We start from the raw sequence: 72089 nt of genomic DNA, 5'->3' as shown, positions 1-72089 counted from the left end.
GTGCGTGTGACCCTGGGGAAGCTTCTCGGCCTCTGTGCATCCTCGTTCATAAACTGAGGATAAGCACTGTATACCTCTCTATGGAACCACTGGGAAGATTAAGTGAGTTAATGTATGTAAAAGTGCTTAGACCAGCTTCTAGCACACAGTATGTGCTCACTACCTTTGACTATAATTATCGTTATATTTATCATATACTTTTTAAATAGACTTAGAGACATAATACTTAGTTTTTATGAAACAGGTTTCCCGCAGTGTGGAATAGCACGTTTGGGGATATAAAAATGAAGAATCAGGCTCTATGCATTTTTGATATAAGTTATTACAATTATAGTATTTATAATATATATGTGTGTATATACACACACACACACACACACACACACACACACACATATATATATAATACGAACCAGACACCGATAAGCACTTCACGTATGCCATTTTTTCTCACTTAATGCTTGTTACCACTTTAAAAGATGGGCATGGGTGTGTACATTTTAATTGAGATTCTAAAAAGTTAAGTACTCGCCCAAGGTCAGTCTCACAGTTAGTAAAGTGGTGCAGCTGATATTTGGATCATGCCGTCACCCCTAGACAAATTGGGAACCTCACGGCTGTATCACTGTCTTACACAAAGCAGTTGTGCTCTGCGTGCAGCCCCCATACAGCCATCACTTCTGAAATCCTCTGAAATATATTCAAAAACAAGAAAGAAATGAGCATGAAAGCAGGAGAGACAGAGCCTTCTGTTGAGACTGAAATCTAGGGTGAAGGCACTCCCACGCCTGAGAAGAGAATTTCCTCCCTGGTCACTTAGGCACACAAAGTAGGAGCCCTTTAAATTTGACCTGGGCTCCAAATGTGGTTTGGTCTGTCTCTTCCTGGTTGTCAGGACTGCACCTTGCAGGAAGAGGACAGTTGACTGGTGACATTTTTATTCTCTAGCCCATCAAGCGAGGAAGTATCTAGTAAGTCACTCCTCTGGAAAGCTCAATTGAATGAGCTTTTCCCCTTTGTAATGCTAACAGTGAAAAAAAAAAAAAAAGTTCTATCGTTCCAAATGAAGCAATGTACTAAAATGCATTTTCTCCCAGCAAGTTTTGCTGGAAACATTTCTTTTGTTGAAACCAGTGCTTCAATTGCTTGTCTCAGGAACTCTAGACATTAAAAATTAAGAGCTTTTTTGCATTTTTGCATTCTCGTACTCTAAATGTTTACCAATAGTGACCATATTAGGAATGAAATCAGAAATGTAAAAAATGTACGTGGCAATTCATCTTGTTTTATTTTATTTTTATATTTTATTTTTTTAATTCCAGTGTAATTATCATGCAGTAAAAAAAATGCACTCTTTTTTAATTTTGGGTGTACAATATAGTGATTCAACAGTTCTATACAGTACTCAGTGCTCATCATGATAAGAGTGCTGTTAATCCCCTTCACCTATTTCACCCATTCCCCCCCCACTCACCTTCCCTCTAGGAACCACCAGTTTGTTCTCTGTATTTAAGAGTCTGGTTTTTTTGTCTCCTTTTTTCTTTGTTCACTCGTTTTGCTTGCTTCTTAAATTCTACATACGAGTGAAATCATATGGTATTTGTCTTTCTCTGATTGACTTATTTTTTATCACGTATCACTTATCGTTATACCCTCTAGACCCATTCATGTTGCAAATAGCAAGATTACATTCTCTTTTATGACTAATATTCCATTGCATACACATATGCAACATTTCTTTATCCATTCATATATCGATAGGCACTTCAGCTGCTTCCATAATTTAGCTATTGTAAATAATGTTCCAATAAACAGAAAGGTGCATGTATCTTTTTGAATTAGCCTTTTTGTATGTTTTGAGTAAATACCCAGTAGTGGAATTATTGGATCATATGGCATTCTATTTTTAATTTTTTGAGGAACTTCCATGCCATTTTTTGCAATAGCTTGGCTAGTGTGTATAAGGGTCCTTACCTCTGTCTGCATCCTTGTCAGCATCAGTTTTTGGATTTTTGATTTTAGACATTCTGACAAGTGTGAGGTGACATCTCACTGTGGTTTTGATTTGCATTTCCCTGATGATGAGTGATGTTGAGCATCTTTTCATGCGTCTGTTGTTCATCTGTATGTATTCTTTGGAGAAATGTCTGTTCGTGTTTTCTGCCCACTTTAACTGGATTATTTGTTTTTGTTTTTGTTTTTTTGGTACTAAGTTATTTATGTTCTTTATATAAGTTATTTATGTTCTTTTTGTAAGAGGACACTAGCCTCTTATCAGATATGTCATTTACAAATATCTTCTTCCATTCAATAGGTTGTCTTTTTGTTTTGCTGATTGTCTTCTTTGCCGTGCAGCTTTTTATCTTGACATCGTCCCAATAGTTTATTTTTGCTTTTGTTTCCCTTGCCTGAGGAGACATGTCCAGCAAAAAGTTGTTATGTCCAATGTCAGAGAAATTACCGCCTGTGCTCTCTTCTAGGATTTTTATGGTTTCAGGTAGTACATTTAGGTCTTTAATCTATTTTGAGTTTATTTTTGTGTGTGGTATAAGAAAGTAGTCCAGTTCCATTCTTTTGCATGTAGCCATCCAGTTTGCCCAGCATCATTTGTTGAAGAGACTGTCTTTTCCCCATTGCATATTCTTGCCTCCTTGTTGTAGATGAGTTGACCATCAACTGTTTTTGATTGCTACAGCTTTGCTGTATATCTTGAACTTTTTCAAGTTTCATGCCCAGGAATTTTACCTCATTAATCCTACTTTTATGAATCTAACGAAAGGAAATGGTGAAAGATACAGATGTGTGTGCCATATATTACTATATTATTTACATTATAAAAAATTGAAGCAATTTGGCTTATTTTCCTAATTCTAAGAGCTGTACTTTAACGCATCTCACTTCTCTAATGCATGTTACAGACGATGTATATCTAAGGTAATTTTTCTTTCAGTCTATGAAATGTATTTTAAAACTATGTTTCATTTAAAAATCATTGACAACTTAAAGGGAAATATTAATGCTCCTGTGAAATTAGGGAGTACAGTCCACAAAGTCACCCAGATGCCAACTGCAGAGTTTGGGGATTCTTTCTTTTTTTAAGTTTATTTATTTATTTTGAGAGAGAGGAACAGAGCAGGCATGACGGTGCATGAGTAGGGAAGGCGCAGAGAGAGAGAAACAGGGAATCCTAGTCAGGCTCTGCACTGTCAGCACAGAGTCCGATGTGGGGGCTCAAACTCAAACTCATGAGTCATGAGATCATGACCTGAGCCTAAGTCAGACGCTTAACTGACTGAGCCACCCAGGTGCCCCGAGTTTGGGGATTCTTAAGGCCACCCTCAGGTTTGATAATTCCTTAGAAGGATTCACAGAATTCACCGAAAACTGTTATACTTACAGTAATGGTTTGTTATAGTGAAAGAATTTAAAATCAGTCAAGGGAAGATATGCATATGGCAGGGTTCCAGAAAATTCCAAATGTGTAGCTTCCATTTGTCACCTTCTAGGGCCACATGAAATCCCCTGGCAACAATGTGTGACAATATGACAAAGTGTTGCCAACCAAAGAAGGCCACCTGATTCTTGGATGTCCAGAGTTTTTATTGGGACTCAATCACATATACATGATTGACTGCCCTATGACAGTGCGACGTATCCTACCTAAGTCTCCAGCCCCTCTAGAGGTAGAGCAAAAGCCACATGGCCTAAAGCCTGTGTCATAAATCGCATTGTTAGACTGCAGTACGGCACAAGATCCTAAGGTAAACAAAGACACTCTTATCAGGCAGGACATTCCAAAGGCCCAGAGAATACCTTCCAGTAGCCAAAGCCAAATGCCAAACCTCTCTTTGGGTAAGAATAATTCTTCAGTACAGAGCCCTGCAAATGGGGAATTGGTTAAATTATTAAATATAATTCAACAACATAATGGAACAGTGTGCAGCTCATTAAAATTGTTTTGAAACTTACTTATGACATGGGGAAATTTGGAGAGCATAGTCTTGTGTATATCCTCTAAATTGTGCGTGTGCCTGTGAGTGTGTGAGGTCTTTGTGCTATAACCGCATTCTTCTGCATTAATGATTTTTTTCAGTGGCTCACATTTAGTTTTCATGAAATGTATTTTTTATTCTCCCATTCAGGTTCTGTGTTTCCTTACAGGATAACAGAGGCTTCTCCTTCCTTCCTATTGCCTTTGTCCCCAAACCAGGCCTTGTGTCAATGTTTAAAGTCAAAGAATGGAAATTTACCTTGGAAAGTCAGTCGTAGAGAGAAGAGTTTCTCAGCAAGAATTCTCTGTTTCTCTGTCTATTAAACACAATCTTTCATTTCTTCACTCAGTGAACAAACCTTACAGAATTAGTGTTAGGAACAGGGCCATCCAGATGAGTAGGCTATACAGTCTTCTGTCTGAAGGGCTGGGAACCTGGGGACACAAAGAAACATATAAAGGGTAAGCTACCACATATGACAAAGGTGTCTTCTTACCCCACAAAACCCCAAGTGTTCCAGCATGTTCCAATCTAGAAACTTAGAAAGTCAATGGGAGGTTATTCTACCTGAGCTATAGAGGTAGGGCATTTACAGTAGAACTGTCCTTCCTCCATGGAGTCTGTAGTTTCCAGGCCAGGACCAAATCCCAGGATGTACTATTAGGCTGGGGACAAAAGCATCTGTGACCTATGGATGCAGAATCGAAACTATTTGCTTTGGCATTTAGTCACTCGCTCCCCTTTCAATTCCCATGCCCAAAAGGCACATTACATTGCTATTCGAGACATTAGAATGACAGGACAGACATCTGAAGGAGACGCCGCAAGTGACACTGAGGTTTCCGCAAGTGACACTGAGGTTTCCACACTTTATCCTTAGTGATTTCACAGTAATTGAACTGACACCATTCCTGGCTTTGCCATTTGTTTTAGGGCAAGATAAGCAAAACAAAACAATGACAAAATAGAACAAAATAAAAACACACGTTTCTTTTCCATCAAAATAAATAATTAATTGAATGAAAGAATAAATTTTAAATATTCTTTAATAGATACAAGTACAAGCACATAGACACAAAGTGGAAAATACCATAACATCAGAAAAACAAACAAAAAGAATGCAGAAATACACAAACAAAATCAGCATATCTCACTTGGGGAAAAAAAAATATTCCTCTCTTACCCCTCATATGCAGAATCTGCCTCAACCCCCAGTATTATTTGGTTCTAAGAACCATAAAAATTGTCTTCGGCGCCATTTCTAATGACCGTCACAGCTGCTGTGTGTAACATCTACGTCAGCTCTTTTGATGCAGTGTTAGGTGTTTTCTTAAGCACTCAGCATTGTTATTACTAAGTTAAAAAACAAGCTCCACTTTTCTGCCCCATTCAAAGCCCAAGGGTGTGGGGGAAATCTCTACCTACAATCCAGGCAGGGCGCACAAAGCACACGCACGCACAGGTCCACAGGCCAAACAACCACCAAGAAGGGAAATACTTCTCATTTTGGCTTGTCCAGAAAGGCTTGGCAAACAATGGAGAAAATTGAGATGGGAAAATACCAAAAAGCTGCTCGAAGCATTCATTTGTGTGTTTCAAAGAAAACCAGGGAGGTGTGAGTGGCTCTGGATTATGGTGTGTTGAGGTGGGTATATAGTCATATTAAATGAAAGGGCCTCACTTTCCTGGTCTCCGTGACCATATTTTTTTCTGCCACACCCAGAACTACTACTTTTCTACAGCAGATTTACAACTAAATAATAAAGCAATATGATTTTGACCACAGTGGTGACCATTTTTCAGATTGCACAAAGAGGGAAATATCTTACCCATTTTATCCCCTTAGGCCATTTTATCCAATGGCCTAGTTTTCCTGCAGACAATTTTAGCGTAATATAAAATTTGTCCAAAATAAGGCAAAGCTGACCTTTCCCCTTATCAACTAAATGTAATACACACCACACACACGTATGAAGGCACACTCACACACATACATACACACACACACACACACACACACACACACTCAATTTCTTGTAACCAAAACCAAGAATTACAACAAGGGGTTATTTTTTATTTCAAAATTATTGAATCACTCCTTGGTCTTTCTTGGTTCATTTTGGAAAATGTGAACTCCTCAAGGACATATATTGTGTTTTCAACTTCCTTTCTATATCCCCCACAGCACCACACTGTTTTGAACTTAATAGGAACTCAGAATATGTTAAATGAATATATACATGGATGATTCAGAACATAACTCAGAATTTATACACGAATGATTTCAAGAGTAGAATTTAGTGACTCATTTATATTCATTACATATAACACCCAGTGCTCATCACAACAAGTGCCCTCCTTAATGCTTATCACCCATCTAGCCCATACCCCACCCAGCTCCCCTCTAACAACCCTCAGTTTGTTTCTATAGTCAAGAGTCTCTTACGGTTTGCTTCCTTCTCTTTTTTCCCCTTCCCTGTTCATCTGTTTTGCTTCTTAAATTCCACATATGAGTGAAATCATATGTTATTTGTCTTTCTCTGACTGACTTAGTCCACTTAGCATAATATGCTTTAGCTCCATCCATATCACTGCAAATGGCAAGATTTCATTCTTTTTGATGACTTAGCAATTTTCCATTATACTCTTTCCATAATTTGCCTATTGTTGATAATGCTGCTATAAACATTGGGGTCCATGTGCCCCTTTGAATCAGTATCTTTGGATCCTTTGGGTAAACACCTAGTAGTGCAATTGTTGGGTCATAGGGTAGTTCTATTTTTAACTTTTTGAAGAACCTCCATATGATTTTCCAGAGTGGCTGCACCAGTGGAAGAGGGTTGCCCTTTCTCCACATCCTTGCCAACATCTGTTGTTTCCTGTGTTATTAACTTTAGTCATTCTGACAGGTGTAAGGTGGTATCTCATCATGGTTTTGATTTGTATTCCCCTGATGATGAGTGATTTTGAACATCTTTTCATGTGTCTATTAGCCATCTGGATGTCTTCTTTGGAAAAATGTCTGTTCATGTCTTCTGCCCATTTCTTAACTGGATTATTTGTTTTTTGGGTGTTGAGTTTGATAAGTTCTTTCTAGATTTTGGATACTAACCTTTTATCAGATATGTCATTCACAAATATCTTTTCCCATTCCGTAGGTTGCCTTTTAGTTTTATTGATTGTTTTCCTTTGCTATGCAGAAGCTATTTATTTTGATGAAGTCCGAATAGTTCACTTTTGCTTTTGTTTTCCTTGTATCCAGAGATATGTCTAGTAAGAAGTTGCTACCGCTGAGGTCAAAGAGGTTGCTGTCTGTGTTCTCTAGGATTTCAATGGTTTCCATTCTCACATTTAGGTCTTTCATCCATTTTGAACTTATTTTGGTACATGATGTAACAGAGTGGTCCAGTTTCATTCTTCTGCATGTTGCTGTCCAGTTTTCCCAACACCATTTGTTGAAGAGATTATCTTTTATTAAAAGATTTTAATTAGCAAATGAAAAGGTGTATTTCAAGTGTATACAATTCATATTCAAATTTAATACAATGAGCTAGCTACCATCAAAGAATAAAGCACAGTCCTTGCTGCAGAGGAGGGTATAATCTAGCAGGTGATTTAAGATTAAAGGAGATGAAGAAAAAAAAAGAAAAAGAAAGAAAAGACAAAGAACAGCAAATAATAGGAAAAGTATTCAATAAATACCCTTCATAACATCTTGGTGGCTACTTGAGTACAAGGCTCAGAGGAGAGGGAAGTTGACAGAGGCAGGAGCAGGCAGGAATGTCCTCACACAGGACATGGGATGTCACCTGTACCATGAAGAGTCAAAGAGATTTGCCAAGGTGGAAGATAGAGTGGGTGGGTTTTTTAGGTGAGTGGTAGTGTTTTTCTTTTGCAACTATAGCATAAATGTAAATGAATACCAAGTTATTTATTGATGGGGCCTACATACTCCAAATCAATAAAAATAACACCTTGAAAGATGGAAGAGGTTAGGAGAGAGCAAGAAACTGACCCGGAAAGCTGAGAAGTTGTAGGCTTGTGCTAGGTTGGTAATCATGTGGAAATGCAGGATGGATGAGGAACACATAGGTTCCACATAGATAGGCACCTCACCTGCCTTGTTCATCGTGCTCAATACTCTATGCCTAATATCTACAACAGTGCCTGACCCGTAACAGGAGCCCCGTAGATTTTTGTTGAGTAGATGAATGAATCTTGGAAAGGCTCAAAGTAAGACTCAGGTTTGTATACTTCCAAGCAGAACCATTTTAGAGACGTGTAGAGTGAGTGCTATGTTTGATTTCCTGAATGGATTGGTCTCCAGTGGTGTTTGCTAAAAACATAGTCCAGTCCTCCATTAGAGTAAAGGTAAAAAAAAAAAAAAAAGCCCTCAGAGAATGTTCTTTCTCTTCCCTTCAGAAGTGCATGAAGGTAAATACTCTTTTCTAAGCCAACCTACTCCCTGCCCAGACCCTGTAGAATGAAGTTTGTTCATTCCAAAGTTTGCATGACTACCAATGTTAATAAAGGTCACAAAAGTGTTCAGCCCTTTACAAACAAGCCAGTTATTTATTTTGCCTGTGTCATCTGTGCAGTCTGAGAATTTAGTATGTGTGGTAGAGTTTATTGTGCATAATGGTTTCGAATCTAGTCGAATCCTCAGATTTAGCTTCAACTAAATACAAAGAAAGGATCTGTCCCAAGATTCATAGGATATATTTGGGAGGAAGAAGTGCCCCAACTAAGAAAACATGGAGTGAGTTGACATGTCAATTCATAAGATGAATATTAAAAAGAGACTGTGTTCTATTCCTAAAACTAGGGGCAACTGTGCTATTTCAGGGTTTTCTCATAATGACATTGTCCTCTTATGCTCTCCACCTGGACCTTTCACTTTTGACAAATAGAAGGAAGTAAAGAGATTCTCCCCAATACATATCTTTATCCTTGTGTGGTCTCACAAGCCCTTCAGGGAAAGAGAATGATCAATGTCCTCCCTACAGTAACCTTCAGTGTCTGCACTTTGTTTTCTTCTAGGAACATGAAACCCGTGTTTCTCCAAAACATACTCTCAGTAGCAGTAGAAATAGAAATAATTGTTTTCCCCCTTTTTACTTTTTTTGTCCCTCTCAAGTCTTCATGCTTTCCAACATCCAGTAAGGGATTTTTACTTATGTGTTTATTTTTCATTTGTTTGTTGGCAGGTGTCCTCCGTCCCCATATCCCACAGAGAAGGGCTGAGAAGGCACGTGCAGTATTTCCCATGGCTTCTCAATGACCTGCTTTTCAACACCTTCACTGGGGGAGAAAGAACAGCCGTTATCTTCCCATTCAAGAAATTCAGCCTGGAAGACTGGCTTCCTGTGAATGTGTCCTCACGCTCCTGGGAGGTCATTCAACCTTCTTGACATTCTTGTCTGTCCGTGGCTTATGGGGGGTATGTTTGGGGAAGCAAAGATTGGAGTCTGTGACCCAGCAGAAGACCACCAACTATGAACTCTATGGCCAATATTTTAGTGGCTAACTGATGACATTTCTTGCAAGGGCTAAATAGGTTGATAGGAAGACATTAACCAAAGTAGAAAAACATGATAGATACCAGCAGGCATCTTGGTAATTTCTCTTTTACCAGCCTTTCAGCAAATCTTGGATCTTGAAGAGTTTTCGAACAGAAAGAACAAGGGTTTTAGAGTTTCTGACTTAAACTCTCACTTTTGTTACTTTCTAGGTAAACTTGGTCTCTGTTTCCTCACCTATAGAACCTAGAGGATAATCATAGGGGGGATGAAGTGCCATTCTCTGCATAAAGAATCTGATGTTGAGACATGTAACTGGGACAGAGAAGATTTGTAATAGAAGGCTTGTCGAGTCTAAAAGTCTTTAATAAGTGGACTTGAGTGAACTCTTTCTGGACAAGGTGGAGATGATAACCATGAGCATTAAGTCAGTGGTGGCACAAGAAAAATGCACCTGTACCTAGGCAGATGTCCAACCAGGAGGCAGAGCTATGTCTTAAAGTGGTGTGTGTGTGTGTGTGTGTGTGTGTGTGTGTGTGTGCATATGTGTGCTTTATCCCGGACCCCCTACTCTCACTCCTCCTCCTGGGAATGTTGCAAGATAACTGAGCACACACACAATGTACTTTAGTTTATCCAGAAGAAGCGTTTGCAAAGGGAAAGCTAGAATTCAGTAATGAAGTCTCACTTCTTGGCAGTAGAAGTTGCTGGTCCCTGCCAAGGTGCAGATGACATCAGATCTTGAACAAAGTTGCCCAGTGCCTATATCTACGTCCGTTGTGTATTTTTACACATGAAACTGGTTTACCAGCTGCACGGGAGGGGGAATCCCAGAGTTAACACGTTTAATTGGGACTTTATAGCACTACCAGGCTGGCGTGGAGACGGGAGGAGGAAGGCCGTGTGTGCGGAGTTAACTCTTCTCTTGGAGTTACCTTCAGGGTCAGCCTCATAATCTCCTAAATATGATGACAGAACCAGCAGCTTTGAGATGGGTGTGAAGTTTTTGAGGAAATCAAATTTCTCCAGATCCATATTTGTGGATATAAGTAGCCATACAGAACAGAGCAGTTTTTGTTTTGAAAGTTAGGTATGACTCTAGAGCTCTATAGAGTTATAAGATCTATTCCCTCTGTATTTCATACTAGTTCAATCGCATGGAAATTTTCCAAATGTCCTTGATGTGAATGTTTGAAATAAACATCAAATATAAACTTACAAGGGAGAATGCATACAGTGGGTCCCCTTTGCGGGGCAGGATAGTCTTAAAAGATATATTCCAAATGTTTAATAATGATAATTTCTTGGGGGCCGGGGGGGGTGGGGGTTGGGGGAGGCAAAAGTATAATAAGGAAAGAGTTTTTTACCTTGTATCTTATATACTTTTTGTATTTATAATAAAATAAAAGCTAAAAGTGAGCTTTTAGATGTTCACTAAACATATACTGAACATCTACGATGTTCCAGGAATTTTGCTACACGTACAATTTGATCTCATTACCTTAACAACACTGTGGGCAAGGTATTATCACTGCCTCAATTTTACCGTTGAGGAAATTGAGGTCTTGGAGGAGATAAATCACTTGCCAGAGATACATGGCTGAGTATAAGAGCTATAATGTAAATGAGGAGCCCAGATTCTGTACTTCTGGTCACCACACTAAAACTTCCTCAGCTGAATAAATAAATAAAAGTTCAAATTCCTCTTGGGGGAACAAAGAGTCAGTCTCATTACCTTGTAGTCACACCTTCCATACATCTTAAGTTTATACTTGGAATGTAAACTTCCGTTCACTTAAACATTCAATCAAATGTGCATAACTGGGCGCCATCACCCCTCCCAGCACCTGCCACGCCGGGGTCGGGGAAATGGACACGTGTTGGTGGTCAGAGAGGGAGAACACAAGAGAGCCCAGAAAAAGATACCGGAGGCTGCTGGTTGGTCTTCCTTAAAGTACGAAACAAAAGGCAGAGAGAGAGAGAGACGAGCTAGAAAGGCCTTGTAATTGGGGAAACTGAGAGCATTGCATATTGGGAGATGTCCTGACTAGAAGTTACAGTAATGTTTTTTGATATACTTTAAAGTTGTTTTCTTTTTTTTACATTTATTTATGTTTTGAGAGACATAGAGAGACAGAGCACAAGTTGGGGAGGGGCAGAGAGAGAAGGAGACACAGAATCTGAACCAGGCTCCAAGCTCCAAGCTGTCAGCACAGAGCCCGAGGCGGGGCTCGAACTCACAAACCGTGAGATCTTGACCTGAGCCGAAGTCGGATGCTTAGCCGACTGAGCCACCCAGGCACCCCTTCTTTTGATATACTTTTAAAGTCCACTTTGTATTCACCAGATAAAAATAATTAGAAATTTCTTTTGGTTTGTAACTCTTCAGTATTCTTGTTTTTAAAAGCCTTCTTTTGCCTGGGCATTTTTTCTTATGACTTATCATGGGTCATTAAATAATGAACAAGAAAAAAAAATATGCATAAGGGGTCCTTCTCTCCTTCACAGCTCCCTATGTCTTTCCCTTCTCTTTTAATTTTTTTTTTAATGTTTATTTATTTTTGAGAGAGAGATAGACAGAGTGTGAGCAGGAGAGGAGCAGAGAGAGAAGGAGACACACAATCGGAAGCAGGCTCCAGGCTCTGAGCTGTCAGTACAGAGCCCAACACGGGGTTCAAACCCATGATCCGTGAGGTCATGACCTGAGCCGAAGTTGGATGCTCAACCGACTGAGCCGCCCAGACGCCCCTTCCCTCCCTTTTAAACAAGTATTTCCTAAGCCATCCGGATAGAATGTCCCATTATGGATATTTTCCTTGGTTAAATCTCTGGCCCACTGACTACTTAAAAACTTGTGTTTGTTTTCCCACTGAGAAAGAGGAAGAAAAATTAACACCTATAGTATCTAGACACTAAACAAGCTACTCTACCGACTTCATTTAAGCCTTCCAATGACCCTGCAAAGTAATTGTGATCTTTCCCATTTTACAAATGGAGATAAGATAGCCTGTCCAAGGTGGCCAGTGGCAGAACTGAGTTTGAAGCTTTGTATTTGGTTTCTGAAGAGTGTATCTCTCCTCCTAATACACTGCTTTGATGTGCTAACGATGTCGTATGGGATCCATGCTCCTTTATTAACATTAGCATTATTAATATCATTAATAGTCACCATTTGTTGGATGCTTACCAAATACCGGGCAGGGTGCTAAAAACTTTCAGCCTCTCTCATGTGCTCCCAGCATTAACTTTACACAGAGTTATGACCTTTGCTTACAGATGAAATAACTAAGGTTTGGGAATATAACAAGTTAATACCTCTAGCAAGCTTTGGAACCTGGCCTCAAACCCTGCTCAGTCGGGAACACGCCCTCTCTGAGTTTGCTAAGTCAATGCTTTCCAAATCTGAGCACGCATCAGCGTCCCCGGGTGGGGCTTGTTAGAACATAAGTCCCTGGGCTCCACTTCAGAGTTTCTGCTTTAGGAGGTCTGGGGTACATCCAAGAATTGGCATGTCTAACAAGTTCCAGGTCCGATGCTGCTGGTTGGAGATACACTTGGAGAATCGTTGCTCTGGCCTGAGAGAAAGCAGGGCATGGGCACTTCACATTGTGGCAGACTTTAATGTGTAAATAATTGTCGATATAAATTCTGGAACTATTCCGCGAGTGTGACTTCCTTCTATTCCTTTTTAAAATTGGTGAGGGTGCAGGCCGTATGACATTCCCCACAAGCGGGTGAAACAGGTGGGACTGGCTCGCCCAGCCAGCCAACGTCGGGAAAACAAACTCACATCATCACCAGCGCCAGGCGGGCCGTTTGTGCCTCGGAGAGTTGTCCTTGGCAATGTCCAGCAGCACATTGTCATGGAATTCACAGCTGCCTTGCCCACACCCTGTTGGGGGACATGGCTGACATCTAAGAACCAGGAAACCTTATCCACAAAAGCACTGTGTCTCTTGGTGCCACGCCACCCTGGGGCACTCCTCTGCTCCGGCTTCAAGCATCGGGTCAGAATTCCAAAGGGGCGTTGCCTCCCATCTGGTTGGCACAAATGTAGCTGTTGGCGGTGCTTTATCTAGGATTCCTACCCAGCAAGATAAGGTCCCGCCAAACCCACTTGGGCTGGTTCTCGTTGGTGATAAATTTCTCTTCTCTCAGCATGTTACCTATAAGGGGACACGGGATCAGAGAAAGTTGGGACTGGCAGGGTTCTCTAGGCTTATCTAATGAGGGCAGATCTGCGCATCTCACTGATGGGAAACCACAAGGCAGAGAAATGCTTGGCACTCCTGAAAGCCAGGCTTCACCGGGACTCCTTCCCAGAAAGAACCCTCCACGTCCACCCCAGGAGGCCATCAGGGAAATGTAACTAGGCATGTCTGGCTGGGATTAAGCCAGGTGAAATGTACACCCATTCTGGGAAGATCTGTTGTCATCTGCAAACAGGGGACTCTTCCCCCATCGCTTCTGGCTTCGGTTGTTTCTCAAGTCCCAGCCCTCCCCCCTAGCCTCCCTCAAGTTCTCAGGAGAATCCGGAGTAAAGTGTCTGGAAAAATTACATCATGGTATCTTAGGACCATGATATCATTTTAAAAGACAGCCTCGGGGATCCCCTATTTATCCCCCAAGGGCCAATCTCTGTTCAGAACATGCCAAGCGCTGCGGCTGCTCGTGTGAACTGAGGCCAGAGGCTTTCTGAACACGAGAAGTTGAGGCAGAGTGGGGCACCTTGGTGCCGGATCTCCTTGCTTCCGTGTTTGTTCTTGTCCGATCCCTGAGTCCGTCCCCACATCCTTTTACAGAGGGGAAAATGATATACAGCATACTGTGCTGTTTTGAGGACCAAAAGATGCAATCTATGCTGAGTCTGGCACAGAAACTGGGATATTGAAGGCTCCATGGTCTCTGTTCCCTCTCCCACCCTTTCTTCATACCACACTGTGTGCTAAGGCAAGCTCTGGCAGTAAGGGGAGGGCTGAGGAGTATGCTTCAAGCACCTTGATCCTTCTGGAGGAAGCTGTGAGGGCCTAAATACAGTTTTATGTTCACTTGTATTACTTTGTCCACCCCTAAGACCTTGGGTACAAAATGGAATCTATAAAGAGTTTGGATAGTTCAGTCATGGAGTATGTGGCTCCTGGCTGACAAAACTCTAAAATTTGCTAAACTCCTTCCTCCCAAAGGAAGAGATGAATCCAAAAAGCTCAGGATATCCCCAATCTATTTTGTACCACGTGCTTGAATTAACTCTGTATTAGTCCAAAGTACCCAAGGACATCCTGTTGATGCAGCCCAAATTTAAATAAAACACTGCCTTTCTAGCAGGTGGAAATCTCGAGTCGACCGTGCCTAATTCCTGCTTGGCTTAGAAGCAGGCAGCCTTCGCTATTCACCAGCACCCTTGGGCACAAACCCAGGAAACAGAGGTATTGTTTGCTGTCCCAGAACAGCAATTATGTTCTTAGCTTCCTAATCTCTTTTACTGTACAAAACACCACAGAAACACTGTAAATTGTTCCTAATTAGAGTAGCCGGATTAAAACGCCTTTTATTCCCCCAAATTCCAAAGTGTATTTCAGGTGTGTTTAAGCTTTGAGCAATTTGTTCAGATTTATTTCTTGGTCAGAGTCCGCCCCCTGAAGTTTGATAAAGGTAAGTGCAGCACAGCCCTGCTGCCTTCTTAACAAAAGGCAAATTGTCTTTCCATTTAAGAGTCCTCTGAAAGGACATAGCTTTGGGGCTCTTACCAAAATCTTTATCAGTCTGAGAAACATTCTAGGTGCTACAGAATGACTATTCCTCAGCCCCTTTATTTATTCTGAAAGCGTCAGAAAAACCTGGAGACAATTAATCTTTCTAAAATAGCTAGTTCCGGATCTGGAAGAGGTTATCCAATACAAGGCCAAGCAAAGTCTAAACATGATTCCATGCTATATATTCAGTATGAAACTTCCCAACAGTGGGATTTCTTATTCTGAGTGCCTATTATATTCTTATATCTTGATACAAGATGGGAATGAGCAAGTCAGTGTCTTGACTCTCAGCAGTATTTAACCCGGTTGCTATCCTTGAAATCTTTCTTGAAAGCTTTTCTTACCTTCTGGGATGCCACATTCTCTTGGTTTCCCTCCTGCTTCACAGGCTGCTCTTGCTCATTCCCCTTTCCAGGATCTTTTTCCTCTCCCTATTTCTAGATGCTGGGGTGCCCTGGCTCAGTGCTTGGACCTCTTCACTTTTGCCCTATACTCACTAGGTGATCTCGTCTGGCCCCATGGCTTTAAGCAACATCTCTAGCCCCGCTCTTCCTTTGACAATAGACTATTATACCCAGTGGCCTACTTGACATCTCAAATTGGAGCTCTCATAGGCATCTCAAAAACCTGAAGCAGCTGGCCAAAGCCACATAAGCTTGGAGAGCCCTGTGACTTCTGAGTTCAAGGAAATGAATCAAGGGGACTTACAACTTTAAGATAGCCCATGCCTTCTTCAATTCATACACACACATTCCACATTTATTTATGTTTAACCACAGTTACAGGGATATGGTTTCAAGACAAAAAAAAAAAAAAAACAAAAACAAAAACAAAAACCTTTAATTTCCTGCTTCCCGGAGAAAATCTCTGTTAACTGTTTTATTCCTTTGATAGTTATTTCCATATTTCCAAATATCTTGATTATAATGTTGCTTCTTGGTTTCTCAGTTTTATCGATTTCCAAACACAAAGAAAGATTTAGAGCTCTTCTGCCATCCCTCAAAATAGACTTCCTATTCTCTACTTTCCCAAACACTTATGGTGTTATTGTCTTGCTTATATCAAAATCACTTTTCATTATTGGTACTCTGTATACTCTATTCATAGCTGTGTTAGGTAGTATGTTTAAGTACTTTTTCTTTTCAGCACAGCATTTTGTTTCTGTTAGATGTAACGCTTTTTTTTTTTTTTTTTTTTTTTTTTTACTTGTTTGGATTTCTGTGTTCATATCAAAAATTTATCCAAACCCACCCCTGGGTATGTAAATCTCTTCTAGATAACACTCAGGGGTGCTTGGCCGGTTCAGTCGGTTGAGCGTCCAACTCTTGATTTCGGCTCAGGTCATGATCCCAGGGTTGTGGGATCGAGCCCTGCACTGGGTTCCACGCTGAGCATGGAGTGTGCTTGAGATTCTCTCTCTCCTTCTCTGCCCCTCCCCTGCTCACGTGCTCTGTGTCTCTCTAAAAAAAAATAATTAATAAAATAAAATAGATAACTTAAAAAAGTAGTAACACTCAGATCTGTTAGGTATCCTACTCTCGCTTTCATCTTCTTGAGCAATCTTTCTTGCAGCTCTAGCCTGGATCTGCCCCAGGTTGTTGTCTGGGTACAAACTCCTTTTAAGCCCACCCTAGATAGTCCCTCTGCTCTCTCTTTCATAGCATCTTTTGTTTTTGGGGTCCCAAGCCTTTTCCTTTCTAGGTCAATTGTCACGTTTGGTACTATTTCCCAACAGCTTTTGGCAAGGGAAGCCTTGCAGGAAAATTTATGGCGAATTTCTGTGGCTGAAGTTATCTTTATTCTTCCTCACACTTAACTGCTTCTGGGTTGCAATAATTCCTTCTCAACGTTTTGAAACCATTCTCCATCGTTATCTAGCTTACAACGTTACTGCGAGGAGTCTGATAATATTCTGATTTTGACCTTTTACGTAAAATCTTTTTTTCCCCTTCTGAAAACGTTTTGTTCTTCTTTTTTGTCTTCTGTCACAGAATATCATAGAAGAAATTTCACAATGCTGTCATCTCAGTTGGTTCAAGCTGCTATAACCTGATACCATAGACTGGGTGCCTTATAAACATTTATTTCCCATAGTTCTGGAGGCTGGAAGTTCAAGATCAGGATGCCAATACTGTCAGTTTCTGGCAAGACCCTCTTCTGAGATACAGACTGCCAACTTCCAACTTGGTAGAAAGGGCAAGAGAGCTCTATGGAGTCTTTTGTAAGAGCACCAATGCCATTTACAAAGATTCCACCTTCACGATCTAACTACTTCCCAAAGGCCCCACTTCCTACTACTATCACCTGGGGGGTTAGGTATTAACATATGCATTTGGAGGGGCACAAACCTAACTGTGGGTCTTTCACCTATCATCTCCTGCAGTGTGGCCAGGACCTGTGACCTACTTCCAGTAATTGAATATGGTAAAAGTTGTGAGATGTCACTCACCTGATTATGTTATACTTTGTCATAAAAGCCCACTGGAGTAACAGACTGTTCTGGCAGGCTTACAGGCATAAGTGGCCATGTTAGAGAATCTCTTGTGTCAGGGAAGTATAGGCAGCCTCTGGGGTGTCAGGGTAACCTCTAACCAATAAGTCAGCAAAAAGTCAAGGTTCTAATTCCCACAACTGCAGAGAAATGAATTCTGCCAATAACTTGAAGGAGTTGGAGTTCCCCAGTCAAGCCTCCAGCTGAAAATGCAGCCCTTGATTACAGTCTTGTGAAACTGAGCAGAGGACTCAGTTAGCTGTGTCTGGACTCCTGACTCAGAAGCTGTGAGATAATAAATGTGTGTTGCTTTAAGCCCTTGTTTGTGGCAATTTTTAAATTCAGCAATAGGAACTATTGCAATGTTTTACTCTTTTTCTGACTCTTTTATTGTTTTTAGTAGCATTTTGGGAAGTATCTGAGATGAACGTGTGTGTAATCAGTGGATTAGACAAACGTGGCTTATGACATGTGATCAAACACCCTTTTTTTTTGTCTCTCATTATCCTTATAAAATTTATTCAAGAGTAAAAGCTTTTCTTTCCCACCAGATATGTTCCAGAAATTACTCCAACATGCTCCAATAATAGCAGCTTTGTGGTCACTTTGGATAGTTCACACACTCTCAGTTTGGTTATTAAGATGCTGAGTCTCATGTAATAATAATAACTACAAATAATTTGGCTTGAATTTCTATTCTCCCCCAACTCCCTCTCCAACTGAGTCCTACTCTGGGTTGGCTCTTGGCACTGGCACATCTTTGCTGATGGACATTTTTGCTCAACTTTTCTTCCTCTCCTTCTACCCACCCCACCTTGGGCAATGAGGTTTCTGACCTCCTTTCCCTCAAGTCCAGGAAGAGAGATTTGAATTACAAGATGGGGTTGCCTTCATATGGTTCCAGGTCTCTCTGGATGGAAGGGAGGGAGTGTTCAGGAACTCTTCTGAAATTTCGTATCCCTGACCTCTCTCACATGCAATTCCTTTAGCTCATACAAATTCATCTATATTCCAGGTGCTCATCCCCTAATCTGGCTTCACCTCCAACTTCTTTCTGCTCGATCTCCACCACTTTGGGTGGCCCCCTCATACAGCACCCAAGACAACCCGGTATTGTCTCTCTCTTGCTTGCTTGTCTCACCATTCTCTGTAAGAAACACACACACATGCTTCACTCTGACATACTGTAGGCATGTAGGCTGGTCTCAACACAGAGTCCATTTAGGGCCCCAGACCAGGGGCCCAGTTCATGCCCTGCATCGGTCTCTGTGCTGGCAGCTCGGAGTTTGGAGCCTGCTTTAGATTCTGTGTCTCCCTCTCTCTCTGCCCTTCCCCACTCACACTCTGTCTCTCTCTCTCAAAAATAAATAGACATTAAAAAAATTAAATACAAAAAGTAATTTTAAAAAGACTCTGTAAATCTCAAAATAGCCCATTCAGAAATCTGTTCTGTGTCCTACTTGAACATGTCTAATGAATGTTCATTGTGTCCATGGGGCTGAATTCAGATGCACTGCCCTAAGTGGGACCTATTGCAGTAGAGAGCCTGGTCTAAGAACCAAATGGTTGGCACAAATTCACATGCTCTATTGCCTTCTTCCATCAATGACTCCAATGGGCATAATGAAAATGCATCCACATCTCCTCCCTTGTCAGTAGAAAGGTGGAAGACTGTGGGGCAGGGACTGTCCAACCTGGAGTTTGATCTTTATGGGCTCACTCTTCACTAAGTGCTGGCACTCACATCTGACCTCTCTAGCTTGCCAGACAGAACTGTTGACAGTGGGTATATCCAGGCAATATGAGGTGGAGACTGGGTGGAAGTTACCCCAACCCACTCTAATGCCATGAGCAACGGGAGCCTTAGAGACCTCTAGGATCAAACTCTTGGCATGAGCACTGACACATCCATGAGAGGTAGGGCGTGGTGGCGAGGCTTCATCAAAGAGATTTTGTAAGCAGCAACTGTGGATGAGTGAAAGGCAGAACAAGAAAGGGAGGCCAAGGCGGGTGGACCTAATTAGGGTTACCACGAGTGACTACGCAGATTATGGCCTAGACAACTTTAGTTGGCACCATTAATATCACAGGTGTGAGAATGGCACCCTCTTGAGTACACGGCCTGTAAAGCCATATGTGGTGACCTTGGAAAACTATGGTCATTGCACCTGAGGTTGTCCTTCATCATTCCCTTGGGGACTTCAAGAAATAACTGAGAGGATATGTTGAAAGACCCTAAGTTCAATTAAACAGATAAGAACCCCAGCTGCTTGTTAGGAATTGAACTGCGTGTCTGCAAAATTCATATTTTGAAGCCCTAACCTCCAATATGACTGTATGTGGAGACGAGGCCATTTAGGAGGTGATTAAGGTTCAGTGAGGTGATCAGAGTGGGATCCCCATCTGATAGGATGGGTGCTCTTAAAGAAGAAGAGACACCAGAGACCTCTATTAGCATACAATGAGAAGAGACCATGTGGGGACATAGCAAGAAGGTGGCTGTCTATGAGACGGGAAGAGTGGTCTCATCAGAAAATAACCCTAAAGACAGCTTGATCTTGGAAGTCCTAGCTTCCGGAACTGTGAAAAACATGAATTTCTGTTGTTTAAACTACCCAGTTTGTGATATGTTGTTATAGCAGTCTGAGTTAATATACTACTATAGATAGCCATTAAAAGTGGACATGACTTCATCTTGTAATCATGGTCTGCTGAGATTCGGGACATGAGGACTACATGTAAAATAGGGACTAGATGATGCTTGAGATCGCTCACAGACCAGAGTGTAAGATTCTAATTACAATTAAATAAGCAGTGCCCTTGCCTTCTAGTCTGACTTATATAACCCACTTCCTGTTAAAATTAACATCCACGACTATTATATGTATAACGGCTATTCATCATCCGTGTTGCCCTGCTCACATTATTTCCCCTTTGTGCCTTCGTTTCTGCTGCTGTAAACCGGGGACAGTAATGTTCCCCACTCCCAAGCTTCTTGTGAAGATTAAGAGTTAACATATGCAAGGCACTTAGTGCCTGGCAGGGAGTGAGCAGTCTATGAATGTTGCTTCTTCTTCTTTGACCTCTTACCATTATCGTCACCATCACCATCGTCATCACGATTATTGCTGAAAGAAATCTGCCCTTGCAGAGTTTTAGGATGTCTAAGATTTCTAGAAGCAGGGATGAGTCAGATAGGGCTCAGTCTTTCTGGGCCCAGTGACCAGGGTTGAAACACTGGCGAGCCCAGGGGGTGAAAGTATGGAAAGGAAATGTCACTTCGTGTGGTGCCTGTCCACCTGCTGCTCTCTGTCTCATCTGAAAGTGGCATTGGCTGTACATGTAAACAACCCCAAAAGTACTCACAGTGGTTATGAAAGAAAACCAGGAAAAAAAAGAAAAGAAAACCAGGATGTGTTAGGGTATCTCCCCAGAAGGTGACAACCAAACTCTCCCTCAATTTGCCTCTTACATCGAAAGAATTCTGGGAGTAATGAAACTCATATCTGACCTTATAAGTATTGTTAAGGTTGAAGGTCATTCCTAAGGCTGTTATGGGCCATAGAACTGGACTAGGAACCAAAAGCCCTAAAAGCCCTCAGTACCCCTTTACTGGCTACACAATCTCCACCTCGTTGAACATCCGTTTCCTCATCTCTGCTTTACATCTGCCTGGACACCTCACTTCACTGGACTGGGGGCCGGATGAAATTACAAGGTGTAGACTGAAAAACACTGCCTTACGTATACAATCATATCACTATACTTCCCAACTAATGGCTACAAAGCTGTGTGAAATAGAATTTTTTCATTTTATTTCTGAATAAGTTTCAAAGGTAAGTGACTGAACCTAAAAAAGAAAAAAAAAGGATAAAATCCCACTGGAAAATTTGGGAGGGAAATGCCTCTTCTCTAGGAAATTTGCACCAATGAATTTTTGATAGGAAGTGAACGTGGGCCATCCATTTATCTCAGGTGATTTTGTGACGTTTTCTGACTGCAGTTCAGATGCCTGGGAATGCGACAAGAATAATGCTATTTCATGAAAAAGGAAACCGCAGTCTGTGGCAGTGAAAAGCTGGTACAACAGATGCAGCTTCTAATAAAACCTACTTTCCTGCGTTTATGAAGCAATTCCTTTGAGTCAAACCACATGGAAATAAATGGTTCCGTTTAAATGAAGATAAAAAGAGCAGTGATGGAGCCGCTGAAACCTTCTCATTTTATTCCAGATGCCCACATCAGAAAATTCCATCTAATATTGTGCTAATTTTTTCACTGACATTTAGTTCTAAATGTCAAGTTGCACCAAAAATTTCCCTTGATTTTATGGTTCGCAGCCTTATTCAGTTGATAAAAACTGGGTTAGCATGATGTCATTTGACGATTCTCCAGTATGGGAAAGAGCATAAATGCCTAGGAGAGGAAAGAGACAATAAGAGTTACTGCTTCTATGTCGGAATCAAGCATGAGACCAAAATGAAAATATGCCTAGCCAGGTCCTTACAACTCTGGACAGCTCCGGAAAGATGATAGGGAAAGCTACAGAATGTGTAGTTGGCTGATAGGCAGCCACATTTTCATTAATTTCCAAGAGACTTGCGTTTATCAGACATCTCTCATTTGAGAAGAGAAGCACCACAGCTTTCAGATACGGCTGAGAGATGAGATAAAGTAGGTTTGAGATCATCAAATGTAATTGCTAGAAGGAAACTTTGTGATCTCTTAGGTTTTTCATATTATTGACAAGGGACAAACATCCAAAAAGGTTAAGAGATTTGTAAACAACACTCAGGCTGGTTGGTGACAGTGATAAAAGGACCTAAGGTTTCTGGGTGGGCACACTGGACATTTGGGGAGGGAAGCCTTTTCAAGTTCAAGCACCTGAACTTTATTTGGAATTCAAATAATTTTTCTTAGAATCTAACGTGAGTGGCCCATTTCTCTGCCCTCATAAAGATATTAACCTAATTTAACATGTAGTGAGACTTGGGCATTTAAATGTGACTTCAGCTTAACTTGTAACACAATACCTCTTCCTCACCCCTCTTGTTCCACTCTCCTCGTCCAGGCATATTGCAACTATTTGCAACATACATATCAGTCTTCCTGTAGCTGAATATCATTGACTTTAGCAACAGCCAATAGATGAGGGTAAAAACGATGCATGTCACAGCTGGAGGGGACAGTGCTTTCTCACCCATAGCAAGTGGTGGCTTCTCCCTTTGCAAGAACATTTTAGAGGGAGGGGATACCTAATACCTGGCCCATGCCCACTGCTCAGTTGCTGACACAAGGGGAGTGACTCTCCGGTAAGGACAAAATTGGTGTTCATCTAACCACACTCCTGCACCCCATGACCCCAGTGATCAATGTCATCAATTTATATAATGTCTAAGTGAGGAAATGGTGGTAATTTGTGATGAGATTAAAAGGGACACCATGGGTCTCCATGACCCTCAAATCCCTAACAATGTTCGGTCAGCCCTGAGCACCATCCAGATGAACTTCAGACATATGAGCAGCTCATATTCCTATACTTCCCACCTGAGGTTTTTAAAAGTACCCCTTCAGGGGCGCCTGGGTGGCTCAGTCGGTTAAGCGTCCGACTTCGGCTCAGGTCACGATCTCACGGTCCGTGAGTTCGAGCCCCGCGTCGGGCTCTGGGCTGACTGCTCAGAGCCTGGAGCCTGTTTCAGATTCTGTGTCTCCCTCTCTCTCTGACCCTCCCCTGTTCATGCTCTGTCTCTCTCTGTCTCAAAAATAAATAAACGTTAAAAAAATAAAATAAAAAAATTTAAAAAAAAGTACCCCTTCAATTTTCCTCATGTGATATATTCATACTCTTTCTTCTATTTTTTATTAACCTTTGGCTTATTGTTAACTCACCTTTGTGTTGCAGTGGGTTGAAAGGCTTTGGGAATTTGGGTTTGGCAGATACATCTGTTGAGTTCTGCTGCATAAAAGAAAAACAAGTCATTCGGAAATTAATTCTATTCGTTTAGTGATGCTCTGCATTTCCGACATCTTAATGTCATTAGTGAACCTTTACTCCATTTACATGGTGCACTATTCTGTTTTATTAGAGTACTCCTTTCTTACGCTTTCTCCTGCTTTAATCTTTTTAAAATGCCTAAGGACTTATTTCTAAGTGAATCTTGTGTTCCTGTATATTCTCACAACTTCTAACAACAAACCAGAAAGAAGGGGGTTTTTTTTTTGTTTAATTTTTTTTAATGTTTGTTTTTGAAAGAGACAGAATGCGAGTGGGTTAGGGGCAGAGAGAGAGGGAGACACAGAATCCGAAGCAGGCTCCAGGCTCTGAGCTGTCAGCACAGAGCCCGACGTGGGGCTCGAACTCACGAGCTGTGAGATCATGACCTGAGCCGAAGTTGGTCGCTCAACCGACTGAGCCACCCAGGCGCCCCAAACCAGAAAGAAGTTTTAAAGAGGGCATTATTGGGGTGCCTGGGTGGCTCAGTCGGTTAAGTGTCCAACTTCAGCTCAGGTCATGATCTCACAGCTCGTGGGTCCCCATGTTGGGCTCTGTGCTGACAGCTCAGGGCCTGGAACCTGCTTCAGATTCTGTGTCTCCCTCTGTCTCTTGGCACCTCTCCTGCTCATACTCTCTCTCTCTCAAAAATAACATTAAAATAAATAAATGAAATAAATAAGGCATTATCTTTTTTCATGTCTATGCTTACATTTCTTTGGTTCACACATGTATCACTAGAAAAGAAATCCCAGGGGGGAAAAACAATAGTTCTATAAAAATGGTCTCAAATAAAACTTTGCCTTATTCTCACTCATCTTAGCATTCAAATCCCTTTGTGAATAATCCTTTAGCAACTGCTGCAGAGGCTAAATAGAGTTCAAAAATTTGAAAACTGAATTATCTCACTGAAATCAAATTTTTAAAATGAAGAATATGTTCTTATGGGGAAAGGTAAATGTGTTAAGATACACTGTATCCTTTTCCACTCAGCAGTTGATTTATTCATCAATTTAACATCTCCTATTGAGTACCACTGTATGCTAGACACTATGTTAGGCACCAGGAATAATTAGAAAGAATAAGATCCATTTTCTATCACTGTCCATATCATGAGGAAGCTAAATCAAGATGGAAGAAAAAAGGTTCTTGTTATATGCAGTGGGCAACCCAGTGATAGCTCCTGATTTTCATGGAAATATAGAAGTTGCTACCCCACATTGAGCTCTGGAAAAAGATTATCATAGAGAGAGGAATGAGAAATGTCTGAAACTTCCAAAGCAAAATAATTGATTTTCTAGATTCAGGACTTAGTAAACATATACTAAAGAAAAATTCTACGGTCATTATCATTGCTTTTAAAACTGCATCCTGCCCCATAGAGAGAGAAGAATCTTAGATTGCTTAGATTTCAACACACTCAGGGATTCTACATGGTCTGGGATAAAGCAGCCTCTTCAGACATGTGAATATATGGGGTTAAGCTCTTGGTCAAATAAAAGGACCTGAATCATTGGAACCATAAACAATTAAATAACTTCTCTCTGGAGGGAAATTCTGTAGGGGCCACCAGTGTCTGCCTCTTGGTGAAGAGTTGCAGAGAACATGGCTAGAGACGATGGAAGGGCCAAGAAGGGTCCCTGAGCCCTCAGCAAGGATTCGAGAGAAACTGCACCATGGGTCCACGCAGTGTCATGGCGGCTTGAGGGATGGTCCTTGTGGAGAACACTGTGGACTACTTTCATTCCTTTCAGCCAACAACCCAAATTTCACTGCCCTTTTAACACCCCTATTTTGCCATCCATTTTTCCATCTCTTATTGGATAGCCTTTTCTCCTACTGTAAAAACAAAACAAAACAAAAAAGTATCCCGGTCTGAATTCTCTCACCCCCTGACCCAATCTGCACACGTTGCTCTATCTGCATCAAACTGATGCTTCCTGTGTCCAGGGAAGAGTCTGACCCCTCTGTCTTAAGTCGAGCCATTCCATGTGCCTTCCCAAGAATCTTCTTCCTTCAGTCATCCTTCCCAACCCCCGTTTGTCTTCAGACTATCTTTGCTGGCTCATCCCTCCCAGCATATGGACTTGCTCACGTCCTTGTGACTCAGCTCTACCATCACTGCTGTCCTGAGTCTGCGTCTGCTTTCCACCCTCACTCTCTTTTCTCTCATGACGAGTTTCTTGCAGGAACATTCCCATAGAGGTATCTTTTCCTCCCCTTCTCATTCCTCACCCGGGGTCATCTGGGTTCCTGTTTTACATTCAAACTTCCTCAGCATTGAAATGTGGCTTCAGCTTAACTTGTAACACAATACCTCTTCCTCATCCCTCTTGATCCACTCTTCTCCTCCAGGCATATTGCAACTATTTGCAACATACATATCAGTCTTCCTGTAGCTGAATATCATTGACTTTAGCAACAGCCAATAGATGAGGGTAAAAACGATGCATGTCACAGCTGGAGGGGACAGTGCTTTCTCACCCATAGCAAGTGGTGGCTTCTCCCTTTGCAAGAACATTTTAGAGGGAGGGGATACCTAATACCTGGCCCATGCCCACTGCTCAGTTGCTGACACAAGGGGAGTGACTCTCTGGTAAGGACAAAATTGGTATTCATCTAGCCACACTCCTGAACCCCATGACCCCAATGATCAATGTCATCAATTTACATAATGTCTAAGTGAGGAAATGGTGGTAATTTGTGATGAAATTAAAAGGGACACCATGGGTCTCCATGAGCCTTGGGAAATTACGAACACCCATCTTCTATTCTGCCAAATATACATTTATTTTAAAGCAAGTGAGCCACCTAACCCGAAAACAAAATCCCACTTTTGTCATCTGATTTAAAAATGACATTGGAAAAGGAGTACAAATCCACAAGATGCCTCAGTGACCACAGCTGCCTGCTGACCAGTGTCAACACTCTACATTAGAAACAGGGAGAAAAAACACTGTCAGGCATCCTTACTTTTGTTTTTGTTATAATTTATGTTGGGGTGTTTTTCTCTCTTTGGTTTTCAAATGAGAAAAATTCTGACTTCTTGCTTGGTGGGGTGGGGGGTGTCCTGTGTTACCTTGTTAACTTTAGGTTTTTCTATAATGCAGTCACATATGCTGTAGCTCCCTCCTTTTCTGAAGAATAGTGAGTGATTTCTTAGTTTCACTTTTCCTGGTTGAAGAGTTTGGTTCTTCAAGACATAAACTCAAAATCACAGAAAATCAGAACTTCTGCTTTGAGTGACCAGCCCAACAGTTAATATTAACAGTTGAAACAAAAATTAAAACCAAAAGGTACCATGTGACTTTCCTAAAATCATTCAGCCAATTGGTTACTGAGTCAGAAATACAGGGCAGGTATGCTCTCACGGGCCACCGATCCCTAACTCACAGCAATTCCCGGTACTAGGAAATGCAGAGCCAGGGAAAAATTTTAAGGTCAAAGGTTAATTTCTTCACAGTTGGGCTTTTTTTTTTTTTTTTTACTATTATTATTTCAAAAGATTATCTTGTCCCTTATAAAAATCTCTAAACACCATGTAGGTTTACATCGACTTAAGTCAGTTGACTTTTATCAAACACAAAAATCTCTGCTTTAGAGCTCGTTCTGAAAGGCCTTCAGTGTTTTGCTGAAAAGCAAAAGACTAAATTGACTTCAAAAATGCAAAATATGAACACAAAGGCGTTTGTTCCTACTATATTCTCCTTAAATGGATTGCACTATAATGGCAAAGAATGAAACAGGAATCCTCTGTTGCCATACAAATGTCTCAGTTTGTAGATTTAACAGCTACAGTTGCAAGGGACAGTTATACCCACTTAAGAGGGAAAACTCAGAGAGGACATTTCACATATTAGAAGTTAATCAAGGACTTCACCGTTTACTTTTATGAAAGCAAAATGGTCTACAGGAGGTCCAGAAAGTCATTCAGAGAAAAGGGTCTCACTGACTCTAGATATTGGCAGACAAGTCAGACTAAAGCAAATGATTGCTCTAAGGCAGTTGCCCACAAGAACTCCCACAGACCTCAGTGCTTGAACATCTTTGTAACTTTCCCTGCCTTCTCATTCATTCATTTATACACTCATTCATTCATTCACTCATTCATTGTCTCACTCACTCAACTTTATGAGTATTGACGCTGTGCTAGGAACCATGCCAGATAACAGAAATATAATGGTGCCGGAAACTCAAGGGGTTATGCAAAAGTGGGCTTGCTATAAAACTGCACACAGAGAAAAGTATGAAACCGGAACTTCAGGCATTGGACTCATGGCAGCAGATGATTACCTTTGATGCTTGCTTCTGAGAGCTTAAAGGAGACAATTTGTTGAACAGCAATTGTCGCAGCTATAAGGCAACAAAGAAATATTGAAGACAGGCACATATTCAATCATAAAAGACAAATCCAGAACAAAACTACAGATTGGAATTGTTGTTTACTAGAGGTATTTCCTGGAAGCACTTAATAGACCTTAACCATGGCTATCTGATGAAAGGATTTGTTATATTTGTTTGCTTTACCTATAAACAAATCTAAGATTCAACAAAGAACAACAGTACCAAAAGCTGTCATAATTCAGATCCTAGGCAAATAGTAATTTATAATAATTGCTAAGCTGAAATTTATCTTTGAAGTAAAGACTTTCCTGACCATGTGAATGATGCCATTAAGAGAATTATTTAGTCTCCTCAAGAACAGCAAATTGCTTCTCTGTAAACAGGGATTTTGGATATGTGCTAAAATTGTGCTAATTATAAAATATTCTTATCTTCTTATTAAAACAAAGTCCATATCGCTTAGCTTACTGTCTTTACGTCTCTCAACAGACTTGCTCAAAGCTTGGGCAAAATAATGAAACAAGTTGATATAAAATTTTTTCTATAATCTTTTGCTCACATTGGTTGTCCTTCATTAGAGATTTTATTTAATGTTAAAGGCTATTTAATATTTACCATATAAAACTCTAGAAATATGGGAGGAGATACTCCTTCCAGCATGTTCTAAGTAAATGCATACATTTAATCGAGGAGAAACAGAAAATTCAACCTTCCTGAAAGTACTTTCGCTCTTCAATGACTGCCAAACGGTGGATAAAAGTGGCAAAATGAAAAGTAAAAACAATTTCCCTTTTTTGTCTACAATGTTCACATTATATGTTGTGATTAGTTCTATATAGTTTTATTTTCAGAGGTGAGTATTTCCACTGAGTCTTCCTGAGTCTGCCTTTTATAAAATTATAAAATTTGATTACAAAAGTACCCAGGGTCTCATCTCTATTGTGAATAAGAGCCCAGAAATCTTATTGGGTTGGATGCCTGGATTAGAAGAAGAAAGAGATAAAGAGAGAAATGAACACACATACCTTACTATCCCAGAGCATTCCAAAACATAAGATGAAAAAACCCTAAAAAAAAAAAAAAAGAATAGATCACGTGCATGGTCTTATCTTTTCCAGAAAAATGAAGCACTGATATGCACTACTATTCTATCACCCAACATGGAAGTTGTTTTCTTGTCTGTCTTCCTACTAGACAGTGGGCTCCTTGAAGGCAAGGACCCTGGGTCACTCCCCAATGCCTGGCATAACACAAGCACTCAAAAATGTTTGTGTCGAATGTATAAAGAAGTGAGTGAATAAAGTTTTAAATGCATGCTGAGGGGCGCCTGGGTGGCTCAGTCAGTTGAGCACCGACTTCGGCTCAGGTCACGATCTCACGGTTCGTGAGTTAGAGCCCCGCGTCGGGCTCTGGGCTGATGGCTCAGAGCCTGGAGCCTGCTTCCGATTCTGTGTCTCCCTCTCTCTCTGCCCCTCCCCCGTTCATGCTCTGTCTCTCTCTGTCCCAAAAATAAATAAACGTTAAAAAAAGTAATAATAATAAATAAATAAATAAATACATGCTGAGATTTATTTTCCCCTTTGTGTCATCCTACACCCAATACAAATCACTTCCATCTGCCTCTATATCTTAGTCTTTCTTTAGAATAGGCATTAAATAAACATTGACTAAACATTTATGACAGCAGTGGGCATTGAGGTCCAACCCTAAGATCAAACGGAGGACCTTTAGCTGCACCCTTTCCATCAGGTCCACCCTTGGGGAACCCCTGGAAGAGGCTTTCTTGTACCTTGGAATCCTCTTCCCTGTCAGAGCACCCTCAACTGGTGCCTGTTCGCACAGCATATCACCACGGGTCTGCCCTCAACAGAAGCTCCCTAAGCCCGTCACCATTAGGTCCGTGCTTTCGAGGTTTGCCCTCTGTCCTACCACTGAAAACATTCACCAGTATGCTAACATAGGTGGAAAACCACTTGCTTTTAGAAGACGTTATTAGCGTCTGCTATGTGCCAGGCACTGTGCTAAGAGCTAACTTATGCCATTTCATCTTCATATCTACTTTATGATACAGGTAATGATATTATCCCTGTTTAACAGATGAAAGAATTGAAAGAGAGATTAAATAATTTTTTTTTAGTGGTCACAGTTGATAACGTGACATATTTGAGCTGAGACCTATTCAAGTACAGAGCTCAAATGTTTAACCACCACCTTCCCGAATCATTGTCCAGAGGGGACCAGCAAATTTTCGTCAAACCAGGATTAAAGGCTCTCTTCCAGACTCATCAAATCCTAAAGATTACTTTGTCTACCTCCTCTCTGACCACTCTCTGGTTGTGGAATGTAAAACCCATGCTTTGCAGCAGGGGTAGGCCAACTTTTTCTGGAAAGAGCCAGAGAGGACATGTTTTAGGCTTTGCAGGTCATACGATCACAACTGCTCAGTTTTGCCAGTGTAAAGAAAGCAGTCGCAGACCGTATCTAAAAAAACTGTTGTGGCTGTCTTCCAATAAAACTTTATTTACAAAAACAGAGCTGGCCACAGTTTGCCAGCTCCTGCTCTGTCATGCTCTAGAGACTTCCTTTGCACCATGCAGAGTCAACAATCACTCTTGATTTCTTTCCCTTTCCCTGTGTGCTTTTGCAGAGAGGTCTGCCCAAGAGAAAGGGGACTGAGTCAGCAGCAAGAGGGATTAACGTTAGCTATATGAACTCAAACAGATTTCAAATCCTGGGATGGAGGGGTGCCTGGGTGACTTCAGTCGGTTGCGTCCGACTTCGGCTCGGGTTGTGATCTCATGGTTCACGAGTTCGAGCCCCGCATCGGGCTCTGTGCTGACGGCTCAGAGCCTGGAACCTGCTTCAGATTCTGTCTCTCTCTCTCTCTCTCTCTGCTCCTCTGCCACTCACGCTCTGTCTTTCTCTCAAAAATTAAAATCCTGGGATGGATTACTGAAGAAGTCTAATATTCTGCTTCAGTATAAGAATAACTCTTGGAAAATATGGATCCTTTTGTTTGTTTGTTTTCTATTCACTGTTGCCAGGCAGTGTTGGTTTACAGACCTGGTGGGGCCGGGAGAGGAGATAACCTCCAGAGTGGTATTACCAACCTCAGTTCTCTATAATCATTCCCATCACCTGATGATATAAGAAGTTATTCTTATTGTTCTTACCTGGAATGCATTGAGTAATGCAAAAATAACATGCCAAGCCAGATTCCGGTTGTCCACTATTGTTCCTATGCCAAAGCCCCAGGTGAGGCCCAGCAGAGGGGTCAGGATGAGGAGGCTCTTCCCCATGCGGACAATAGTGGCCTTGTTGTCCTGACTCGGCCTTTCTCCAACAGTGGGCCTCCAGAGCTTTGTGAGAACTAATAGCACCACAACCAAATTCACAGCCACAATAGTCAGTGCAGGAACAGCAAAGGCCAAGAGGGGTTTGCTCTTATCAGACCAATTAAGCCAACACACGTCTTTCCTTTCGTAGCCATTGCCAGGTTGCGTGACGGCAATGGTGATGACAGATATGATGAGAGGGCACCCATAGCCCAGGCAGAACCCGAAAGCCATCATCAAATGCAGGCCCATGTGATGGAACACAAAGAGGATCCGATAAGCTAGCAGGATGCCAAGCATGAGCATCCAAAAGAACAAGGAGAGGTAGAAAAAGTGCATAAAAAACACTGCAGCTATGCAGACTCCAGAAAAGCTTACTGTGGAGTCTGCAGTGGCAGCAACGATAAACCAAACATCAGCAATCAGGAGGCACAAGGCTATGTTCACCATGCAAATATGGCGCGTGTAGGAAGTTTGGTTTTTCTTGACCTGCTTCCAAAATAGAGCTTCGAAGATTAGGCATAAGGTGAGACTTCCGATGGAGATGCCCAGTCCCACAAAAGTGATCCATTTCACAAAGGGGATGATGGCAGGGGGGACAAAGGGTGACATCAGTATGGAGAAGGAGGTCAGGTGAGTACATTGGCACGTCACCGTGTCTGGAGTTTCATTCACTAGGTGGCAGCCCGCATTGTTCCATTGCAAATGCCTGAAATCCCAAAACACACAGTGAGGCTGGCTCAGATTTGACTCTGTCTTGGGAAAAACCAGGAAAATTTCATTTATGGAATAGTTTTGGATAACCGTGGATATCACTGGCCCATTGACCTGAGCATTTCCATTTTTGGCGATGGATAGAATATTCCCCAGGGTCAATGAGGCCATGCTGATAATAGTTTCTGGAAAGGACCACTGGAATTGGTCTGACCCAATTAACACATGGCCTCTGATGGGAATGGAAGTATTTGGGGGGAATATTTTAGCCTCATAGCTGTAACCCATCTCAAGTTGGCTTTGGGACCCTGGAATCCCTCTCCAGTGAATGAATTCCCGAGAGAAACTCAGGGGCAGAGCTGTCGAAGGTACGAGGCTGCTGATGTTTTCCAGTGTCTCCAGTAATCGTGAGCTGGCATGCTGTTCTTCCCGCAGTAACAACGTCCAGTTGGTTACTGATGCTGAATTAAGGATGTGGTCAGCAATACTGATGACATCCTGAAATACAAGGATGAAAGTCGGTTTGCATTTTGAATAAGCAGTTCAGAGGACTAAGAGCAGAGAGTCATTAGAATATTAAGTATACTACAATAGCAGGGGCGCCTGGGTGGCTCAGTCGGTTGAACGTCCGACTTCGGCTCAGGTCATGATCTCACGGTTTGTGAGTCCGAGCCCCGCATCGGGCTCTGTGCTGTCAGCTCAGAGCCCAGAGCCTGCTTCGGATTCTGTGTCACCTTCTCTCTCTGCCCCTCCCCCACTCGTGCTCTGCCTCTTTCTGTCTCTCAAAAATAAATAAATGCAAAAAAAAAAAATTTTTTTTTTTTCAAAAAGTATAGTACAAATGCCCAGAGAGTTGACTCGGTTGAGGACCACATTCAAATTCATCAGCAATAATCAGCTTAGTTGCTCTGCACGGTGGAAGCTTTGGGTTAAGAAACTTGGGTCAGCAGAATCATAGAAGTCTCAGAGTGATCTCCCGGGGGCATTCACACTGGGGATCCAGCATGGCTGACAAAGAATCCTGTGATGTGGGTTGCATCAGGGCCCATTTCTGTCCTCAGAGATGACCAACATGGCTGCCTTATTAATAGTTCAGCTGAGGCTCAAGGAGTAAGATGTTATTTTGAACTGCTCTCCAACATTATGTTTCTTTTGCTAACATCAGAAGTTCTAAATTCATGTCATGGACGTTCAAGTTTTAATCCATGTGTGTTTATGACCATTAATAGAAGAGAATATAAAGTAAAAATCCTTAAAAACTGGACAAGCAACCAAGAAGCATGGAATTGTTGTGGGTTTTAAGTGTCAGTCTTAGTTTAAGAGATTCCTTTTCCTAACAAGCCCTTGAAAGGTGGACCGTGTCTCTGGCTTATGGCTCAGGTTCCCAGGCATTGTCAACGCCCCAGGCGTTGTCACTCTGACTGAGTCTCACCCTAAATGAGCCCTCTGTGGCTTCTTGCCCTGAGTCCCATAGCATGCTTCTTGTACTGCCCCTTGGAACCTCTGCCTTCTTTTGGTTTCTGTTTGCCTGCTCTGTGCTCTTCATTTTATTTTTAAATTTTTTGTGTCGTTTTGTTTTAGCTGGCTTCTAGTAAACAGCACAAAGCCAGGCTTTAAAAAAAATTTTTTTGAGCATCTTTCCTTTGATTCAGGGAGTTTAGCCTATTTATATTTAATGTCATCTCTGACATATCCATTCTATAATCCAGTTGTGTAAAATATTATGTACTTTAACATACACAATGCATGTATCCAAAATGGTTGGAAGGACATTCAGTTAAGAAATATTTATTGAGTACCTTCTATGTGCTACTTGTCATTTTGTCATTTTCTAGGCACTGAGGTGATACCTGAAATGTAAGCAATGGCTATTCTAGGGTGACCAGATTACATATCTTTATTATTATTTTTTGCCTATTTGCATTTCTTAGTAAGCAAGTTTTACTTGCATAAATTTTAAGCTATTTTTTATTTGTTTGTTTGTTTGTTTGTTTGTTTTTGAGACAGAGAGCATGTGCACGCTCGAAGGGGAGGGGCAGAAGGAGAGGAAGAGAGAGAGAACCTAAGCAGGTTCCATGCCCAGCCTAGTGCTTGATATGGGGCTCGATCTCACAACCATGAGATCATGACCTGAGCCAAATCAAGGGTCAGACACTTAACCGACTGAGCCTCCCAGGTGCCCCTAAACTAATTTTTAAATATCCAAACTAGGGGCGCCTGGGTGGCTCAGTCGGTTAAGCGTCCGACTTCAGCTCAGGTCACGATCTCGCGGTCCGTGAGTTCGAGCCCGCGTCGGGCTCTGGGCTGATGGCTCAGAGCCTGGAGCCTGCTTCTGATTCTGTGTCTCCCTCTCTCTCTGTCCCTCCCCCGTTCATGCTCTGTCTCTCTCTGTCTCAAAAATAAATAAACGTTAAAAAAAAAAATTTAAATATCCAAACTAAACCTTGAATTCCCCGGTCAAAATGAGGGAGTTCTTAAAATATATACTACTAAAATTAGAGCTTTTAGCCACAGGAAATATAACTGCAGAGACAGGAGAAAGTTGGCACCTATGCCACACAGTGGAGAAGCTCATTCCTTCCTCTAAGCCTGCCTAGAGGCAGCCCCTCTTTGAACTCACATAATCAATCCTGTGACTTCATTGTACACTATGGAGGAAGCAGTAAAGCTCATACAAAGACTGTTACATGACTCTTCAGTCTTTTTTTCCCAAAGCTTATTTTGAGAGAGACAGAGAGGGAGAGAGAGAGAGAACACGAGTGGGGAAAGGGCAGAGAGAGAGGAGCGAGGAAATTTCAAGCAGGCTCCACACCGTCAGCACAGAGCCTGATGTGGGGCCTGAGAGATTGTGACCTGAGCCAGAATCAAGAATCCACCCTCTTTGGTCTTTTTCAGTGGTGCGTCTTCAACTCAGGCTTTTATCATTCTTCCTAAGAGACGGAGCACACCTAAGGTGAATTCTTAGGATGCCTAGGTGACTCGTCAGTTAAGTGTCCCATTCTTGGTTTAGGCTCAGGTCATGATCTCACAGTTAAGGAGACCATGCCCCACATCAGAGATTCTTTCTTTCCCTCTCTCTCTCTCTCTCTACCCTTCCCCAACCTCTCGGGATAAATAAATAAACTTAAAAAAAAAAAAAATACAGTGAGTTCTTCTAGCACAGGCAGACCATACCTCCATGGTTGAATTGGACACCTTGAAATGACTTGACAGTGACAGAGACAAGACGTTGTCCAGAATGGACACCACTGAAGCCAGATTGCCAGCTGTAGTTGATGGGTTTTGCCGAATGACGACTGAAAGATTTCTCACCAAGGATGACACAGCTGCCTCAGTGGCATTGCCTGCGATCACACTGAAATTCTAGGAATAAAAATGGTTAAGTTCTAGAGAACAACAAAATGCTTGTGTTTCATATACATTTTTACCCTGATTATACAGAAACTGATATTCAGTGAGATTTGGTGACTTTCCAAACTACACAGCGGGAAGTGGAAAGGTAGGCTCTACTGGCACTAAGTCCTATGTTATATCCACCATACGATGCCAAGAAATCCTTGTGGGATGAGAAGACAAAAGGACATATGTGGAGATAGGACTACACTTTGTCATTGGATTAAGAGTTTTGCTTCTTCCTTCAGGCTCCCCTCTGCCTTCGCTACACTGAGCTAGCTTGAAAGGCAGCCAAGAAGGGATATTCCTTTCCGTTCAAAGTCAACCCAGGAATCAGATCCCATCTGTTTTCCTTTTTGCTCTCCTCAACTGACAGTGCTGTTCTCTACTCAGAGCACCTGGGATCTGCCTGCCCTCACACTTGGAGGGGACTAGTCCCAGCTATGGTCCCTGTCTGGAACCGATGTAGAGAAGGCAAGAACAAGGATAGACTCCAGAAGCCATCTGGTCCAATCTCCCTCCCCAGTTTACAGATGAGAAAACTCAGAAAGGAAGCAGTAAACTTTCTATAGTCTTCTGAGAAAGATCATTCTGAGTTTCATCTACAATAGCAGGGTCTCTGGCTGGGAGATAAGTTCTGCTCAATATGGACATCGATTTGCAAAATAGTGTCTGTGAACTGATCTCAGAGTCCCTTCTTTCTTTTTCTTGAGTTCTAATCCCTCGCCATTTGCTTCCATCTTTCTATCCACCTTGCCTTAAGGACCTGAAGCTTTCTAAGGAAACATCATGTGGAGGTCATAGTCCAGGACTGGATATCAAGTGATCATGTTTTTAGTTCAGTGCTATTGCTACCAGAGGGACCATTAGCCTCTTAGTCTTTCAATTCCTGATCAACAAAAACGGGTTGATAAGCCAGATGGCCCTTGAGATCCATTGCAGCTCTGTCATCGTATATGGTTCACCCCTGGCTGACCCACTCCCTGCCCAGGTTTCTGATGTGTGATCCTCTCACTTGTTCTGAGTTTACAGCTTCTGACTCACACCTTCACTTAGATCTTTGATCCCCCGGCTTTCTGGGCTTCTAAGGCCAGCTTAGTTGCTGTTTTGCTATCTTAGAATTCTTCAGCATTGACTCATTCGTCTGTAGCACCCTCCCCACTAGAAACATCAACTCTGACTTGTTCTGACTCTCTCGGCTTCCACCTGGACTCTGCTACCCATGCCCACACTCCCTGGGGTTGCCAGGCTCTGATAACACCCTCGACCTCTGTGCACTAACCACCGAGACAAATTGATATATTATCTACTGCCTAGCCCACGTTCACTGGGGGATGCCCACCGTGAAATTCAAAACACGAGACAGACACGCTTCACCTTCTTCAGTTCGTCCAGCTGAGAGTGTACACATGTCTCCCTGAGGACCTGCCACCCAGAGGGCTGGCACCTGGCTGTAATGTTTCCAGCGTAGCCACTGCTACAGGGAAGAGTGTACTCGTCATTCCCGGACCCAAATCCAAAGACAATGCTGTTACACTGGGCTGGGAAAAAAATGGAAACAGAGAGGAAAAGTGTCTAAATATCCCGGCGTGCCGTATAAACCATACGGCAGTGCTTTAGAAGTCATATTTTCAGAGACAAAACCCAGGCAAAATTTAGGAGTAGAAATCTGTCCTTGATGCCCAGCTTCAGCCTTGTCAGTACCCTTTTGTCCTTTCTGGCGCCTTCCCCAAGGCTGGCTGGTGTCTGATCTGTGCCAGCACTCTTGCTTTTGATGGGCTATCAGCTAGTAAGCCGCAGGTGGAAATAAGACAGGGTGCAATCACTCTCAGGAAAGAGTTTCACTCTGCAAGGAAGTGTCAGAAAATCAGAAACTCTTCCAGGAGCGAGGGAACAAAGTAGTAATGATACGGTTGAAAGAGGAGCAGTTGCCGTGGTAGGGTGGCACGTGTGTTCCTTTGAAAGCTTCTCACATTGTGACCAGTCACGAGTTTCAGTCGTTTCCACCACAGCCTGCTGAAAAGCCCATCTTCCACAGTGTCTGCCCTGGGAACTGGAGACCAGATCGCACCGAAATCGTCCACTGAAGCTGAGTTTCATCATGGTGACGGGGGAAAGGCTGACTGTGTCTATGGAAAGTCAGTCTTAGAACAATCCTGTATCAGAAACATTTCCAGTCTACTCCCCGAAGACACAAGTAAGCGACTAATTAAGGGACTCCCGTAACCTGAGCCAGGGAAGGGAATTGGGTAGTACCTTTTCCAAATACTCTGAAAGAGCCGTCTTCTAGTGGGAACAGCTTGCGAAGGCCTGCCTTCACCTTCTCAGCCACCTGTTCGATGGCTGACAGCAGCTCATATGTGCTGCTGGAACCCACAACTTCAAACCCAGCAATGATGCTTCCATCCCTATAATGACTATGTGGAAAGAAAAATGAGATTCATTCAGTCACGCGGGGCCTGCTGTGTGTATGCACGGCATTGGGTCCACAGGAACACATCAAACAGATTTGGTCCCTGCCTTCATGAAGCTTACATTCTAGTGGAGAAGACAAGGCAAATAGGGAACAAGTGACCAGCATACATAAACAATTATACATAATTTATATAACATAAAAATATACATATATATATATATAATATATACATTTAGTTAAGTGTTATGAGAGACAGGTGCAATGATAAGAATAGCAGGTGGAGGGGCACCTGGGTGCTCAGCTGACTGAGGGTCTGACTCTTGATTTCAGCTCAGGTCATGATCCCCGGGTCATGGGATCAAGCCCTGAAGCTGGCTTCGTGCTGAGTATGGAGCCTGCTTGAGATGCTCTCTCTCCCTCTGCCCCTCTCCCCTGCTCGTGTGTTCTCTCTCTTTCCAGAATAAAATAAAATAAAATAAAATAAAATAACATAAAATAAAATTGCTTTAAAAAATAAGAATAGCAGGTAGAGATGAGGCTCACTTTAAATAAGGCTGGGTAGAAAAGGCTTTTCTGTGCAGAGAGTCTCTGAAGCTGAGGCCCAAATGATGAGAAGAAAAGCTAGTATTGCAAAGAACATCGATGTAGCGTGTCAGCAGGTGTGAAGGCCCGCATGCAGGAAAATGTCTATGAGTGGGATACATTGAAAGACTAGCTTCCAGGGGTGCCTGGGTCGCTCAGGTCATGATCTCACTGGTCCCAGGGTCGAGCCCTGAGTCAGGCTTTGTGCTGACAGCTCAGAGCCTGGAGCCTGTTTCAGATTCTGTGTCTACCTCTCTCTCTGCTCTTCCCCCGCTTGCTCTCTCTCTCTCTCTCTCTCTCAAAAATAAATAAACATTAAAAACAATCAAAAAAAAAATAAAGTCTAGCTGCCAGGTCAAGAACCGAAGTTGCTTCTCAATGTGCAAATTCTTCAACGTAGGCTTCAATTATCCAGGGAGAATACATTGGGTTCAACAAAATCAGTATAAGTTAGAGGACAAAAATTAATTAATTACCTAATTAACTAATTCTAGCATAACTAAGTTTTCAATGAGCAGGAGAGAAATGGTGGAAGATGATATTAGATAAGCAGTCAAGAGCCAGATTGAATAGGGCCTTAGAGTTTGAATTTTATTTTTTATTAAAAGGTTTTATTCTTTAGTAAAAGTCAGTGGTATGCTCAGGTTTATTGCTGAAGAGCATCACTCTGGCTGCTGCATAGAATGGACTGAAGAGAGGGAAGCGGGGAAACAGGAGGACCCATTAGGAAAGAGATGATGGTGGCTTGAACTTGGGTGCGGTGTATGTGGAGAGAAATGGCCAGGTTGTACTTGAAGACTGAGCCACTGGAATTGCTAAGGATGCTGGGAATGGAGAAAAGAACCGGTCAAGAATGACTCCAAGGGATAGAAAAAACAAATTGCGGTGCATTCATACAATGGAATAACACTTGGCAATAGAAAGGAGGCAGGCCCTGACACTCAGAAAAACAAGAATGACCCTCGAAGACATTATGCTGAGGGAAAGAAGTCAGACACACAAAACAATTACACATTGGGTGATTCCATTTGTATGAAGTTCTAGAATAGACAAAACTAGCCTATGATGATAGAAAAATGAGCAGTGGTTATTTCTAGTGGCAGGTGGGGCATCGAATTGGCTAGAAAGAGGCACAAGGGAACTTTCGGGGTGATGAAAATGTTCTGTCTTATTAAAAGGTGGCTGATGCAAGCATTTGTCAAAGCTTATTCAACCTCACACATGAGGTTTGAGCGTATCACTGTACATAATTATATCTCGGTAAAAAATGATTACAAAGGATGACTCCAAGTTTGGGTCTCTGCAACTGGAAGACTAGCACCGCTGTAACTGAGATGGGCATGATAGCAGGAGAAGTAGGTTAAAGGTTCTGAGAAGAAAAGTTGGAGGACCCCTGTTTTGGACACATTATATGTGACGTGCCTGCTAGAACATCAAGTGGAGATGCTAACAGGCAATTGGATATTTGGGTTTGGACTTTATGAGAAGAGCCAAGCTCAAGTAATAAATTTAGAAGAAGCCACCAGCATACACATGGTGTTCGAAGTCATGAAAACAAGTGAGATCACATATATTAAGTTAATCCTGCAATAATTCCATGAGGTACACATTGTATTAGCCCCATTATGTAGATAAGGGAGCTGGAATCCTAAAGAGAAGTTGGGTCAAGCAATTATTAGTTATTAACTGATACTCCAAATATCAAATTCTTAATCACTACACCGAACTACCACTCACAATGTATGAATAAATCCAAATATTCTTTTAGGTAGTGAGAATCACAATGTCTTTGCATCAATATGGTTCTTCTATCAAGAAAACATTGTTTACAAAATATTTTCCTGCCTATTATTTCATTTGATTTAATGAAGCTAAATCAGATTCCACATGTGTTAACAGTACTGTTTAACAGAGAAGTAAATTGAGACACTAAGAAATTAAGACTTACTTTAAATCATATACATAAAGAGTGAAACTTAAATAATAGTATTTTATAGACTTATGCCTACTTTAGCTTTGATTTTTTTCTACAAATTATTGGAGATAGCTTATAAGACATTTAGAATGGAATATACATTGGAAATATAAATGGAGGGGCACCTGGGTGGTTCAGTCAGTTAAGCGTCCAGTTTCAGCTCAGGTCATGATCTCACAGTTCATGAGTTCAAGTCTCACATCGGGCTCTGTGGTGACAGCTCAGAGGTTGGAGCCTGCCTACGTATTCTGTGCCTCCCTCTCTCTCTCTCTACCCCTCCCTGACTCACACTCTGTCTCTCTGTCTCTCAAAAATAAACATTGAAAAAAAAATTTTTTTTGAAGAAATATAAATGGAAAGCCAGGCCCAAGGTAAAGAAAAATATGAATATTGAATACAAAAATTACTGATTAAGTTTCAAGTTTGTCTATGCATTCAGTGACTGCAAAGTCAGAAGGAAAATATGATTCATTGTATAGACTTTAGTATAAGAAAAAAGAAGTGGCGCACCTGGGAGGCTCATTTAGTTAAGCGTCCAACTTCAGCTCAGGTCGTGATCTCGCGGTTTGTGAGTTTGAGCCCCGCATCAGGCTCTGTGCCGACAGCTCAGAGCCTGGAGCCTGCTTCAGATTCTGTGTCTCCCTCTTTCTCTGCCCCTCTCCCACTCACACTCTGTCCCTCTCTGCTTCAGAAATAAATAAACATTAAAAAAAGAAAGAAAGAAAAAAGAAGCAGTGTCCTTCCTAGTGTTGAATTTTAAAGAAAATTATCCACATGGGCCCTTATATAAGAACATGGGATATCTGGAAGGATAATATCCAGGACAGCATATTGATGACAAATGCTGTTGAAAATTTCCTATAGCTATTCTTTAAGTTAACTGTGAAAAAAAAAACAAAACATATATATATATATATATATATATATATATGAAGTCAAGTTCTCTGACCTCTAAGCCACTTCCTCTATCCAGCAGATTATAAATAGTTAGTAATCAATGTACACATGGCTAACTAACCATATAACTTTTGGAATGAAAGCATAAACAAAAAGATAATTTACTAAATATCTCTTTATTTGCTGTAGACAATGCCTACTGGGTTATGAGTTATGGTGCACACATGATACCTGCAGAAAAATATAATGGTTCGCCGTAGGCTGCTCCCACGGCTCCCAGTTATACAGCTTTGTACCATATCTCCCTGTGCTTAGGACAGAGAAAAACCATCCCTCTGCAACCCATAACCCTCATCTCCACCCCTCATCCTGTTCCATACGTGCACACCACGATCTCCTGCTTCATCCCAAGTTCTCCCACTGTGGGTTTGCAGTTGCAGTCTCTAATCTATAGCTTGGAGAATGCCATTCAATATTTAAGTTTCCTCTTCTGACATTTAAAAGCATTACAGACTTTTGTCTAGTTTTAGTAAGAATACTAGAAAGACCAGTTCTGCCCTATTTTCTGTCAAGGTCATTTGGGAACCTAGCACTAGGAATTCTGCAGGATGGGTGCACAATTCTGAGGATGTCCTTCTAAGGCCATTGTGTTACTTACCGAAATTGGGTGACATGAACCGACTCAAAATCTTGAATTCTTTTGAGTGCTTCTTTAAGCTTACAAACAGAAAAAAGGGTGACATGTTGATCTTTGCCCCCATTCGAAGAAGATATTTAAGCAAAAAACTGATGGAGATAATAAATAAACCAACAGAACCACTGAGCAAAGAGATACTACAAGAGGTAGTTGCTATTATACAAATATAGTTCAAATGGCACTTGAGAATGTACACACACACACACACACACACACACACACACACGAGTCACGCCATTTATTTTTTAGTTTGCTAATAAAGATGGAAGAACCAATTTGTTATAAGGGGGGATTGGGTGCCAGATAACACAAATTTACCCCCGAAATGTATGTTTTCTCCCTCATAAAAATACGACATGAATTTCCATATGCATTGAAACTGAATCTATTGGAAAGTATCTGTGTATGTCTTCAGTGAAAATCACATCTGAACCATCATCCGAGGCAGACAGGCACTGACCGAATTTTTGGATGACTTCATTATATAGTCCAGAATTTTTCTCAATAATTCTATTTAGCCTCTAACAAGAGAAGCTTCCTTCCGGAACAAATCCCAGATGCTGACAATTGAGCCTAGATCATGAAAATTTTCTTTTGACAAATAAAAAAACAGAAAACAATCAAGAAGACTCGGTAGGATATGACTCACATAAATGAGCAAAAGTGAACACAAGAGAAATGGAACGAAGTCAATTACTAAAACTCTCCCAGAAAGAGAATGTTCAATGTACGTCAGTTGTGAGCTATGTGATTAACTGTTCTGTAATAACTCATTGAATGTGAATGATTAAGAATATGCATTAAATAAACACGCAGAATTGAAAACACTTGAACTTATGTTTAGCCAACAATTTCTTATGTAATAAGCAGAAAGTGCTTACTTGAATTTCAATTCCAGTTGTATACTTGGAATATGAAGGAGAAGATGAATTCAAAAGGTCTTTGGTAAATCGTTCATTGATTTTGAAAGTGCCCCAAACCTCTACGGGAAATAAAAAGAGGTTGATGGATATAAAAATTATTCGCTTGAATTTATGACAGCATAAAATTACAGAAGTACATTTGGAGCCCATCTATTTAACAGCAGTATTTCAATTTCTTTTTGTAATGAATGTTCACCTAAAATAATATAGGAAGTGTACATAAAACTAGATTTTCAACCGTGAATTTGTAACGTAACAGGAAAGTGCTGGTGATCAAGACAACTTTGTAAGTAGGTAAACGTGTGGCCACCATGTGTGGTTTAAAAAAAAAAAAAAAAAAAGCAGTCACTTAACCCTGAAATATATGCCCATCTAGGCATTGAACTTAAATACTGTCCCCATTAAAAATTAAAAAACAAAACAAAACAATAAAACACTACTTGCTATCTCTAGCATATGCTTGTTTACCCATTGCTGGTACATTTTTGTTCAGGGACAAGTTGTTGCCCATTTTTATATGGATAAATACCATTTATCCTTCATTAAGGACCTAGTGAAATGTACCTCCTGTGCAAGCCGTCCCTTGATCCCCAGTTGCAAAGATTCTTTCCTTCTTCTAAATTCCTACAGTCCTTTGTTCGTACCCCCTTTACAACCTCTTGTACAGACATATCTATTTGTGAGCATTTCTCACATTTATATGTCCCTGCTCCACTTTGGGAAGACCTTTGTGAGTGTAATCCCTGTCTCATCCATGGTTGTCTCTCTTCAAGATGGAATAGACACAGACCACCCTTCAAACGGTAGACTTTCATTCAAATTCGTTGAAGAAAATATATTATCTTCTTTCTTGTATTGTAGCCTAACCTCCCCAACTAGCCTTCTAATTCATACATAGAGAGAAGTGCTTCATTGTGTCCTCCCAGAATTTGCCTCTGATCCGGGTATAAAGATGGTGTTTCATAAATACGCATTGCCTTCGTGAATTGGCATCGTCCTGGGAAGGGGAGCGAGAAATGTCCAGAAGATCTGGGCTATTTCAGTTTTTCCTTCACTCTTTGCTCAGCTCTGCCCAAATCCAAAGCTTCAAGATAACTGGAGTAATCTCTGAGGAAACTTTTTAAAGACCTTCAAGCCCTGAAGCCCATGTCATTTGGCTCACCTCATCACCCACTGAACATAAACCTAAGGCGACAGCTCACTCAGCTTCCACTGGTTTCCTAAAACGGACTTCTAATTTCTTGTTTTGTTTGGTAATGCATTCAGTACACCTACCTGTTGGCAGTTTTCAACATGCATTTCAATATAACCACTATGTGCTCCTCCCTGCTCTCACACCTCTAGACTTCCCTTTTCTGAAAGCTGATGTTGGCAAAAGAAACGAAAGAAGGCAGGAAAGAAAATCATTTACTCAAGCAGCTCCCCTACTTGGGATTTCAGTGCATCTCCCTAAATCTCAATAAAATCAGAGAATTGCAGAGCTCAGCTAGATGAACCTCAGGGTTGAACTGATGCTCAAATATCAACTTGCATGTCTGAATTTTCTGCAATTAGGATGTTCTCACTGTGTGCAGTTAAGCCTAGTGGGGTATACTGTTACCACCTGTTGATGACCCTGCAAATACTAGCTCTGCTAGTGGAATACATGGGTGAAGAGCTAGGGTTCCCTCTCCATGGCTTGTTGGGTGCCGGGGTGCAGGCCTGGAGCTCTCCTCCCAGCACCCTGATGCGCTTACTTGCTCTCTCGCAGAAACTGAGGCTCTGGGTGAGGTTGTTGAGATGACAGTCACAGCTCTGGAGGGCTCCGGCCGTGTGAAGGTAGCATTTCTGGGGATCAAGGCATGAGGGAGGGAACCAGGAATAGCCGTCCTCACAGGAACACTGCAGGACCCCATTCTGGTGCCCACAGTCTGCACAGAAAACAGAGCTTGGTCTCGCGGGGTCTGATTTATCAATTGACTAGCGTTGAGTTCTCATCCTTGTTTCTGACTTAGAATCTGAACCCAGTGTTTCCCACCAAAAGCCAGAAGGATAAAACTAGGATGGCAATGTGTTTAAGGTAAGGAAACGTCCAACTCAATAGATTCTGAGGCTGATATCAAACGCTTGGCAAACATAAAATCAAGGGGCTGGGTCTAGCATCTAAAGGAAGGATGAATGCCCAGTAGATAGCCCTTGGAATGGCAAAGAGAAGCAAAAGAGGGTATATAAACCTGATAGTTATTTAAGAGTTCTAGAAGGTATTTCTCCATCCACTACTTCATTGCAGGCTCCTCTTATCTACCTAACACCGTTTTTGGTAGGCCCCTTAAGCAAGATGGCAAACACCGAGAGACATTTTTGAGAGTCGTGAGGAAAAATTCCATCAGCCAATTCTGTAGTCTCGGTTCCTACTAACTGACCTAAAATGCCCCATCAAAAGGCATTCCTTTATAATAGACAAAAAACTGGAACAAAGTCACCAGACATCTTTGTGAAAACATGCATGATGATATGCAGTGAATGATTCTTTAATTTTGCCATGTGTCAGAACCACCTGGAGGGTCTCATCCCAAAGTTTCTGATTCAGTAAGTCTGGGATGGGGCCAAGGATTTGCATTTCTATTAAGTCCCCTGATAATGCTGCTGCTGCTAATCTGGGCACCATACTTTGACAACTACTGCTTTAGATAAATCGTTTAACATCTCTGAACCCCAGCATTGTGGTCATTAGTGCTGTTTGTCAATTAGTTCTTGCTCTTTTCCAGGCACATAGTAAGATTACATATCTTGCCCCCACCCCCTCCCCTTCCCCGAGGCTGAATGGAACCATGAAACCAGTTTTGGCCACTAAATTGTGAGCAGAACTAATGTGTGTCACTTCTGAGGTGGAGAATTCAACTGCCAATGTGAAACCCTCTATGTTTCCATTTCTTTTTGGCTCAAACTGGGTACATTTGAGGTAGTTTCTGATTGATTAGTCTGGATTCCCAAGTGACACAAACACAACCATGCTGCCAAACTGCAGTAGAGATATAGCGTGAAGAAGAAAGAACGCATGTATTCTTTCAAGCCATAGATATGGTGGGGGTGGTTGTCTCCATAGCATAACCTAACCTATCTGACTGATACACCCACCTTCCCCATTTCTACTCCCAGTTCCCAGGGGGGAGATTTACATGTGGTGGCCTTTGCTCTGATAATCTTCATTGGTTCATGTAACCATAACAATGGAGGGTTCAAAAGCTTCAGAAAATTCTTCAAGTGTCTCTTCTCCTTGGAATCTCTGTAGGCCACCTGAAGCAGCAGCTCATATTCCTGGACTGAGCCTAAAGAGAGGAAGAGAGTCAGGAGTCTCCTCTTTCAGCCTGAGAGACAAATATTGTCAAGGAAACCACCATGAAGCAACCATCACATGTAGTCTGGGGGGTCACAGGCTAGGCCACAAAGCTTGTTACTGACATCTGCTCGTCTAGACATTAAGTGCAAATGAGCGTCCAGAGCAAACACTTGCAGACAGTCCCACATGTGAGTGATATATGTCTATCCCCCCACCTCTGCTCAGGCAGCTGCTCCCACTCTCCCTGACCCACCCTGGCCTCCCCCTGCTGACTTTACACAGTTCCTCAGGACACGTCCAAGGTCACGTTTCAGGGATCAAGACCCAAGGGAGAAGATGGGAGAAAATCCGAGTCACTCTTCCTTCTTACTCTCCCAGCTCTGGGCTCCTTGAAGTATCTCTGGCATAAAACCCCCAGTCTCACACTTAGCAAAGAGCCCTTTTTTCTCCTGGGAAGAGGTTCCAGCAATTAGCCAAGTTTGAGTACCTTATGTGATGTGCAAAAGCCAAACGAAACCAGACCCTACTCAAGTCTGATCAATGCCTTATCACTGCGGAGCACCTTTTGTTTCCCTAAGGAGAGGCCATTAAGCGTTCTGGGCTCAGAGAGAATATGAGTCCTGTGAGTATTCTCTCACCCAGAACTCATTTAGGCACGTTCAGGTGAAAGTTAGTGCTTGATTTCATGAGGTTTCAAGATCCTCCAAAGTTCATCTATGGATCCCAGATTGAGAATGTGAAGGACCTTAGAGAAAAAGGGGGAAAAGGTGAACATCCTTTTATCCTGGGTTTCCTTTGATTTCCACTGGCAGTGAAATCTCTTAGAAGTCTTAGATTTCTCAAGACATCCATGCTTTTTGCAGGGACAGATGAGCTGGGAGCTTCTATGAGACTGTCCCATTTCTTAGGGACCCGATGGGGATGTCCAAGCAAAAAGGAAATTTGTAGAGAAAAAAATCAGCAGATCAACCCCTAGACTTTTCAGAAGGCAGGAAGCTGGCTGAGGCTAACATGTTCCAGAACATTTATAAGAGCTTCCTATCTGCCATAACTTCTACCATCTCACTCCATAAAGCCTCAGCCCTGCCTCTTTCTCTCCCCTCCCTTTGTAGGCTGGAGCCTCTGCCCCAGGTTTGGGAGCCACACCAAGTAGAGAGAGCTAAGGGGACTCCTGTTCCCACTGCCCAAGCAGGTAAGAGGTGGGGGAATGGTCAGTGTCAGAGGTTAATGGCACTGGTTCTGGAGCCAGGTTGACTGGGTTTTAATCATTCCACTTGCCCCCTAGCTCTGTTTTTAATTTCACTATCTGTAAAATAAAGATCACCACTGTTCCTAAATGAGAGGGTCAATGTGAGGATTTAATTCGTCTAATGCACTTAAAATAGTGCCTGGCATCTAGTAACAGCTCAATAAATACTAGCTGTATTTTTACTCCGAGGGAAAATGTATTCATGGCATTCCAAATTGAATTTTTATTTCACTTTCTGAAGAATCATAGCCAGCCTTGCATGGTGGTAAGTTCAATGACACCATTAGAACGCTGTTTTATGACAGACCACTGCACGGGGGAAAGGCTTTTGTGTACTGACCCAGGAACCGAACAACCATCTGTGGACATCATTATTTCCAAGAAATATATTTGGTGCTTGAAACATCAGAAGGACAAATTAAATTTCAGAACACAACCCATTTCTCAATTGAGAGTTGTACCCACTAATGACTTTGTTAGGATTGAGATAAGGAAGGAAAGGGGGAGCTATTTGTCAGGTATGGTGCAGGATGCTATGCCTTCGTATGTTATTTAACCTTCACAAATGTTTTGCTAGTAGGGATTGTTGTTATTCTCATTTCACAGATTTAGGGTCATACCACCAGTCACAAGCACTACTGAGGTTTGAACCCTGGTCCCTTGGCACCAGTGTCTATCACACCACACTCTACAGGAGTCTCACCTGGATGCTTTTTCTTATTCACAGTGAGTCCTCTTTTTGTTTTCATGCCTTCATTTCTCTATTTAAGAGGGGAACAAAAGAATAATTACAACATGGCCTTGTAATGATGTACTTCATAAGGCGCTATTGGAACTCCCAGAACAATTGAAATTATGGATCTAAAAACCCAAGCCAGGGATGGTGGAGAGGTGGCCAGAGAAGACCTCACTGAGGCAACTTTTGAGCACAACCCTGAAGGAGGTGAGGAACTGAGAATCCCTGGAAAAGAACTTTCCAGGCAGAGGGAACAGTACATGCAATATCCTTGGGATGAGAACATGCCTGGCATGGGAGGACAGAATGAGGAGGCCAGAGTAACTCAGTGGAATGGGTAAGGGAAGAGGGGCAGGAAGTGAGATCAGAGAGTATCTCCAAGGAGACAGGCTGTGTAGATCTTTATAGGCTATAGCAATGGTTTAGCTTTTACTTCAGTGAGATAGGAACCCACCAGAGAGTTCTGAACAGAGGTGAGAGTGCTCTACTTTACCTTTTAGAAGGTTCAATCCCGCAGCCATGTTAGGAACAGACAAGCACAAAAGCAATGAGAGCATCTCAAGAGTTAGTGCAATAACACAGGTGAGAGATACTGAAGGTGTGGATTGAGGTGGTAGCCATAGAGGTAATGAGAAATGTTTGAATTCTGGGTGTGTTATAAAGATAAAGCAAAACAAAACAAGAGCCAATGGTTTAGATATGGATTCTGAGGAGAGCCAAGCACGAAAATAAATTTTCTTCCCAGGCATCTAGAGGGACAATGGCACCACTTGCTGAAATGAGAAAGGAGAAGCAGGCTTGGCAAGGAAAAACTCAAGAATTTAATTTTGGACTCATTAACTTAAGGGGCCTATTGGACACCCAACTGGAAATAGCAAGTAGGTAGTAGATACATGGGGTTAGAGTTCAGGGGAAAAGGCTGAGAGGTAGATGTAAATTGGGGAGCCATCCGAGAACATTAAAACCATGATCCTAGATGAAAGCATCAAGAAAGTGAGCGTAGAGAGGGAAGAGAGTCCAAGGATTGCCCATGCCAATCTGTATGCCTTTTCTCGGTCAAAGAAACCATAGGAAGGAATGTGCTGAGCTAGCGGAGATCTCCAAGATGGTTCAGTCTGAGTTCCTTATTTTGTAGTTCGATCATCTAAGCTCCAGGAGATGAAACTGTTTGTCCAAGGCTACACAGCTCATGTTGGTAATGTTGAGACAAGAACCCAGGACTTCTAATTCCAAGTCTACTAACTTATATAGCTCCAGTTGCTGAGGGAGTGATAGGTTCTCAAAGTGCAGAGGGAGAGAAGAGTGGCGATAAGGAGGAAAAATGGGGCATGTGCCAACTCACCCCCAGGAAGCCTTCCCCGCCGTCGGTGAGTGTGAAGAAAGAGATGAGCCAGAGCATGCAGAATTTCATCTTCAGCTGTTCTCCCTCCTTACCGTGGACTCAACATGAACAACCGGGGTCACGGTCTGTGGCCAGACGATTGATGTACCATGCAAGGCTGCAAAGCTGATGCAAAAAACAAAAAAACAAAAAAACAAAAACAAAAAAACCCAAAAAACCAAACAACAAAAAACCACCACCAACAACAAAAACAAAAACAAAAAAACAAGTCGTTCAAGCCAAAATTTAAAAATGCACACAGTGGGTGGGCCTAAATGAGCAGATCAGAAGCCCTGAGTGTTTGATGATTTTTCCATTTCACATGTGTAGCCTGAGATACCATTACTTTCGCTCCAGTAGTAGAAGGTATTAAGTCTCTGTCTTTCCAAACTTCCCAGAAAATTGCTCAAGAGCACTCAAATTTGCCTAAACACAGGCTATTTTATTTTATTTATTTAAAAAAAAATTTTTTTTTACATTTATTTTTGAGAAACAGAGTGAGACAAAGCGTGAACGGGGGAGGGGCAGAGAGAGTAGAAGACAGAATCTGAAGCAGGCTTCAGGCTCTGAGCAAACTGTCAGCACAGAGCCTGATGCGGGGCTCGAACCCACGAACTGTGAGATCATGACCTGAGCCGAGGTTGGACGCTCAACCGATTGAGCCACCCAGGCGCCCCAACACAGGCTATTTTAAAATTATGACTTGCCTGGGGCGCCTGGGTGGCTCAGTCGGTTAAACGGCCGACTTCGGCTCAGGTCATGATCTCGCGGTCCTTGAGTTCAAGCCCCGCGTTGGGCTCTGTGCTGACAGCTCAGAGCCTGGAGCCTGTTTCAGATTCTGTGTCTCCCTCTCTCTGACCCTCCCCCGTTCATGCTCTGTCTCTGTCTCAAAAATAAATAAATGTTAAAAAAAAAAATTTTTTTTTTTAATTATGACTTGCTTAATTTTGTGACTAAATGCATTCAACATCCAGCCTTTTTATATTTCACACTTTCCCTTTTATCAGTAAAAGCAAGCATTAAAATAACCAATGATCCTTAGAAGCGTTAATATATAGGGAATATATATTGGAATATATATGGAATAATATGAAATCAGTGTTTAAGCATAAAATTAATAATGAAGCGATGCAGCAAATTTCTTTCTTTATAGTTGACGTAATTATCAACAAATTATCCTCAAGTTCATGGTTATGTCAGAAGAATTGAGACAAAATTCAGCACATGGTCAGGGTCACAAAATTTATCATTTATACCCGGGTTATTTGGTTTCAACAACAAAAAATCACCGTAAGTTAGAATTGTTCTGTCCAATATAGTAGCCACTGGATACATGTGGCAGTCTGAATTTTAATTTTAATTGCAATAAAATGAAATGAAAAATGCAACACCTCAGTCACGCCAGCCACATTTCAGGCATTCGATAACCACATGTAGCTGGCGGCTACCAGTGTTAGGCAGTGTAGACACAGGACATTTCTGTCATTGCCAAAAGTTTTATTAGGCACAGAATAGTATTCAGCCTTAAAATAAAAGGAAATCCTGTCCCATGATACAATATGGGTAAACCTCAAGAGCATCATATTAAGAAAAAGAAGCCGACTGCAAAAAGGCAAATCCTGTATGATTCCACTTGTATAAAGTATCTAAAGTAGTCAAGCTCATAGAAATGGAAAGTAGAATGGCAGTTGCCAAGGGCTTGGGGGAGGGGGAAATGGGGACTTGCTATTTCAGTTTTGCCACATGAGAAAGTTCCAGAGATCTGATGTATAACAATGTGAATATACTTAATTAACACTACTGAAACCACACACTTAAAAATGGTTAAGATGGCACATTTTACTGTACGTGGGGTTTTTCCCACAATGTTTGAAAAGTGGTAATGGACAGCATCGACAGAAATGAAGGCGTGCAAAGGGCTCGCAACATTCTTTCACATCGCCATAGGAAACGACGAAAAAATAGGATTGCTAGCCTCGATAACCCACCATTAGAATAAGTGTGCTTGACCAGCAGCACAGAAAACGCAGAGTTGGACCCTGCCTTCCAGCTCTTACCTGGTTTCCTGGGTGTACCTTAACCCTCACACAAGTCCTGACATCCCTGACAGGTGCCCACACTTGGCCCTCTGGTCTGCAAGAAGAGAAAAAAGGCATTAGGGACAGGATAAAGACTACCACAGGCGTGGCCTACGTGTCAGCAGCGATCCTTTCCAGGGCTTTCTAGGGAAGTAAGAAAAATAAGCAATGAACCACATACAACTTTTGTGTTTACCTTCTCCCCTTAGGTGAATTTCGGTCCTCTCCCGTCGCTACCTTCCCACTTGCCAAAACTCCTTCGAAATCTACTGATTTTAACTTTCTTTGAGCAGCAGCCTATGCTCCAGATTGTTCTTATAGATTCTTGCTTCTCAAAATGTATCTTCTTCGGGTCCTATTCCCTCTGGCCTGCTCTGTGCGTTCTCAAAGTGATGGATATTTACGCTTAGGGCAGTGTTTTTCAAACATTTTGACCAGGCTTGATAAAAAGAAATATATTTTATAACATGTGCATTTATAGACACACATATAATAAAATGTAGGAGTATGTATGTATAAATAACAGAATAGTTAAATAACAGAACAATTCTGTGAAATGGAACTTAATAATTTCTGAGACGTGCCCTTGGACATTTCTATTTGTTTTTTTGTGTGTGTGGTTGCTGTTGTTTTTATTCAAATTCCAGTTAGTTAACATACAGTGTAATATTAGTTTCAGGTGTACAAAATAGTGATTTCACACTTCATACATCACCTGGCGCTCATCACAGCAAGTGCCCTCCTTAGTCTCCATTGTCCATTTAACCCATCCTCCCACCTACCTCCTCTCTGGTTAACCATCAGCTTGTTCTCTTTAGTTAAAAGTCTCTTGGTTTATCTCTCTCTCTCTCTCTGTCTTTTTCCCTTTTCTCATTTGTTTTGTTTCTTAAATTCCATGTTTGTGGAAAGCTATTTGTCTTTCTCTGACTGACATGTTTCAATTTAGTGTAATACTCTCCAACTCTACCCATGTCATTACAAATGGCAAGATTTCATTCTTTTTTATGGCTGAGTAATTTTACACACACACACACACACACACATGCACACACACACACACATGCACACACACACACACACACACCACATCTTTATCCATTCATCAGTTGGTTATTTCCATATCTTGGCTATTGTAGATAATGCTGCTATAAACATCAGGGTGCATGTATCCCTTTGTATTCTTCAGGGAAATACCTAGCAGTAAAATTTTTGGAGAGTGAAGTAGTTCTAGTTTGAATTTTTTGAGGAATCTCCATACTGTTGTCCAGAGTGGCTGCACCAGTTTACATTCTTACCAACAGTTCAAGAGGGCTCCCTTTTCTCCACATCCTCGTCAACACCTGTTGTTTCTTGTGTTGTTGATTTAGCCATTTTGACAGATGTGAGGTGATATCTCATTGTGATTTTTATTTGTGTTTCCCTAATGATGAGTGATGTTGAGCATCTTTTCATGTATGTGTTGGCCACATGAATGTCTTCTTTGGAAACATGTCTATTCATGTCTTCTGTCCATTTTTTAATTGGATTATTCATTTCCTGAGTGTTGAGTTTGTTAAGTTGTTTTGCAGATTTTGGATACTAACCCTGTATTAGATACGTCACTTGCAAATATCTTCTCTAATACCATAGGTTACCTTTTAGTTTTGTTGATTATTTCCTTCACTATGCAGAAACTTTTTATCTTGATCAAGTCCCAATAGTTCCAATACCTTCTTGGAGTGCAGCCACATTGCAGAGGAAGCCTGTGCTCTTTCCAACCCCATTTTCACTTTTTCTCCACCTCCAGGGAAAACATTTTAGTGTCAGTTCCTGAGCACTGTTTGGACCACGGTCTGTAGTGGTGAAGATTTCAAAGAGGGAAACAGTCTCTGTGCATGTAAGGTGTGATCTATCCTGTCCTTGTGCCAGGGTCTGTGTCCCAGTGGGAGGCTTGCCCTCATATGGCTCTTTCTCTCAATTCTCCCTCTCAATCTCTCTCTGAAAAATCTTCTTTCTCACCTATGTTGTCCAGACTGGAGGCTGCAAACCCAACCCAATAAGGCCTAGATGACAGCCTGGGCATCGTAAGGAAACTCTTTCTCATACTTTTGGCCTCTTTATCCACTCTTCCTCCCATGTGGAGGGTGTATTCCAGGCTGGCTCCTCGGACTTGCTAGAAATGGTAAACTGTCACTTACAGTCAGGATTTCAGAACAGTGATTCCCAGTCACCGCTCTGTAGGCCAATCATGAATAGCTAGACTATAAAACAAGATGGGGAAAGAAGAAGAGGATGAGAAAAGAAAACACTGGGAAGCTCATTAGAAAATACAAGTGTCTGCATCCCACCCTAAGTGCACTAAATCTCAAACAGGCTAGGCCCAGCCATGTGCATTATTAAAGTTACCAAAAGATGCTGGCCTCCAGGCAGGTTTGAGAGTTATTATTCTAGACTGGTTCTGGGATAGGAAAAAGGAGTTCTGCCCTAAGGCCAACCCCGTGATTTCAATTCTAATTTGGGGTTTGGGACCAAAGCTCAAACTAATCAAAATGTTTTCTTTGCTTCCTTGGTGTAAACACCTCCTCCTTAGATAGAGTTGGAAGACTGGATTTCAGGTAAATAATGGCTAATGTTTCAGGGTTAAGTATGTGCCATACAACATTTGGGACACGATTCATTGTCCAGAATTATTCGTTGTTTTTCTGAAATTCAAATTTAACTGGGCATCTTCTATTTGCCAACTAGTCACAGGTGGGAAAATGGTACCTCAAGGCACGTGGATCAAAACAAGCACTGTAGTTGAATTGTCCAGGGTTCAGTTACCAGCTTTGATATTATCAAGTAGATGCCCTCTGACATTTTCTCAGGCTTCCCGTACCTCAGTTTACTAACCTATAACATGGAGGAAATGGTATATAATTCAGAAGCTCTTAGGAGAGTTGAATGCATTATGGCATACAAAGTAACCAAAACATACCTGGCGGGTGATAAGCCTCAATTATGTTAGTGGTTAAAATGAACATTACTAATATTTCAATTTCAGCACCAGTTTTTACAGTTACTTGTTGAATTGTGTCAGAATTTGACTTCGATTGTGAACCAAATTAACTTACCAAATAAAGATGCTCCCAGGTCGGTGGCCCCCGCTATGTAAATAGAAGGATGGATTTCAGCCTCAAGGTAATACAGTTTCATAGTAACTGAATTATCTGACTCAAAGGAGAGTCATCAACAGTGTAGATGTCAAGAAATACTCTGTGTGTGTGTGTGTGTGTGTGTGTGTGTGTGTGTGTGTGTGTGTAGGGTATGGTAATCTTAAATCCCACTTAACATCGCCTTTACTGGAGGCAACCTTCGTGGTATTCTCAGGACTTCCTTTCCAAACTGAAAGGGTCCTGATTATTAAAAATTCTCTAAATCCGTGTGCCTTAGCCACAAACAAGGAGCTGTTGTTGTCATCAGAGTATATGTGTTTACATCACTTGCTTTTGGCAGCTGGGGGCCAATGATGCCTGAGCCACAGCTGTGTTGGCACTGGCTGCAGAGGGAAGGCTTGGCCATGGCAAGACTCTCGTCACTTCCTTGAATTCATTTAAGTGAATTCATTCCTGATAATCCCTGTCCTTCAGTTTGCAGAGAACAATCATTAAGATTTGCTATTACGCCTGTGGAGAAGGCTGTCCATTGTCTCTCCATTCTTCCAGTTATGTATTTATGGGCTCCAAATATTATTTATTTATGTCAACAGCTGTCACCTTATCAACAGCGGTCCTTAGTTGGAACTGCTCACACCTACACTTCCCAGAATTTTTAGCAACATTCTAATCTTAGGCACAGTTGACCCGTTGGGCTGCTTTCTTGGCACCAATATTTATGGGATTGTTTCTTCCTCCATAAATAGAAGAAATCCTAGTAGAGTTGTCTCCCTCCTCTCTGTCTTGGGCTCACATGGGCACGTGTATACAACACACACACACACACACACACACACACACACACACGCTGATGCAAAGAGCAGATCTCCAGCTAGGATCTGAAAGAAATCATGACTCAAATAGAAGTGCTTGTTTTACAGGCAGAGGACCTATACAACCTTGGTTTTATTTCATGTCTTATTTTATAACTCTTTGGTAACATTTTCATTGGATCTGTCTTTGTGTAGGAATCCTTGGGCCTTTTGCCTTTGAGAAAAGTTTCTTTGCGCTCCTTTAAGTAGGCAGATATAGTAGAAAAGGTGAAAAGATAGGTGGGGACAGAGAAGGCAACCCATTCACATCTGGAAAAATGCTGGGAGGTCTGGTGAACCTTATGAGCTAGAAAAACTCCTGGAAGAACTACAATTTAAAGTTATTTAAAATCTTGGGGGGCCTGGGTGGCTTAGTCATTTGACTTCGACTCAGGTCATGATCTCACGGCTTATGAGTTCGAGCCCCGTGGCGGGCTCTGTGCTGACAGCTCGGAGCCTGGAGCCTATTTCAGATTCTGTGTCTCCCCCTCTCTCTACCCCTCCCCTGCTTGCACTCTGTCTATCTCTCTCTCAAAAATAAGTAAACATTAATAAAATTTTTTTCTAATTTAAAGTTATTTAAAATCTCAGTCAGTATCTGCATAAATATGTGTGCGCGGTAAATTTTAAGCCCGTATTTCACATTTTAGCAGGTTTCTTAGCATGCTTCTGTTGTATAAACATAGTGGAAAAGACCTAGATTAATTAGAATCCAACCCCAGGTTTGTCTCTTATCTGTCAGAACTTGTGAAAGTTAAAAAACAAAACAGAACAAAACCTTGCTGGACTCAGTTTCCTCCTCTATAAAATAACCAATAGAATAAGGTGAGTTCCAATCCATTCACATTCAGATTCTATTGTTATATGCCCATTTCCCAAGTTCTATTTGCATATTATTTATTTATTGTTCTTTTCCTTAGTGTGTGTCAGTCATCAAATAGAACCTGGGAAAGATTAAAAAAAAAAATTTACTGGGCTTTATACCTGTTTTCTCCTCAAACTGGTTATTCTAATTCTGGAACATCTTTGGAAATGGGCTGAAAACCTACTAAGAATGATGCCCTTGGGTTGAGAATAGAGGTGTGATTTTTAAGAATCTTAAAACTTTAAGCCTGGAAGAGATCAAAGGAATGAATGACTTAGCTCAGTCATTCCTTCCCCAGGACACTTTACCAATCTGCTAAACTCTAATTTGAGAGCTTCCAATTTCCCAGGCACCGTGCCAAGCACTGGAGGTTCACAGCACAGTCAGGCGGGCTGTTCATACACCCTAACTCTACCCATTAAGAGAAACTCCAAAAGCAGCGATCCAGACCCACTTTTGAGAAGAACTTCTGGGTTGCTGGGGTCTCTGTTTCCTATTTAAACTCTCCAACGTTGCATTGAAGGGATCTCCCTTCAGAGTCCAGCTTGTGACCCTACCTCCTCCACTGATCCTTTTTGTTCCAAAAATTAACATATGTTTTACAAGTCTGTGTGTCCTTTGCCACTCATGGGAACTTCAGTTGCAGGGGATTACTCCTAATGCTGGTGCTATCAGCCTAGCACGGCTGTGTGTTCCCCACGAACAAAGATTCTGGGCTTTTTTAAGTCATTCCATCTGTGCTTTGTGTCTTAGTTACAGGATGAACTGTTGTTCTGAGCTCATCACCCAATATGGATGTTCTAATACAGTTCATTTCCTACAGACAAGTCCAACTCAATCCCTTTGTAAGAGCCTGACTGCCAGCCTCAGGGGTTGGCTCTATTCCAACGCCTTGTAACTGAAGCTTTTCTCCTGTCACTCATGGTTCGGTAGAGTCAACATTACCACCAAGCCCTTAAAGGATGATCAATGGCATTCCAGAGAAGGTGCCAAGCTGTTTCTTCCAGCCAAGCCTTCAGCTCAGCAATGGGGACCCAGCCTTCCTGGAATCCCCAGATGGGGTTTATCTCCACTCTTCGTCACATGACTCCATGGGTAAAACCCATGAGAGGAATTTGAACTTCCTCTCATATTGTTCCTTTGAAAAAGTATTTGCATAGCACTTGAGGGAGGTGATGGTTACATAAGAAGAAGAAATAAGAATAATTCTTTCTAGTTTACAGAATACTTTCATATGGATTGATCTAGTTATCTTGGCAATCTTGTAAATAAAGTGGGAATTATTTCCATTTCACACTTGCAGAAAATGAAAAGGGCAGGCCTGAATCCTACATAAAGACTTATCTTTATGTTTTTATGTCTTTATGTCTTTATGTTTATTCTTTAAAGAGATTTTTATTCTTTAAAAAGAATTTATCAACTATTTCTCTAAATTTCTCTCCCCAAAACAATCTAACCTTCCTCTTGGACTTTGAGCCAATGCATTTTGTTGCTTGGGAGATGATTTTAAGAAAATCCTGATTGTTAATTTGATCTCCATCTGACTTCCTTACGAATAAGGTTTCTTTGTTCAAGAAAAAGAAGAGTACACATTTCAAAGCAATCCTTCTAACAAATATGAGTGTCTTCAGTGTCAACGGATGAAAACACACTTTATCAGGCCTACTGGAAAGAACCAGAGAACAGGCTTTGTGGCAACTTCTTATTGAAAGTTCAGATTAAAGACGTAACAAGCTCTTCCTGGGTATCTTTTTAAATAACACAAATATCCAACTTCCATTCAATGCTTAGAGCCACAGAGTGATAAATCTTAATTATATCAAATACACCAAAAAACAATCATTCTTTGTTTCCCTATGCCTAGTAACAGTATTTTCATCATAATTTCCCAATGAGTAAAAGCAAGTTTTTCAATCATATTCCCCAAGTGATTCTTCTAGAAATAGAACCAGTTTCCTGGCATTCCCCCTACCTTGCAAATATTATGGCAGTTGATATTCCAAAACCTTCCAGGCTCCACTCTATGTTCAGATAAAGACGCATTATGGTGGCAAATTCGTTATTTGGACTCTTACCATCTGCCCTCAAATGTTCCTTCTGTGAAACTTCTTGCGTATCCTTAATTCCAAGCAAATCGGGATTTTTCCAGGTTAGAGTGAAGTCCTGCCTCTATGCACTTTGACTTCTGATCCGCATGGCCAACGTGCCCTCCTCGTTTGTACCCCTGTCCACACCCCAGTGAGGTGTGGAAATGCCAGTTTCATCACCCTGTCCCCAGCATCTTTTTTAGTGTTTGCCAAATCGATAAGCAAAATTTTTTTCTAATTGCTTTAATTTCCATGTCTTTGATTATCACTAAGAATAAGCATTGTTTTTCAGATGTTTATTAGCCATTTGTATTTTTTTTTTTTCCTGGCTTGACTTTTTAAGTCATTGTTCTAAGTTTTTCTATTGAAATGTTTACTTTTTCTTAAGAACTGCTTCTTTGGAGCTTTTATGTAACATGGATATTGGCTTTTTTTCACTTCTGTTATAAATCTGTGTCCATTTGTCTTTGGTCTTTTAACTTTTTATGTTCTGCACAAGAGCTCAAAATGTTCATGAAATCACATCTGTCGATCTTTCCCATTTTGTATTTTAAACTAGGAGTCAGCCTCAAAAAAAATGTTTTATAAAATGATTATAAAAATATTCTATGTTTCCTTCTAAACTTTCATTTTAAAATACATTTAAACTTTTAATCCTTCTGGACTTACTTTAGGTTTTGGTATGAAATAGGTGTTTACTTTCATTTCCCCCCCCAAATGAACAACCAGTTATCCCAACTATGTTTCTTAACTGAACCATTCTTTTTCAAGACACCTTGATAATTCTTTGACAGTTTTCTTTTTTTTCTTTTTTTTTTTTTTTAACATTTATTTATTTTTGAGACAGAGAGAGACAGAGCATGAACGGGGGAGAGTCAGAGAGAGGGAGACACAGAATCGGAAACAGGCTCCAGGCTCTGAGCTGTCAGCACAGAGCCCGACGCGGGGCTCGAACTCACGGACTGCGAGATCATGACCTGAGCTGAAGTCGGCCGCTTAACCGACTGAGCCACCCAGGCGCCCCTCTTTGACAGTTTTAAAAGCCACCTTGTCACATAGTGAAATTCTGATTTATGTATCTGTGAATTGTACCACTGTGTCGTTTTTTTTGTTTTGTTTTGTTTTTTTGCCATTTACTTGTTTAATTGGTATCTTGATCAACGATACAGTAGAGTGTTATATGCCTAAGAATTATATCGTTAAGTTTCTTATGGGAAACTATTAGCCAGATTCGCTAAGAGATTAAGTATACAAAAGTCTTCAAACAAAATTAGGCTAAACTACAAACACAAGTGTGCAAGGTTTTCATAGAAAATATAATCTCCTTAAGACAAGGTCTCTTTACCCAAAACTTCGCAGGTGTGAACCTGTTCCATTGTGACCAGTTATCCTAATACCACAAATTTACAGTAAATGGGTGCTTATCCCTAAACAATAAAGGAACTTATATGATCAGGGTTTTTTTTTTTTATTTAATCTTAGTATAAAAAAGCAAATAAGGAAATTATCTTAGACTTTATTTAACGTCTTAATTTTAAAAGACTTTATTTAAAACAAAACAAAAAAACTAGAGTTTCCAAGGTGTGTGGGCCTCAGAGATTAAAAACTGACATTTACAATGAGGACCCAGAGACACCATGGGGGCCTGAGAACCCTCATCAACGAGATTTCACTACAGTTTCACAATTTGAGGGCTACATACCTCACTGCTATTCTCCTCTTTACTTGTTATTTATTCAACTGCCTACTCGCAGGGAATTTACTCCAACCTTATGAAGTTCCAGGCACTGTCACACTGATTCTTACGGAATTTCATTCTCAACATCTCAGAGCCCAGGTTTCCACCTGCCATTGAACAGGACCCCCTGAGATTATCTTTGGCTTTGAGGGGAGAGGGGTGGTAAGAGGGCCTCCCTTCCCCACGGGTTTTGTGTACCATTCAGCAAAGCTAGAATCAGCCGTGCATGTGACAGACTATGTTTCAGGCCATGATACTATAGACCTTTTCCACTATCCCTCCAAGTTTCTAGGTGTTTTTCATAACTATTAAGAACAGGTGTCTATCTATCCTTGAACTGTAGAGACCCTGACATCCTGTGAGCACTTCCCTGCTCAAACACAACTAGAACTCCCCGATGTGTTTGGGAACAGGTTCCCCTTTTCTGTAGCTATGGGTTTTTCCTGCCAAAGAGCTTGAGGAAGAAAACAAGGCAGAATATTGTTGAAGTGGTAAATACATGTTTAGATTGGCTGGACTACGGTTTCCTAAGCGGGCGTTAAGCAAAACTGAGAATTCAGTGACATTGTACCCAGGATTCCACTTCTCCACTGTCTGAGTTCTTCACCCTTTATGGCACACCCCTCCCGCTGGTAATGTCCTTGGATACTCAGTACCCTCTGGCTGCTTCCGGTTTACTGTTGCTCCCAACCAAAGTGCTAAATTGGTCACTTATAGACCCTAGTTTAAATGAATGTGTTCGTTTATTTTTTTAGGAGAATATTTACATTCCTTTAATTGTGGAATGAATGAATGACATCAGAGGGCATGTGGATGCAAAAATCTGGTGTTCCCCTTACCCTCAGCACAGCGAGACAAACTGTGTAATGGGAACCCTACCCCTACTTTAAAAAAATAAATAGGGGTGCCTGGGTGGCTCAACCGGTTAAGTGCAGACTCTGGTTCACCTCACATCAAGTGAGGTTCAGTTTGTGAGATTGAGCCCCACGGGGTACATGAGGTCCACTTCCGCATTGGGCTCTGGGCTGACAGCATGGAGCCTGCTTGAGATTCTCTCTGTCCCTCTCTCTCTTTCTCTCTGCCCTTACCCTGCTCAAGCTCTCTTTCTCTCAAATATAAATAAATAAAAATAAACTTTAAAAAAATTATAGAAATTGACTGCCATTTTAGAGGGGCAGGGCGTGTACACCGGTGAGGCATGTCAACAACAGTCCCCATCAGTTTGTGGCTGTGTACAAAACAGAAGTGTTTGCAAGTCAACCTGGTAAATCTCAACATGCACGTGCTCTGATTTTAAGTCCTAATGCTTATTGCCACCATTCAGCAAATTTAGTAATCAGAGCACGAAAAGCTTAAACAATGTGCTCAAGGTTATAACCCTTGCTAGTATTACTAAGTGTAGCCATTTTGTAAGATTGCTCTTAATTTTGATTATGGTTGTATAAGTAGCAGTGGTCTGTTACAGAAAAAGAAAAAAATAAACAAAAGGCTGTGCAAATATTCTAATAAATTATAGAATATATGCTTATCTATTTTTATTATTTTTCCTATCTGTAATTTCGCAACAATGTGTGTTATTATCAAGATTAGTTTAACAGGTGTCGGCACGGAAAAGCCACAGGTATCGTTTATCTATATCTCTTCCACCTTGATCTTCTTGCTGTACTTTCTCCAGTGACTTCCCATATCTAGGATATCAGGCTCACATAAATGAATTTTTCATTTCAAAAAAAGGAAAAGGAAAAGAAAAATTACCAATTTTCAAGGCCCATCAGTCAGAAAATAGAGAGTTATCGCTTTATATATATTAGTGGGAAGGAGCAGGGAAATGACTGTAAGGGTCAATGTTTGGATTTTTTCTCAGTTCAGGGAAGGAGCTAAATTGCAAAGTACTTTCCAGATTTATACTGGTTCATGCAAAGCTTATATGAATTCATTCTAAAGTGAAAATAAATTTAATCTTCTCGAGCATATTTGTATTTTAAGAGATTGCTAAAGCTAATATATTACTAACCAGTGGAAGTCGTGAGACTGATATTTGTAAGTTTCCTTGGTGGCACCTTCTTTATTCCAGCCAATCTACCTCCCAGGCACACCCGAAGAAGAGGGTACCCCTTATTCTGTGTTATAATCGATAGGGAGACGTGTGTGCTTTGAGTCAGCAAACCTGGAGTCTGCGAATCAGCAAATCCCCTCAATTTATATAGTCACCAAGAGGATGAACTCTCTGCTCGTCTCTGCTTGTTGCTTTTTCCATCCTCTGTTCCTTTATTTAGCCTTCTTTGGGAAATGGGATGTTGAAATCAGAGTTTTCCCCGGGGGAAAGGGATCTCAACTCAACAGGCAGTACTGGGTGATAGCAATACACAGTCTAAGGAATCAAATCTCAGCTATTGGGCTTACCTGGTGATTCCTCTCTTCACATCACAGCCTTAGGGAGCCCCTCCTCCAGTGTACCTGTGGCTCAATCACTTCTTAATGCTGTTTGGAAAGACATCGCTAATACCTGACCAGCAGCTCACTGGCATTCATGCAGGTCCACTGATTCATAAGCGACTCCTGGTGCATGTTGCTGCCCTTGTAGGCAGACAAGCCCAGGACACACCCCCTTCAAGAAGGAAAAGAGAAATACTTTTATGCTGCCTCTCCCTCCCACTTGGAGTCAATACCAGGCCTGGTAAGAGGAAGGAGATCTGAGCCCAAGACCTAACGATTCTTGCAGCAGACAGATTTCTGAAACCACAAAAGGAAAGTGGGGGGAAAAAAATGCTCTAGGGGAACGCGGAACACTTCTGTCCTAGATCAGTTTGCTATCAAATGCCACTCTGTCGAGCTTTCATGTCCAGCCTCAGGACACCCGCGGGTCATACCCCATAAAGCAGAAGGAATGCGGCCCTTCATGTATAATTCCAATGGCGGGGGAGGTGGGCAATTCCAGTGGAGTGAAGATAGGGGTCAATATTATTTTTCCTTTTCTGACTTCTTTCCCAGACAAAGGAACCTCAGACTTACCCGTGGGATAATATGGAATGGGGGCTGGCAAAAGAGAACAACAGCGTACATGCTGAGGGTGGAATGCTCTTTGGCCTTAGAAAACCTAGAATGGAATCATTTTAACTTTTTAATAAATGCTTCTTTGCTTTCTAAGGACCCATCCGATTTGAAAATTACCATACACACGTACACACACACACACACATATATTTTTTTTAAGTGTTTCTTTATTAATTTTTGAGAGAAAGACAGCACAAGCAGGGGAGGGGCAGAGAGAGAGGGAGAGAGAGAAAATCCCTAGCAGGTTCAGCACTCTCAGCACAGAGTCTGAGGTGGGGCTCGAACTCACAAACTGCGAGATCATAACCTGAGCTGAAATCACGTGTCAGATGTTTAACTGACTGAGCCACCCAGGTGCCCCTAACACCCTTATATTCTGCAAATGACTTGAGGTGGCTCACCCTGTCAATGCATTTAAAAACATTATATTGGACTAGAAATAAGAAAACGTGAACTATAAAAGTTCTATGTACACTACACAAATGATAGAAAGGGAAGCTATAAAGTAGAGTGTCAATGAAGAAAAAGAATGCAAATAGAAACCTATGAGGTATCTACACTATTTTATAAATTTGAAGCTTAACTTTAGGAGAAGAGCTTCCTAGCATTCAAGAAAAGGGGAAGTCAATCAGGTACATTATTCTTAGAAGAGAAAACATTCATCTTCTTCAGAAGGAGAAAATGGTCTTCAGAGCACTGGATTCTAATAGAAATATCTCTTTTAGAGTGAACAATTCTCCGAATAAAATTGGAGCTCATAATTTCATGCTGAAGACCTTTGGTGTCAAGAAGGCCTAAACACAATGTGACCTTCTTGTTTCCAATACCAATTGAGCCACTTGGTCTATAGCATAATTTTTCATGATCAGGTCTAAGTCCGGTCCAGTGGAGAAGTTATCAAGAGAACAAAGACAACTTGACAACCCCTAACTGTTCAAAGGCATCAGCCATCCATCCCTCCTTTGTCGGCCACCAGCCTGGGCAAAATAGAGCTGATCTCATAATCTAATCAAGTCAATGTCACTCTCTGCTGTGCCCTTTCTGCAGGGTTTTGCGCATTTTCCAGATCCACCAATTGCAAATGGAGACCAAATTTCCTTTCAGTACAGAAGGTCGAGGGCTTCCAGAAGGTCCTCACTCAGTTGATCTGATGTCTGAAGTTCTAGGATTAAATGCCATCTTTTCAGTTCAGTGCTATTTGTTTCCTATTGTCTGTGTTAAAATGCAAGTGCATGTAGGAGCACAGAAGTCACTGACACCGTAGTGGGAATGTGTTTATAAAATGGTACTAATAGTCTATTAACTACTTAGGGAGGAAAGTGGCCGTGGAATTGGAAGGGGGTCAGGCGAAGGAGTAAGACAGACAAAATGGCCAATCACTCTGGAGCTTAATGGGGGAGGGCTTGAAGCTCAGATAGAAGGTCTGTTAGTGACCTCCAGCTCATCATGTTGCAAAGCCCAGCAACTTCCTAGGGGCTGGCATGTGGCCCTTGGAACCAAAGGGATCCCTATAGTTTCTTCTTAGACCGAAAACACTTTAGCAGATAGTAGAAAATTAGGCACCCAATAGACATCAATAATTCCTTGAGTAGATTGGTTTTGGAGAAAATCTGAATCCAAACAAATGAATATATTTAATTGTTAATTCCGCATTTAATGGAAGGAGATCATAGTATGCCCAATATTTAGGTTGTTTCACAAATAGGGTGTGCTTTTGAATTACTGATGGGTGACTCACCAGTAAGCCACTTACTCAACCCTTCTAGTTTCCTCCTAACCATCTACTAACACATGTGAGGCTGAATTCGATACTTCCTGGTTAGGTTATAGGGCTCCGGAGTCCCTGCGGAGGACAGAAAGCAAAAGAGAGTAACACGGGTTTTTGCACAGTGTGGAGCATGGTGACATATCATTCTTCTGAGCCCAAGGAGAGCTGGTCTTCTGGGAAGGCAGAGTTGAGGGAGGCTTGCTCCTCCGGTACAACGGCAACTCTTCTTTGGCTGCAAAATCGCACACACTCCCCTGTGAAGCAGGTACAAGGTGTCCACCTGAGCATCCAAAGGCAGCTAAACGAATGTGTTTTGGTCCCTCTGGTATATTTTACATCGTCTGCTCATCTGGACCTCAGAACTTCATTGACTAAACCAGCCCCCAGCCCCGGCATCCTATAGATAGATGTCCAAGAGAACAAGGAGGAAGACCAGGGGGCCGAGGAAGCACTTTGAACCCTGTCAAATCATCTCTCTGTTTGCGTTGGTTTCCTGGGCAGTCTGATGGCTTGCTTTCCTGGTAAAGAGTAGAGTCACAGCAATAAATAGCAACAACCCTGAGGCCCCGGAGAAAGGACGAAGCGAACAGAATCTCGTTATTGGAACTAGTTTTCTAAATCTTATCACACCTTATCACCAGGTGTGAGGCACTATCTGAATGTGGTCAGCAGGTGAGCTGGAAAGATCCTGGAGGGCAGTGTTTATCCTTCAGAGGTGCTAGGAGGTCTCTGCCTTTGGTCTTAGAGAAGCTCTAATCCAGGGGCTGTAAACACAGTTGGTCGCCTTGAATGATATGGTGACTCGAGGGTGTGATAGGCCCTGAACTGTTTCAGGTGGCTTTATTCCACACTGTGAAATGATTAAATGCAATAAGAAATATTTCAAGTATAATTTAAAAAAAAAAACACACAAACCTGAAAGGAACAGTAAAGAGAAGAGTTGAGTGTAAAATGTACATTATAGTGAGAAGGTTTTCCTAACTAATAAAGATTTTATCAAAACTGATATAGTCTTTTAACACTCAACACCAGGGCTTAAAAAATAAAGAGAGATGGGAATTATTAAGTTATTTGAGGATAAAGCTTAGTCAAAGGGGCTTATGAGAAACTGTTTGGGGGTGGTATTTAATCATTGTAATGCTACTTAGCCTGAATATAAGGTATACTCAAATAAAAAATGGAGAGCTCACAAAACTGTAGGAAATCTTTTCCCATCCATATCACAGACAAGTGTAGCAATCTATACACATGAACACTGGCCTGGGCAGAAAATCAGAGAAGAGATCAACAGTCAAGCACGTAGTAACAGCCCCCATTTACTAAGCACTTACTATGTTCCAAGTAGTGTTCTGAGCAGTTTCCAAGTGCTTTTATACTCCCAGCAACCCTCGAGGCAGTTCCCACCATCATTCCCCTTTTATGGGTGAGGAAATGGAGGGACAGAGCAGGTAAGTAAATGATGGGCCTGCCTTCAAAGTCTGTGTTCCTCTTTTTTGTTGTTGTGAATTTTTTAAGCTTATTTATTCATTTTGAGAGACACAGAGTGCATGGGGGAGGGGCAGACAAAGAATGGGAGAGAAAACCCCAAGCAGGCAATGCACTGTCAGTGTGGAGCCTGATACGGGGCTCGAATTCACGCAACATGAGATCATGACCTCAGCAGAGATCAAGAGTTGAGCGCTTAACCGACTGAGCCACCAAGGCACCCTGTGAGAAAAGGCAGGTGAGAAATACAAACAGAAGTGTCCAACCTTTCCAAAATAACCAAAGAAAAGACCAAGGCAACATTATGGTCTTAGGCACTAATGAGACATAGCATTCTTATCAGCTGAACCTTTCATAGTAAAATGAAGGGCCACCAAAGCCCCCGGAGAGAATCCACGTTTCCATTTCATTCAGCGAGTACGCTTCACGTGTCCCTAAATTCAAAGCCCTGGACAAACTTAGCAAGGCCAAGCAGAATTCCCCCATTGCCTGTCATCGGTTCAGAGCTTACAGGGTTTGAATGCCAGAGGTAACACTGACTACGAAAATCATGAACTTTGCTTTTTTTTCCCTCTGCCTGTCTTTAAAATGAGAATTACACAACATCAAGCAGCCTTCTCTCTAGACTCAAGGGACCCTCCCGGTGTGGCGGGGACAGTGCAGCCACAGGCAACAGAGCCCATCCACTTACACTCAACCTGATGTGGAAAAATCCATCCGCGGGTCGGGGCAGCCTCAGTGGAAATGCTCAATCTGATGCAGTTTACAAGAATCCTGCTTTGACCATGCAGGTTCTAGAACACCAGACCTTTAACAGGAACGTGCATTTCTCCACTAGCCTATAGCGCCAGACAAAAGTAACACAAACAAGGCTCCCAAACGACAGTCAGGAGTCTGCTGGATTAGAGGCTAAAACCCAACAGACTGTCACTCCGTCTCCCAAGGGAGAGATCCTGTGGGTGAGAAGCTCTCCCAGAACAAAATAAATCTGATTCTGTCCCTGGGCATTTTTTCTTTGTCATTGTGGCTGTACTCAACTTCCTCATGAGGACAAACATCTGAAGAGGCGGCCTGAGATGAAGACATTCTATTTTTTGCAGAAGTATGGTTTCTGTTTAGCAAACTGCCAGTTGACCCCAGGGTTTCGGAATGTCCTTTAAGCAAAGGGAGACATCTAGTGGCCAAGATTTGCATGTTAGAAGAGGCCACCTGTTCATAAAATCACTGTAGGGTACAGAGGTTCAGTTGCCTTGAGGATTGGACTAGGGCACTTGGCCAGAAGGGAGTAGAAAGAAGGAGTGATCTGAATCAGGTAACCCCTGAGACCCTGAGTTACTTTGTTCAGATGCTTGGCAGGGATCCTGCTTGTGGTGGAATTCATTCATTCATTCATTCATTCATTCAGCTATCTTATTAAATATTGACTAGCTACAAGACTGCTAGGCCATGGGGACCTCAAAATCTATATATACTGCCTTCAAGGATCTTGTAGCTTAGTCAAAAGACTAGACCAGCAACGATCAGTTAAAATACATCATGATAGGGGCTGAGCACACTACATTATAGTAGCCCATAGAAAAGTCACTTAAATGAATCTCCAAAGGTGAGAGGAATAAATGTCTAGACCGCAATTCCCAAACTGGCACCCTGTGGACCCCATCTGGCCTCCAGATGTGTTTTGCTTGGCCCATGCAACGTTCTTAAAACTCTGAATTAGTTGCTAACATTTTAAACAACAGGGGATTTCACATGAAAATCCAGATTACAGCTTCTTTTGAAAAACGACAAGATCTGACAGCATGGTTTCCATATTGCTGTAAGGAGATATTAAACTGGAGCTGGGTAGGGGCTGCTCACCTTCCTGTTCCTGTTTCATAACAATAAAGAATTTACTTATTTCAGTGAAGTTTTGGTAGATTTCACACGAATGGGGTACAAAAGTCAAAATTACAAAACTCTATTCATTGAAAAATTAGTCTCCTGCAATGCCTTGTTCTACAGCCAACAAATCGTCACCTACAAAGGCACTCACTATTGTTACCAGGTAGAGATTGAACGTATCCCTCCCTAACCCCTCACATCAAAATTAATTTCATCTGTTTTACAAATTTTAAAACAAAATATAAAACTACAAATACTAGAAGAAAACAAAAAAAGTTATTTTCTTTCTATTCTTTAAATAATATGTTCATTTATGATTAAGGCATTTTGTAAAGAGAGACCATAATTCAGGCATCACAAACACACACACACACACACACACACACACACACACAATTGATATTTGACTACATAAAAAGGGGGAAAATTCTTCTTGGCAAAAAATACAATGAACAGCATCCAAACATAAATAAGCACCTAGAAAAATATTTTTGATTTATATCAGAAATGACTTTTTCTTGAATATGTAAGTAGTCCTTATAAATCAATAAGAAAAAGACACACCAGGGGCACCTGGGTGGCTCAGTAGGTTAGGCATCTGACTTGATTTTGGCTCAAGTCATGATCGCATGGCTCGTGAGTTCAAGTCCCATGCCGGGCTCTGTGCTGGTGGCATGGAGCCTGCTTGGGAGTCTCTCTCTGCCCCTCCTCCCTCTTGCTTTCTCTCTCTCTCTCAAAATAAATAAATAAACACTAAAAGAGAAAAACATGCCCAAAGACACAAATGGGCCAACAGGAATAAGCCAAAAAAAGAATACAAATAGTTCTAAAATATATTAAAAGGATGAAAAGTGACGTTTCACCTCTCAGGTGAGAAAAAATTCAGCAGAAATGATAACATTCGTGCAGGTGGGAAGAAACAGGTAGTCTCATATGCAGCTGCTGGGTGGATAAACTAGCAAGTCAGTATCAAATTTTAAAACGTGCTTGTCCCTTGGCTTAGCAGATCTACAGGCAGCCTTCCTTTAATGCATCTCACTTGGTTGTGCTCCACAGATAATGTGGTTTTTTTTTATAAACTGAAGACTTGTGGCGACCCTGAGTCAAGCAAATCTATCAGTGCCATTCTTCCAACAGCATTTGTCCATTTCATGTCTCTCTGTCACATTTTGGCAATTCTCACAATATGTCAAACTTTTTCATTGTTACTGCATTTGTTACAGTGACTCGCGATCTGTGATCATAGCTCGCTGAAAGTTCAGATGATGGTTGGCAATCTTTAGCAATAAACTGCTCTTTAACTAAGGTATGCGCACTGTCTTTGTATACGTAATGTGACTGCACACTTACTAGACCACCATACAGTGTGAACATAACTTTTTTTTTTTTTTTTTAATTTATTTATTTTTGGGACAGAGAGAGACAGAGCATGAACGGGGGAGGGTCAGAGAGAGAGGGAGACACAGAATCGGAAACAGGCTCCAGGCTCCGAGCCATCAGCCCAGAGCCTGACGCGGGGCTCGAACTCACGGACCGCGAGATCGTGACCTGGCTGAAGTCGGACGCTTAACCGACTGCGCCACCCAGGCGCCCCTGAACATAACTTTTATATGCACTGGGAAACCAAAATTTTTGTTTGATTTGCTTTATTGCTCTATTCACTTTATTGCGTTGGTAAGGAACCAGACTGGCAGTATCTCCAAAGCATGCCTGTATCTCCGGAAATGTAAGCTACAGATATGCTTGCCCATGTGCAAAATGATATCCACACAAATATGCCCGGTGCAGAATTATTTCTGATATGTGGAAATTAGAAGCGGTATAAAGTTCCATTAATAGATGCGGTGGATTGTATTTGTTTACAATGTGTTATATGCTCAAACCATAAACCTTTTTCCTGTCTGTGTCAAGCAATTGAAATTCTGAAATTGTTACTACAATGTCAATTAGCTAAAGTTACAACGGAAATTGGTCCTGAGAGTGGGGCAAAAGCTCTCATAAGAGAGATCTGAAAATATATGGCATTAGCTTCTGGTCTGCCGATAGGAAGCAAGGAAATTTATTGGAAAAGAACGGAGGCTGTGTATGTAATGCAGTGAAACATTTTATGAACTTGGATGGCAGATAACGTGCTAACCAAGCTTGTGGCTTTAGGCAAAGAAGTTAGAATCCCTTTTAGTGCAACAGTGGCTCTCCTGACAGGGCAAGCCTCTTTAAAATATACTTGGCTTTTTACCTATCTTATTCCAGTTAGCTCTAGGTGCCTGTGATATGATTAATAAGAAGAAACATGTATTTGGCCTTTTCCCTGTGCTGGCAAAGAGCTCCTAAAACCCTTGGAATTTCCTAAGTAATGAATGCAGTAAAATTGTCTCATGTTAACGAGATGATTTTTGTTTAGCACTAGGATGTGGGGTGGGGGAGGCTGGCTGCCAGGAGAACCAGCTGAGTGGTTAAAGGATTAGAACTTTTAACCCCACCGCCCTGACCTCCCTCCCGGGGGAAGAGATTGGTGCTGGAGGTGCTTGAATCCATCGCCAATGGCCAGTGATTTCATCAACCATGTCCGTGTAACGAAACCGACATAAAAATCCAAAAGGACGGGTTTCAGAGGGCTTCCAGGTTGGTAACCATGTGGCGATTTGGGGAAAGTGGCACACTTGGAGAGGGAACAGAAGCTCCAGCCCTCTCCCCAGCCTTGTTCCACGCATCTGATTCATCTGGCAGTTCCTGAGTAATATCCTTTTATAATAAATTGGTAATCTAGTAAGTAAAATGCTTCTCTGAGTTTTACGAGCCACTCCAGCAAATTGAGCAAACCCAAGGAGGAAGTCATGGGAACCTCTGATTTATAGCCAGTCGGTCAGCAGTACAGGTAACAACATGGAGTTGCAACTGAAGTGGGGGGTGTGGGACACAAGTGGGACAGTCTTGTGAGACTAGCCCTTAACCTATGGAACCCGACCCTATCTCCAGATAGACCGTGTCAGAATTGAGTTAAATTCTGGGACACCCAGCTGGTGTCCAAGAATTGCTTGGATTTCTGTGGAAAACCCGCCCCCTGCCCCTCCCCCACACACAATGGAACGGGATGCAGAACTTTTAGTGCCAGTAGTTATGAGCCCAATTCTTTTCCAGACAGATAACCTTGAGGGAATCGGGCTTCAGAGGGAGAGGCACACCTTTGGCCTCTTTTCCCTGAGCACTTTTTCAAAGGAGAGTATTGACTTAGAAGCACCTTAATCAGGGGCGCCTGGGTGGCTCAGTCGGTTGAGCGACCAACTTCAGCTCAGGTCATGATCTCACGGTTTGTGGGTTCGAGCCCCGCGTCGGGCTCTGTGCTGACAGCCTGGAGCCTGCTTCTGATTCTGTGTCTCCCTCTCTCTCTGCCCCTCCCCCACTCATGCTCTGTCTCTCTCTGCCTCAGAAATAAATAAACA

General features: G+C 41.7%; 1 protein-coding gene across 2 annotated transcripts; it reads right to left on the bottom strand.

Annotated features, from left to right (window-relative positions):
• Window positions 1-21961: 21961 nt before the first annotated feature.
• Window positions 21962-63542, bottom strand: ADGRF1 (adhesion G protein-coupled receptor F1). Of its 2 annotated transcripts, XM_019457354.2 has the most exons (16): window positions 62865-63542; window positions 51766-51841; window positions 49670-49834; window positions 48295-48352; window positions 46182-46331; window positions 44760-44933; window positions 42982-43082; window positions 42062-42120; window positions 37790-37950; window positions 36911-37074; window positions 35315-35503; window positions 31265-32638; window positions 29117-29158; window positions 28041-28100; window positions 23645-23711; window positions 21962-22171 (listed from the first exon to the last, which is right to left on the bottom strand). In XM_019457354.2, the coding sequence occupies exons 3-16, from the start codon at window positions 49736-49738 to the stop codon at window positions 22098-22100; spliced, it is 2742 nt and encodes a 913-aa protein (XP_019312899.2). In that variant the 5' UTR covers window positions 49739-49834; window positions 51766-51841; window positions 62865-63542; the 3' UTR covers window positions 21962-22097. The 2 variants fall into 2 exon arrangements, with proteins under 2 accessions (XP_019312899.2, XP_019312901.2); XM_019457356.2 differs by having other exon boundaries at window positions 23645-23708; window positions 51766-63542.
• Window positions 63543-72089: the final 8547 nt, after the last annotated feature.

The sequence above is a fragment of the Panthera pardus genome, unplaced genomic scaffold (assembly GCF_024362965.1).
Source record: "Panthera pardus isolate Hobbes unplaced genomic scaffold, ASM2436296v1 HiC_scaffold_17, whole genome shotgun sequence".
Lineage (NCBI taxonomy): Eukaryota > Metazoa > Chordata > Mammalia > Carnivora > Felidae > Panthera > Panthera pardus.
Note: the sequence above shows the minus strand (reverse complement) of the source record. Positions and strands in the feature narration are given on the sequence as shown.

Bases quoted from the DNA above. Each gene is read 5' to 3' on its own strand.
- ADGRF1 (XM_019457354.2), bottom strand. From the start codon at position 49,738: ATGAAATTCTGCATGCTCTGGCTCATCTCTTTCTTCACACTCACCGAC. The intron at 48,353-49,669 runs GTGAGTTGGCAC...CCTCTTAAATAG, and splicing joins GCGGGGAAGGCTTCCTGGGG to AGAAATGAAGGCATGAAAAC. The intron at 22,172-23,644 runs GTGAGTTAACAA...TTCCTCTCCTAG, and splicing joins CAACCCACTGCAACACAAAG to GCATTTATGCTCTTTCCCAT.